The sequence below is a fragment of the Anopheles darlingi genome, chromosome X, assembly GCF_943734745.1.
Source record: "Anopheles darlingi chromosome X, idAnoDarlMG_H_01, whole genome shotgun sequence".
Lineage (NCBI taxonomy): Eukaryota > Metazoa > Arthropoda > Insecta > Diptera > Culicidae > Anopheles > Anopheles darlingi.
Genome location: NC_064873.1, coordinates 4,377,953 through 4,445,092, shown reverse-complemented (window position 1 = coordinate 4,445,092; position 67,140 = coordinate 4,377,953). Strand labels below are relative to the sequence as shown.

At 52.5% G+C, this 67,140-nt stretch overlaps 10 protein-coding genes across 12 annotated transcripts; 8 read left to right on the top strand and 2 right to left on the bottom strand.

The window, feature by feature from the left end:
• Nucleotides 1-806: 806 nt before the first annotated feature.
• On the bottom strand, nt 807-4,464 carry LOC125956308 (uncharacterized). The gene is made up of 8 exons (XM_049688087.1): nt 4,030-4,464; nt 2,962-3,309; nt 2,815-2,875; nt 2,549-2,706; nt 2,382-2,447; nt 2,179-2,253; nt 2,048-2,107; nt 807-1,109 (listed from the first exon to the last, which is right to left on the bottom strand). Exons 1-8 carry the CDS (start codon nt 4,462-4,464, stop codon nt 807-809), a joined length of 1,506 nt encoding a protein of 501 aa, XP_049544044.1.
• A 7,596-nt stretch (nt 4,465-12,060) lies between these two features.
• LOC125952740 (uncharacterized) lies at nt 12,061-22,104 on the top strand. 3 transcript variants are annotated; one of them, XM_049682422.1, is made up of 5 exons: nt 12,061-12,230; nt 13,534-13,804; nt 17,386-17,484; nt 21,460-21,648; nt 21,731-22,104. In XM_049682422.1, exons 2-5 carry the CDS (start codon nt 13,631-13,633, stop codon nt 21,941-21,943), a joined length of 675 nt encoding a protein of 224 aa, XP_049538379.1. In that variant the 5' UTR covers nt 12,061-12,230; nt 13,534-13,630; the 3' UTR covers nt 21,944-22,104. The 3 variants fall into 3 exon arrangements, with proteins under 3 accessions (XP_049538379.1, XP_049538370.1, XP_049538389.1); XM_049682413.1 differs by lacking the exon at nt 12,061-12,230 and adding an exon at nt 12,987-13,196; XM_049682432.1 differs by lacking the exons at nt 12,061-12,230; nt 21,460-21,648; nt 21,731-22,104 and adding exons at nt 12,997-13,196; nt 19,200-20,857.
• A 2,947-nt stretch (nt 22,105-25,051) lies between these two features.
• On the top strand, nt 25,052-25,732 carry LOC125952832 (uncharacterized). The gene is made up of 2 exons (XM_049682566.1): nt 25,052-25,430; nt 25,516-25,732. The coding sequence occupies exons 1-2, from the start codon at nt 25,101-25,103 to the stop codon at nt 25,609-25,611; spliced, it is 426 nt and encodes a 141-aa protein (XP_049538523.1). The 5' UTR covers nt 25,052-25,100; the 3' UTR covers nt 25,612-25,732.
• An 18,970-nt stretch (nt 25,733-44,702) lies between these two features.
• Nucleotides 44,703-47,559, top strand: LOC125952756 (uncharacterized). Its single transcript, XM_049682445.1, has 5 exons — nt 44,703-44,787; nt 45,814-46,018; nt 46,115-46,273; nt 46,361-46,507; nt 46,618-47,559. Exons 2-5 carry the CDS (start codon nt 45,854-45,856, stop codon nt 46,762-46,764), a joined length of 618 nt encoding a protein of 205 aa, XP_049538402.1. The 5' UTR covers nt 44,703-44,787; nt 45,814-45,853; the 3' UTR covers nt 46,765-47,559.
• Nucleotides 47,560-48,116: 557 nt separating this feature from the next.
• LOC125952868 (cecropin-B) lies at nt 48,117-49,062 on the bottom strand. The gene is made up of 2 exons (XM_049682612.1): nt 48,660-49,062; nt 48,117-48,506 (listed from the first exon to the last, which is right to left on the bottom strand). Exons 1-2 carry the CDS (start codon nt 48,762-48,764, stop codon nt 48,429-48,431), a joined length of 183 nt encoding a protein of 60 aa, XP_049538569.1. The 5' UTR covers nt 48,765-49,062; the 3' UTR covers nt 48,117-48,428.
• Nucleotides 49,063-50,298: 1,236 nt separating this feature from the next.
• LOC125952877 (cecropin-C type 1-like) lies at nt 50,299-51,172 on the top strand. The gene is made up of 2 exons (XM_049682626.1): nt 50,299-50,800; nt 50,904-51,172. Exons 1-2 carry the CDS (start codon nt 50,699-50,701, stop codon nt 50,982-50,984), a joined length of 183 nt encoding a protein of 60 aa, XP_049538583.1. The 5' UTR covers nt 50,299-50,698; the 3' UTR covers nt 50,985-51,172.
• Nucleotides 51,173-52,597: 1,425 nt separating this feature from the next.
• LOC125952858 (cecropin-C-like) lies at nt 52,598-53,171 on the top strand. The gene is made up of 2 exons (XM_049682603.1): nt 52,598-52,786; nt 52,898-53,171. Exons 1-2 carry the CDS (start codon nt 52,685-52,687, stop codon nt 52,976-52,978), a joined length of 183 nt encoding a protein of 60 aa, XP_049538560.1. The 5' UTR covers nt 52,598-52,684; the 3' UTR covers nt 52,979-53,171.
• A 722-nt stretch (nt 53,172-53,893) lies between these two features.
• Nucleotides 53,894-55,742, top strand: LOC125952708 (uncharacterized). The gene has a single exon (XM_049682360.1). The coding sequence runs from the start codon at nt 54,346-54,348 to the stop codon at nt 55,183-55,185; it is 840 nt and encodes a 279-aa protein (XP_049538317.1). The 5' UTR covers nt 53,894-54,345; the 3' UTR covers nt 55,186-55,742.
• Nucleotides 55,743-58,400: 2,658 nt separating this feature from the next.
• LOC125952799 (integrator complex subunit 1 homolog) lies at nt 58,401-59,005 on the top strand. Its single transcript, XM_049682517.1, has one exon. It carries the CDS (start codon nt 58,514-58,516, stop codon nt 59,000-59,002), a length of 489 nt encoding a protein of 162 aa, XP_049538474.1. The 5' UTR covers nt 58,401-58,513; the 3' UTR covers nt 59,003-59,005.
• A 293-nt stretch (nt 59,006-59,298) lies between these two features.
• Nucleotides 59,299-59,733, top strand: LOC125952823 (uncharacterized). Its single transcript, XM_049682553.1, has one exon. It carries the CDS (start codon nt 59,299-59,301, stop codon nt 59,731-59,733), a length of 435 nt encoding a protein of 144 aa, XP_049538510.1.
• The last annotated feature ends 7,407 nt before the right edge of the window (nt 59,734-67,140 follow it).

Below are 67,140 nucleotides of genomic sequence, written 5' to 3'. Positions count from 1 at the left end.
CCCCCCCTCCCCTAGTGGCCTCTCTCGGGAGCGGTTGGGGATGGATTCGCCGATTGGATTCGCCGACGACGTCGCCGTCACCGTCGTCACCGCGTTATCCTTTCAGCAGCGAAGGTGTAGATGACGGGGTGTAAGGAGAAGGGGCCCAGCCCCTGGCCGGTGGTTTTTTCTGTTTTCGGGGTTTTACACCCCCCTCCTCCCCCCCTTACCCTTCGGTCGGTTGGTGTCGAGCTGGTTATAAAATCCCATTAATCTTACGCAACACGATTAAACCAACAGCATCGCACCGTCATCACCATCATCATCATCATCATGTTTGGTCGACACACCGCGCAACAGGTGTGCGCTCGCGTGCGTGTGTGTGTGTGTGTCGTTGATGGCGGTAGCGACACGGTAGCAATAACAACGAATCGAGCGATGACATCGTCCAGCGCAAACAGACTATTAACGTGGTCGCACCGAGCTCTCTCTCTCTCTCTCTCTCTCTCTCTCTCTCTCTCTCTCTCTCTTTTACTTTTGCTTTTTCCCTCATATCTGTGTACGTGGCCGGTGGTCTTTCTTCCAAAACCAGATGATCCGCTCCACTGACAAAAGCCACTCATCCTCAACTCACCCCTAGACTCAGTGTGTGTCTGTGTGTGTGCTCGATGACCAAACGCGCCGCACGAGGGCCACCACCGTGCGTTCTTTCGGATAGATCAAACAAAGGGGATGATCTTGCTCTGTTGTTGCTCTGTTTCGAGATCTCGTTCTCTAAAATGCTAAAATCTTTATTAGAGGGAGGAGGGTAAGGGGGATGAGCGACGCTAACGGTGGCCACCGGACGAACCGGACGTCGAGGCACCGGATGCATCGACGGAACCTTGCGACGAGCCGCCCGAAGAACCGAGGGACGCATTCAGCACCAGGCTGGTGATGCCACCGACGACCGACGAGACGACGTGCGTGATGAAGCCAAACAGATCGGAACCGGAACCGGAACCGCCCGGGTGTTGCCCCTGGTCGCCGCCTTCCTGCGGATCATCCTTGCGCTTTGCCTCCTGCAGCCCGCTAAAGAAGTTCTCGACGAACAGCTTCGGCCGCAGCGGCAAACTCTCATCTTCGGGATCCTACGAGGGGGAGAGGGGTCAGTCAGAGGAGGAGCAGATGCATGTGCGTGTGTGTGGTGCATTCCATTGCGCCACACGCATCCACACACACACGCACGGCATTGGAGAGCCTAGTACAATATCTCATTTCACTGCGTACGTGTGTGCGCACGTGTGCGCGCGCAAGTGTGTGTGTTTGTGTGCGCTCTATTGCACCAAGCGTACGCGCAGGCGCACGCGCCCCCTCCCAGCGGTGTGGGTAAAATGGTTTGGCCATTTCCATTACCAACCAACCAATAATCGTGCGCAATCATCATCAGCCTAATCGGATTGGGACAATAACGTTCTTCGGCCATCATCATCATCATCATCAGCAGCTAGCAGCACGTCAACCCCTGTAACCTGAACTGCACTCTGCTCTGCGCAAACACTGGCAGCGATTACCGCTTCTCGAGCAGCAGCAGCAGCAGTTTCACAACTTAATTGTAAATTACATGCATTGCTTACGCCGCTCGCGCTCGCTCGCTCGCTCGCTCGCATGCCCCTCATCAGCAGGCCGTAGGGGAGGGGGAGGGGGGGGGAGGTCGTGTAAGGTGGCAGCATAACGAGCGACGGACAAACGACGTCGACCACCCGGCGCCACCGCAACTGACTTTCATGGCTCGCGTGGCACTCATCACAAGCGAATCAGCCTCATTACAGCCGTGCGCGTGTGTGTACCGGAGTGTCAGAGGTCGACGATGATGCCCGAAGATGATGATGAGCGGTGACGGATGCATTGTTGAAATCCAATCTGCACACTAGATGCAGCTGTAATGCACACTGCTACTGCTACTACTGCTGCTGCACGGGACGAGTTGCGCAAAGTTGTGCACCCTCTCCCTCTCAAGCGGGGGTGCAACAATGTGACGACGACACATGCCCCTCGACATGACATCCCAGACGGACCGAGCACTTACCGAGCTGAGGGCGGCCAGCAGTGCTCCGAGGAAGTTGCCAAAGAATGCACCGTTCATATCCTGAGCAGAGAGAGAGAGAGAGAGAGCGAGGGAGTGAGGGGTGATTCGATGAGGGGGTTGTACACACTTACCGCACCGCCACCGGATAGCCCCTCGATGGCGATACCGACGTAGCTGCCCAGCACCTTGCCGAAGTTGTCATCACCCTGCACGACGGCGACGGAGGGGGTGCAGGAGGGGGGGGGGGGTTGAGAGGTTAGTGAGGTTAGCGATCGGGTTAGCGAGCGCCGAGATCGAGGCCGATCGAGGTGTGATTAGGTTAAGGGTTGCTTACCCCAAGGAGTCCCGCGATGAGCGATGTTCCGGTTCCCAGCAGCCCCGGAATGTCGAGTCCGCCGGGCTAAGAGCAGAGAGAGAGAGTGTGTGTGTGTGAGAGAGCGCACCACGGAATTAGGGGAGTTAGTTTCGGGGTAAAAATTCGCACCCCCTTCCCCTACCTACCCCGAACAGATTGGTAATGAGACCGGAGAGGGTGCCGATGAGGGCACCGACATCGGACCCTTCATCACCCCCACCACTGAGGCTCGCGATGAGCCCGACCAGCCCACCGGGACCACCGTCCTGCTCTTCCGAGGAAGCGGAGGAAGATGACTCTTCGTCTTCCCCGCTCGTCGCCACACCCTCCACCGAAATGGCCAGCTCGTTCTGCTCTTGTTGCTTTCCGTTGGTCTGTTTTTCCTTCTTCTTCTTCTCCGTTTCACCCTCACCTTCTGCTGCTACGCCACCATCCGCATCCTGGCGTCGCCGGAACAGTCGCTCGATGTGTTGCTAAAGGAAGAAAGGAAGGAATGGAAGGGGATTCGATTTCAAGGGAGTTCGGTCTGGGGAGGGGGTGGATGGTAGATGCTACCTACCTGCAGCCCTTCACTCTGGAGCAGATCCTGGAAGCGGCGGCGCCGCCAGTGGCCACCGGTGGTACCAGACGGGGGGGTAATCTGCGCCAGGAGGCGCTGCACCGTCGCAATGTCGAGGCGGGTAACGTCGAGCCCTCCCCCACCGGCACCCTGCTGCTGCTGCTGCTGCTCCAGATGCTGCACGGTGCGCCTGATGCGTGTGGCCAGCCGGTTGCGCATCTGTTCCAGTTGCTCCTCCACCTGTTGCTCGATCGGTGGTTGCTGCGTCTGCTGCGGTGTGGTGGTGATGTTGGTTCCATTGCTGTTGCTATCACTGCGAGCCGTTAAGCGGATCGTCCTCGGTACGCTCTGCGATCGGAACTCGAAATCGGAAGCGATATGACGGGATGGGGGATAGGGGATGAGGGATGGTGGGAGGAGTAGCGAATGAAACGACACATTTGAGATAAGAAACAAAGAGAGAGAGCAGGAACGAGCATCCCGCAATGCCATCCCTCGCCAGGAGCAAGCTAAACAAAAGACTTCAACACAATGCGTTTCGCGTTATGCAGGCGACGAACCTCCTGGATGATGATGATGATGATGGGGACAGTGTTGATGGTGGAAGTGGTCCGATTTCGATCGCCCCCCAAAAAAAAAAACAAAACAAAAAAACCTACACACGCAACAGACTAGACCAGAGAGAGAGAGAGGGAAGGTCGCGCGGCGAAATAAATTAGAATTTCACCATTTGGCGGCCATCGTTGATTGGTTCGATGGCGAGTGATCGAACAGCAGCACCAGCGGCAGCAGCAGCTTAGTTTCGTTGTTTGCCGCGAGAAGTGTCGCAACAACGCCAATCGCGAATTAGCTACACACACACACACACACACACACACGCACGCACGCAATGGTGAAAGCGTGTACGCGTACACGCGGTGCGCGGAACGAATTTGGAAGTTGGGGCGCGCACATTAGTGGGCCGCGCGACCGTGCGCGTCATCAATCATCGCTCGATGATCGGGACGCGAGGGGCCACCCCGCCGTGCCGAATCGGATGTTGCAGTGTTGCAGCGTTCGTTACCTCACCTGCTGCGATCGTTTGCGTAGTTCGCGCCGATAGTCACCGGACGATGACAGTGTCCGGGGTAGTGGTGGTGCGGCGGCGAGCTCCAGCCCGTGATTGAGCAGCTCGAGCGCGATCCGGCCCCGCTCCAGGACGCTCGTCAGCCCGGTCAGAGCAGCCTGTTGCTGGTGGTGCGGTGATCCTTGCGTGGTCCGGAGGTCACGCAGCTGCCGCCCAACAGCACGCTCCACGGCAGCCTCCGTCTCGATCGCACCAAACAGCAAACCGATCGTGGCGAGACGCCGCAGATCCTCCCGCTGCCGCTGCCTCTGCTCGGTGACACTGCGGGCACCATTGACGTTGAGTGGTTGATTGTTGGCCGCGGCAGGAAACAGAACACCGCAGGATAACACTGCCACCATCACCACCTTTCGCACCAACTGTTCCGATACAAACATGGCAGGAGGAGCTCGCAGGAGAAACGATAGCCGGGACTCCGTAGCGGCAAACGCACGCATACACTATGGAGGGTTCTGACCCGGGCAGATGGCCTTTTAAAGCCATTTTTTTCGTTCCTTGGCGGGGGATGGTTGACAATTTTAAGGGATGGTGGCGCAAGGGATGATGGCTTTGCCCTCCCACCCCTTGCGCCAAAATGGCGATCCACCGATCGGCGACCGATCGATCGATGATTGACTGATTGTAGGGGTTGCAATATCATCCCCTTCGGTTTGTGTGTGAAGCAAGCGCCAAGCGGTCAGTCAATCGCGCAATTCGCGATGCAGTTCCGCATCGATTGGTACGGGCGCAATGAGCTCTGTGTGTGTGCGCGTGTGTGTGCGCATCTTTCGATTCATTCACAACCTCTCTCTCCCGCGGCTCGAACGGCTGATGGGCTCGTCCCAAGACACCCAGTCTTGGGTCTCAATAACGACTCCAAGTGCTCACCACCCCCTCCAGCACACCCTCTAAACAAGCGACCACCTACCTACCTACCCCTTGTTGGGGGTTTGAAACCCCGTTACCCCTGACCTGACCTTAGCGAGCGCCCCACAACGAACGCGCTAACCGGGCCACCGGCAACACACGCACGCACGCACACACTCTCTCACACACGCACGCACGCGCACACACCTTTCGCACGAATCACGCACCGGGGTAAAGGGGGTGCCGGAAGTTTCGCCGTTAGACGCCAGTTACCTAGCTCGAAGGGTGAAGGGGTGGAGGGGTGGTGGAGGGGTGGTGGAGGGGTACAGGTCAGTGAGTGGCAGGGTCGCCCGGGACTGCTGCCCCCGTTTTTCGGTTGGCCTACATCTCCGGCCCGCGCGCCCGTCCTAGTGGTGTGGTGGTGCTCACTGCTGTCAGAGGTGACTTCTTGTGGCAGACGACGAACCCGCCAGCCTCGGTGGTCTGCCATTTCTGCAATTTTGTTGCAATCAAATGCCACCCTTCTCTCTGTCCCCCTTCGTTTTTCTTCCTTCCTGCCTCGTCCCTTCATGTGACAGGCCACCGCCCCCTCCCACTCGCTCGCTCACTGCGGCAGGGTGGTTCTATATATGGGGGTAGGGGGGAGTACGGGGTGGTGGTTGCGATTACATCAGCGCCGTTCGCGTAGCGGTCTGAAAGTGAAAACCGGTGTACCGCCCACATTCTTGCGTGAGCACCTGCAACCCCCCCTCTTCCCCTCCTTCCCATCCACGATGTAATGCCCTGCATGCGGGTATCCGGTTTACCGACGGACAGAGGGGCACAGGAGGAGGATAGTTGCCCCCCTCCCCGATCCAGAAATCTAGCAGTGTGTCTCCAGCACGCGCTCGGGCCCTTAGAATGCGATCGAACACCCCCTGCACCCCCTACACCCCCTCCCTCTAATGGCAACCGGTTTTCCGGCCGTCGTCGTCGTCGAACGGCCAATTGCCTTCGAATCCGATCCGAACCGTTGTCATCGACACACACACACATGCACACCCTCTTGGAAGGTGGTGGACTGGTGGGAGCGGAAGCAGGGGCTTCAAAAAAAAAAAGAAAAACAAAACGGAAGGTTCAACGAACTCGATCGCGCGCGCTGCAAGTTCTGGTGACTTTCGCGTTGGGACCGACCTCACGCCACGTGGATGGAAATCTAAAAACCCAAATGCTCCAATGCTCCAATGCAGCAACATCGCGATCATGGCACTTTCACTGGTCACAGCAAGACAGCCAGCCAGCCAAGAATTAGAGTTCCTTCAGAGGCGGGGTTTCGGAGGGAGTCGAGGGTCAGCGGCTTTTTTTTGAATGCCTCCGTCGAGGGATGGGAGCTGGGGGATGGGGGATGGGGGCGCTGAATCGATCTCGTCGTCGTCGTCGTCATCGTCGTTGTCGTCGAGCATCGGAAATCCAAAACGGAGCCTGACTCACGTGCACTTTCTCTTTTGCCGTTGCCATTGCCAGCACCAAGCCCTGGCTGGTGTGCGCGTGTGTGTGTGTGTGTGGCCTTCTAAGGGCCACGCGGCTTCGAGCGGGACGGAGGAGAGGGCTCCCTTCACGGATCCATTCCTTGAAGGTTGATGTCCCGTGATCTCGATGCTCGATGGCTGCCATGGCTCAAAGGGATGGTACACTTCGGGCGGGGAGAGGAGAGGAAAGGGGGAGTGGATTGGGGTGGGCTGAGACCTTGGTTCTCGCCTTGGTTGTTTTTTTTTTTTTTTTGATCGCCCGATCGCCTCCATTCCAAACGGTGCGACCTTGACAGTCCATCGTGCGCGCGCGCGCGTGTGTGTGTGTGGCAAGCGACTGGCAACGCCTCGCCCCCCAAAAAAGAAACATGACTGCAAGCGACGAACCTCCCTTTTACTTTCCCGATTTTTTTCGTCCGCCAACGGGAGCGACGTTGACGCCGAAACGTCGGTTAGTTGTTGTTGTTGTTGGAGAAATGGTGATGGTAGTTGTGATATGCGGTACGGTGTGGTGTCGCGTCGCATCGCGCCGATCACACCTTTCACCTAACCCCCACCCCCACCTCCCTCTCTTCCTCCACCGACACCTTCGCCGCTTCTGCTTCTGCTTTCCATGCCACGCGGTGGCGACGAACGCGGATGGTGGGCGGAAGGGGGGATCGGGGAGGGGTGGATTGTCATTCCGGAAGTGAGCAGGCGCGCGAGCGCTCACGCTGGACCTCGACCTCTCGGTGCGCGGTACCAGGATATCAGTGTCTGACCGGACTGTGACGCGATCGAGTCGAGGACGCCACCGTCGCCACCACCGTCGTCGTCGTCGTCGTCGTTTTTCCGTCGCGTTTGATAATCCCTCTCGGTGCACGTGTGTGTGTGTGCGCACGCTGCATCGTTCCAGTTTCAAGCATCGCAAATTTCCCCAAAAACCGAATCCGCAAAATCTCCGGCTCCGGCTGATCGCTGACGCGTTGCATTCCGGGTGTGTGTGTGTGTGTGTGTGTGTGTGTGTGTGTGTGTTAGTGCGTGTTGAGTAATAGCGACGCGCGCGCGCGCGCTCGTTGCCGTTGGCCCTGTTTTCGGGAGTTGCGCTTTTCACGCTCTTTTTGTTGTTGTTGTTGTTGAATTGGCGGAGGTTGTTGTTGTTGTTGTTGGCAATTAAGCGACTAATCGCTACCGCAACCCCCCCCCCTCTCCCCCACCTCGTCAACCACACCAACCAACCCTTTCTCGGCGGATCATCCAGACCTTCCACGTGTACCGCGTGCTCTCTTTTTCTCTCTCTCTCTCTCTCTCTCTTACGCTTTCCTTTCCTCTTTTTCACGCGCGCGCGCGTGTGTGTGTGTGTGTGTGTACGTGATTTACTTTAATTCCATTACTCCGCATCACCGGATAGGACCGTCCATCAACTGCGCAGCGGAAGCGAAAGCCGTATCGTATCGTATCGCGTCCTTCTCCTCCTCCTGCTGCTGCTTCCTCCTCCTCGCCTCTTCTTCTTCGTGTGCTTCTGTGTGCCGGTAGGTAGGTAGGTAATCGATGTCGACACTATGTTGATGTGTTTTTTTGGGGCGAACAACCAGCCAGCAGCAGACATTGCACATTCCACCATCACCGTCGACATCCCGCCCGGCAAATAAAACAAAGGGGTAGGGGGGGGGGAGGAAAGGGGGGTGTCGGTGGCCAGCGCAGCGCGGCGTGCGTCACAAAACGAACGCATTTTTGGTATACACAAAATTCAGCGTAACCAGCAGTAGCAGTAGCAGTTCGTTTCCTGCGCGTTCGTTGCAGTCTTTCGTATACATTGGGGTTGAGGGGATGGATGGATGGAGGGAATTCAGGGAGAAACGAAGCGGAACCCGGCCCCGGATCGGCGATCGGCGATCGGCGCATACGGTGGCGGTGAAATCTACAATTAAACACATGCACCGGCCCTTCCGCGGCACGCCTTGTCCGGCCCCCTCGGATCCACCCCTCCCCCCACTTGTCTGCTTCTCCACCTCCTCCTCCTTCTTCTTCTTCCCCCGGTAGGGGTGAGGGGGGGTTTCATGCGCGCTCCGAAGGTCAGCAACAATCACTGCACCGCGGATCGGACAGATATTGCACCAGTTTTGCTGCAAGCCCCCCCCTTCCTCGATCCCCCATCCCCCACCCCCCGCCCCATGCGCCTGAAAGGATCGATTGCAATGGCCGAACGCTGACTAGGCTAATGACGTCGATAGCCCCCTCCAGGACCGTCTCTTTCACCTCACCTCGGTCACATACACACACACACACACACACGACGTGGGGCCGTGAGATTTGCTTTCTTGCACTTTTTTGGGGTGTTCTGTGCCATTGGGGTCAAGGAGCAAGGCACCCGTGGCCCATTCTTCATAGATCCGCCCATTATCACACACACACACACACCGACAGATACACACACACACACACACACATACTGCTGCTGCTGCTGCGGTGTGGGAATGTCTGGGATCCCTGGGGTCTGGGAGTCACAAAACAACGGCGACAAAAGAAAGCCTCGCCTCCTCCCTTCCCTGCAGCTGCCTGCGAACCTGAGCTCGAAAAGGGTGCGCTGGCCTCGGTGGGCACCTCGCAAAAGAGAAAGGCTGGCCGGGACCCCGGGACTCCCGGTTCCAGCGCAACCTTCGCTGGTTGCACTTTCGGAAGGAATGGAATGGAAAAAGAAGAAGAAGGAAGCAGAAGGAAGAAGAAGTAGGAAGAAGGAAGAAGAAGAAGAAGAAGACGAAGAAGTAAAAGGAGAAGAAAATACTCTTGCACTACTCCAACGCTTGCGAGACGATGATTTCATCGTCTCTTGGGTTTCTAGGTGTTGCACAAGGGGTTGTACAAGAGAGGGGATGACCTTCTGCAGATTCTAATGGCGGCATCGGCATCGGCATCGGTAGGGTCCCAGAACGCGGAAGCACGACCTTTTAGCTTTAGCGCGGGAGCTCCAAGGATTTTCCAAGTAGATCTCCTTTCCATCTCCTTGGAGGAAAGAAGATCAATAAACATTGTTCTTAACTGGAAGCTGATAGCAATCTGCAATAGTCCCCGGGGCCGAGCGGAGACACTGTAGAGAAAACCCACCAAGGAGAAACGATACAATACTTGGTCGTACCAACAGGGAATCGCTAAAGCAACGATTGCCGACCGGAAAGACCGTGATAAATGATCTCTTGCTGATCAGAAGACAGGTATGCTTACATGCTGCCCATGCTGACGTATTTAAAGTTTGTTTAAAGTGAAACTGTGAACCTTTCAAGAATATTGTAAATTTCTTAGATTAGCTGAATTGAAACAGACAAAAATATCGATGACCAACGTTTTCCATCAAATGAAAGCTAAAGGACAGAGCTTTTCGACATCATTTGAACACTTACTCTGCACTTTATCTATCGTAAACTATTTCGTCAAGTTTCTAGAAATGTGTTGGATTTTTAAAGGATTTTTTCAAAGGTTTTTCACCAATTTTCGAATATTTTCGGTAGGCTGGTGGTTTTTATATAAAAATGAAAATAATCGAATAAAATCAATAAAAATCGATACTCTTTGGTAAGATTAGGAGCGTTCTCAGTTAAATCTCCAATTTTCCAATTTTTGTTAGCATTTTGATGGATGAAAAAGTGATGGTTTTGACATTTTTGCTTTTAAAAAATTGACCTTTACAAGAATATGTTGAAGGAAAACAAAGCATCAACATGTCGATTGATCCAAACACTTTACACAATACTCCTGAGAGGTTCAGCATTCCTTTAAAACACGTAAAAAAATAAATTAATTATCTCCAAATCTGTTCTCTTCTGGTACTACAACTGGGAAAAACAATAGAAAATGAGGCAATGAGGCATTTTTTACCGGATGCCAATGGTTCTCTGTCAGTATCACTGAAGTGTTCATTTTCATTTTTCTTAATGGTTTTATTAGTAAAAAAAAAGGACAAGAGTGAAGTCTTCAACACTAGGTTGACAAAACAAAACAAAAAAGGAAAAACACTAACCAAGCATTGCATATTGCAAGTGATTGTCCGTCAGTCAGTCAGTCAGTCAGTCAGGTAGCTAAAACCGCGATTGTCTATCTTGAGTACGTTGTATATTGTCCACCGAACGTCGGAAAAGGGCGTCACTTTTATGCATTACGCCGTGACGCACGCCACGAAGATCGATGATGATCGATCGAGCGTACCGTAAATCACGTCTCGGGGCAAGAATCATCGCAAGAATTGCGTCCCCAAAGGGCTAGTCGTGGCTCAGCACTAGGGCAGGGGCTTGGGGTCGCGACACGCGGCATAATGTTGTGCGATTGATGACCTGTCCCTTGGGTCGGAATGCCGGAAAGACGGCAGCTTGTGGCAAGGATTGCGTCATCGCAGGTCCCGGTAGGGGGATGACCCGGGATGTGCCCGTCACTCCCGAGAGTGGAGGGACGGGGGGGTCCTCGGTTTGCGGTTTTCTCGGTCCGCGGCGGCGGCGCTGATGTCACTGATGTGGCCGTCTGGTGCCGTCACGCAACGCGCCCCCAAAAGTTCGTCGCCTATTCACCGCAAGCTCTTCCAGCTCTTTCGTCCTCGCCCGGCGGCGCACCTATTGTATCCGTTCCGTGCTGCTGCTGCTGCGGCCTGACGTTTATCATTCGTCTCCAGGCAGTCCGTGATCGATGGGACACTAAAATCGAGAGGAGGGCGAACGTAACCTTCGGAGTGGTAGGGGAAGATGGAACTAGTCCGGGAAACCTGGATACGAGTGCGTTACGGTGCGTTACGGTCCTCCCCGGTTAAAAGTGGCTAGCGGATCGAAGCGGGCGCGGGGAAATTGCATGTCACCCCCATCCCCTCATCTCGTCATCGCGCCCACCGCGGAGGAAGGAGGACAAGGTTTCGATCGGTTTCGTGGTCGGTTGGTTGGTTGGTTGGTGGTTTTTTGGCCCCAAAAATGAACTTGGACCGAACGCGAACGCCAACGCAAGGATGCAAAAAAAAACCCTTTTTTGGCACCCCCTCCCCCTGTCCATACCTGGTGCCTAGTTCCTGATGCTCCTGGCTCGTGAGCATCGGTCGATTGATCGATCGAAACTCCATTAACAAAAAAAATTAAATAAAAAAAAAAATTAACCAATTGGCCCCCTCTCTATCTTTCTCTCGGTTTTTTTTTTGCTGTTTTCGCTCACACGAGGTGTAGAGTGGTGGTGGGATCACCGCCCGGTAATCTTCCTGGCATCCACCCGGGCCGGGTGGATGAGATCGAAGGCGATCTGGCGATCGATGCGCTTCGACGCGTTACACACTCGCCGCTCCATCGCTTTCCTGCCTCTGCCACTTTGCTCGCTCCCCGTCGTACAAAAGAGAGCGAGAGAGAGAGAGAAAGAGAGCAAGAGAGATAGCAAAAGCAAGTGATCGCAGAAGAGCGAAAGCAAAAGAGAGAGAGCGAGAGAGCGAGTGAGATGTTTGGGCTCTCCCTCCCTCCCTTCCTTCCCTTCCTTCCTCCCTCCCTCCCTTCGCCGTGTGCTACATTGGCTGCGCAGCCTCCGTAGCCTGCAGGTGGCGGCGGTCTCTAGACGAGGGTCTAAAAGGGTAGAAATACGGGCGTCCAGTTTAGCGAAGCATTCATTTACCAGCCGCCACCGCCGTTAGCGACAACCAAGACACAATCCAAATCCAACAAACCAATCAACCGGCCTCGCTTCGGATATCGCCAAAGACGGGGGGGAAAGGGGAAGCTGTGTGTGTTCTATTTCCTTTCCAGAATCTCGATCGATCTCGATCGAGGACGATCGAGGAATCTATCGTTGTTCAGCGTGTAAGTGTATGTGTGTGTGTGTGTGTGTATGTGTGCGTGTGTCCTTGCGTGTGAAGAAGGTTCAGTAAAGGGGGAGGGGGTGCGCGGTATTAGGGGGTGCGGGCACTTCCTGGGGCCCTTAAATGGGGTGGCCTAGTGAGGGCCACCCAATTCACCACACATCACCACCCAACGGGGAAAGGAAAAGACGAAGAAGCTGGAAGGGGAGGGGGTGGGGGAGGGGGTGAAATTCACCACGATGGCCAAGCGGTGGCCGAACACCCCGACGCGCCACCCCGATACGCGACCGATCTTGACGACGACGTCGAGGGAGGGAGAGGGGGTAGGGGATGGTAGCGATCGAAGCCCGGGCCTCCGAGGCCTCTCCAGCCTTGGTCCAGCCTTCGGTGGCTGTACGGACGGTACGGAAAATCGGGTGAACCGAGAGTGAAAGGCTTCCGAAACCGAAGCCGAACCGGGTGGCGCTCGTCGTCGGGGCCTCGTCGTGGCCACCCCACCAACCGCGCGCGTGTGTGTGTGTGTGGGCAGTCGTGATGGTAGTAGGCCGCCGGGTACGGCTCTTCGGCTCTTCGGCTCCCCAATGGCCCAAAATGGGGGGAGCGGAGCCCGATGCGGAGATGCCGGAGATCGATCGACGGAGGCTGGGGGGACCCCGGGGGGTGCCGTTTTGCTGCAATAAGGGGAAGGGATTCGATCGGGTGCTGGCGCGTGCGTGCGCTCCGCCAGCCAAGTGGTGGCTAGATGTGGCCAAGCAAGCAAAACACCCGCCATCGGTTGGTGCGGCAATCATTTGAGTGTTTGGAGCTGTTAGAGCCACACACCTTTGTCCACACGCGGTCCGCCGACAGTCAGTCGGACGAGCAGTCAGCAGCCAACGAGCCAGCGAGCCAGCGAGCCAGCCAGCCAGCCAGTAGCTTATCCGGCTCCGACCAGCTCCGAGGGACCGAGTACCCAGTACCTTGTTTGGTAAAGAGAGTGCAGCCGTTGACGTGTTTTTTTCCCGGGGCGTTTTTTTTTTGTTGTTTTGTTTTGCTTTTTCGGGGTGCAGCGTGGGGTGCTACTTCCACCCCCCGATTCCGGGGGGTGGGGGTTGTATGCGTCACGCCGGGGGAGGCAGCCAGCAAAGTCCAGAACCCTTCATTCAATCCATCTTTCTATCTTTTCTCTATTCTCTTCTTTCTCTCTTTTTTTTCTCTCTCTCTCTCTCTCCTGTTATCGCTCTCTTTATTCATCCCCCGCCGTAAAACGCCATCCCCTAAATGACATCACAACGCCGGCGTGGACGCCGGATCGGATCGAGCAGTCATCACTGGAAGTAGTTCATAGCAGCAACAGCAGCAGCAGCGTCAGCATCCTCCAATCAATCGTGCAGCAGCAGCAGTAGCAGTAGTTAAAAAACCATGAAGCCGTTCCGCAGCTGGAACAGCGCCTCGGTCGCGCTGGCCATCGTCCTGTGTGCAGGGCTAGCGATGGCGGCACCGGGCGTGCGCGTCAAGCGAGGCGAAGCAGCAGCAGAGACCGCAGTGGTCGGGGCCGAGTCAGCCGACACCGCCGTCAATCCGCTCATATCCGAGGTTAGTGTTTGATGCGCGCATCGCAGCGCAGCGCTTCTTAATCCACACCCCCTCAATTAGGCATTCGACCGTTTGCTGACCAAAGCTATATACATATGTGTGTGCGTGTGTGTGCGCGCGTGTGTGTTTGATAGTGAGTGGCGGGTAGAAAAAAGCAGGGGGTGCAAAAGAGGCACCCTGAGTTGAGAGGCCCTTCATTGGTGCTCATTGTTTATGCAAGGTGCCTGCCTCAACTCATCAACAACTTGATCATCATCTTCATCAGCAGCGTCGTGCCGTACTTGATATGCGTATTCAGTGCAACCCCCACTTTGCGTGAGGAGGGGAAGTTTGGCCTTTCCACGTGGCCTCTTCGCAACGGGGGAGGGGGTTGCGCGCTAAGTAGGACAGATAAGTCATAAGCGCACCAGCGGCAGCAGCAGCAGCAGCAGCAGCAGTTCACGCCAACCGCCCCTTAAGCCTCTGGCGGGCAGGTTTGCTGTTGAGCCAATCCACTACCACCCCGCGCGCCCGCCCTGGCCGTTGCCCAATTTCGTTGGGCCCCATGCGGCCCCACAAAAACCGGTTTCGGTTTCGATTCGGTTTCTTGTGGGCTTTAGGGGGGGGAGGGGGGAGGGGTCCCACATCTGTTGACACCGAGTGCGGTGTGCACCGTCCCCTTACCCCAGTGGGGAGGGGGTGGAGGGTTGTTCTCGAGCTCGAGCTAGAACCGGCACCACCACCACGCCTGCTGCCTGCCTATCGATTGATTGATTAAGCTGCAGCTCCATCTCTCTCTCTCTCTCTCTTCCACGAGTGCAACCCGGGCGATTGCTCCATTTTGGGTAAGGCCCCTTCCTCTCTCTTTGTGGGGGTGGGGGTGAGATAGGCGCCTTGGCCGATTGCAGCGTTTGCAGCGTTTGCGTCACCAGTACACCCAGCAGGTGGTGTTGCTGCTGCTGCACTCCACAACACCGGGGCCCGGGTGCCTTTTACTTCGAGTGGCCATACTACTACTGTGCTGCAGCTGTGTTGTAGCGGTGGAGTGTGTTTTGCATGTTTTATGCGCAAAAAAAAAACCTCCCACCTTCGACAACAACGACTCGCGCAGGACCGGACGAGGGGGATCCCTTTCATTCTGGTCCACTACGCTGCGCTGATTGCTCAACCTCAGCCTCTCTCTCTCTCTTGCTCAGCTCCCCACCCCCTTTTGGGGTGTATTTGTTTCTCCCTCGGTTTCGGTTGACCTCGGTTGGCCGGCAGGACGAAAGTTGAACCCCAAAGTAGAACGTGCCTTTCGCGTTCCGTGCAAATAATCCTTCACGAGGGCGGGGGGTATTAACCACCCCTGAATCTGCTGAATGTGCAGCGAAGGGCAACATTTTTATGACCCACATTATTTGGTCCCCTTGTCCCCGGTCCTTGCTGGTTGCGGATGTTGCTGTTCCCCCCGCGACGTCAGCTGTCGGCGACGTGTGATTCCGTAACAAAGTCTCTCTCACACACACGCACACACGCATATATGCACGCCGTGCATCGACCGGGCGGTGCGGTACTCTCGCTCGCTCGCGATCACTGCAATAGTAACGCACGTAACGCGAGAAACAGCAACAGCAGCTCCTCCTCGAAGAAAGAGGAGAAGAAAGAGAAAATGGAGCCACACACAGGCACAAACGGCAACACTCCCGGTGATGAGAAGATGAGTGAGGCTCTTACGCGACGCGACGCGACACGACGCGACGCGTCGCGCGTTTTCATGACGGCGGCGTGACGGTTTTCGATCGCGATCGTAAGTTGAAGGTCGCCGCACCGCCGCCGAGGCCGAAATTGAGGCCGCGGCCGCTGAACCCCCTCTCGTAGCCCCCGGGGTTTGCACCCCGTTTGCGTAACGGTTGCGCAGGGTTGGGTAACGCAGGATTGTTGTTTTTTTTTTGGTTTTTGGGCGTTTTTTTGTTGTTGTTTTCATTCTTTCTTCCGTAGGCCCAATAGGGAACAGTGGAAGAGGGAGGGGGGGGGTTAGTTTTGTTAGGGTGCGTTACGCATCTCACTATAAACGGAAACTGCACTCCACTGCAGTGTTGCCACTTGCCCTTTTCGTTCCCGCTCGTTTCATCGCGGTTTTCGGTCCGCCAAGTGGCTGGCAGGCTGGCTGGTCTTCCGCATGCTATGCTCACTCGTGCGCATGTGTGTGTGTGTTGTTGGGTTTGAGTGACGTAAAAGAATCTGCAGTGTTCGCGCACCTCGCCCGCAAGGCTCGTTAAACGGCGTGGCTCAACGGAGTCGAACATAACGACCACGTGACCTAGTACTCCTCCTCCTCTGACTCCTCCTCCGACTCCTCCTCCTCCTACTACCTCCACTGCGTCATCGGCCTTGTGCCGGGGCAACAGCGAAGGCGGTTGTGCGATTTAGAGGTTTTTTTGTTTTATTTCTTTCAAAGGGGATGGGGATGGGGGATGATGAGGGTAGCTATAACGAGGAGGCGGTGAGGGGCAACGGGTGCGTTATGTGGATCCGTCCGTCCGTCCGTCCGTCCGTCCGTGTTTTGTGTTCGCGATTATACAATCGGAACACGGGCAGCCCCCAACCCCCTTCCCCCGGGCCGGCGTCCAACTCCTTGGAGCAGGAAGAGCCCGTGAGCCTCGCAGGAGATAGAGAGAGAGGGAGAGAAAACTGTCAGCAGCAACAGCCCTCAAGGTGACGCGACGTGCGTTAACTGTTAACGCAACGCAACGCAACGCAGCTCTTGAAGATGACACCGAACAAGGGGTGGAGGAAGGAGGGATGAAAAGGGTGCGCACCACCACCATCATCATCTTCACCATCTGCCAGCCTATTAGCATTCGCTCGCATCTCATCTTGGCAACACTCGACGTCGAATCTACGTAACCGAGTGAGAGAGTGAGAGTGAGAGAGTGAGCGAAAGAGAGAGAAAGAGAGAGAGAGAGACAAAGAAAGAGAGAGAGATAAGCCTGTGACCCAGGACGATGCCGTAATCCAATCGAGATCAGTGGGAGCTTCTTCTCGTAGCCCCTTCAAACATAAACGAAGAAAACGAGAAAAAAAAACCTCCATCACCCCTCTTCTCCTTCTCCTTCTTCTTCTACTCCTGTGCTCCTGTACACTAGCTTGCATGCACCATTATCGCGAGATTCGCTTTTTGGCTCTCACTTTCACTGTTGCGAGCTTCGCTTTCACTCCACGCCAAACGCGGTCATGCTGCTCGTGCTGCTGATGATTATGTAGAGAAAGAGAGAGAGAGATGGAGAGAGATGGAGAGAGATAGTGAGAGATCATCAAAACGCACACACACACACGCACACAGAAGAGCTTTGGGTTTATGCAACATTTCTCCATTGGGGGGGAGGGGACCTCGCGCTCTTGACATACATCGCACCCCCTCCCCCATGGATCGCGATCATCCTCTTCCCGTTCGTGCGATTTCCGTTTCCTACAGTTTCCAGCCCTCGAGTCCCCCATTACCCGCGCTGTGTAGGTGTGTACTTATCTTCTGTATTCCTCGCGTCTTTCTTCCCCCCTTTCTTTCTTTCTTGCTTCCCGCCCGGGCCCGCAAACAAAATGGCGCGGCGGCATAAATCCAGGATGCGGCAATCATCGGAGACGACCTTGACCGTGACAAGCGAAAAGTGCCCGATCCGAAGTACGAGACCAAGAACGCGATCCTGGGTTTCGTGTTTGGAGTGAGTACCACCAACCAACCAACCCCCTTTTCAATCCCTAATCCCCTAACCGCCCTCCCCCGCGAAAAGTCGAATAAGGCAATAGCCCAAGGCCCAAACCCCTGGTAGCCTCTAACCTTCCCCCTTCGTCGGTGTTTGGTTGTTGTTTTTTTTTTTTGGGGGGACGACGACATTTTTCTTCCATTTTTTTTCTTCTTCTGTCTAACTAATCTCTGGCTACTAATGCGCCACCATCGCTGCCTAACTAATTTCGAATGGTTGTGGTAGTGGTAGTGGTGGTGGTGGTGGTGGTTTGTGGAGTTGATTAATTGGTGTATGCTTGGTGACGGCCAATGGACAGGTGCCGGCGCCAAACCTCCACTTTTTTCTCCTTCTTCTTCTTCTTCTTCTGATGCTTCTTAACACTGGAACTGGCTGGCGGGTTGTTGTTGTTGCTGCTGCTGCTGGTTTTGTCGTATTACTGTAAATGCTGCTTGCGAGCTGGCGAGAAGGCGAGAGGCCATTAAGATTGAGATCGAGACCCTCAGTCATTTCGCCCCCTGGCTAATGACAGTGCAGAGCGAACCGTTGATTGCTCTCATTTCGCTACGGCTCGTTCCACGCACAGTTACACACACACACACACATGACCTTGGCACCGCACGCACGCACCTGCATTGAACGGGTTTTAGTTTTTTTTTTTTGCTCAATCATTTCTGATGCTTTATCATGTCCCCGTCGCTCACGGACTGAAATAACGCGTCCGTGTGTGCGTGCGTCCGTGCGTGTGTGTATGAGTGTGAGAAAACCCCGCACCTGTTCGGTGCTAATCGGTGCACGCAGGTAGAAAAAGCGGCAAAAAAAAAACACAGGAGAAAAAAAATACAGCAACAGCAACAGAGCGAATTAAAAAATCGAAAGACATCGACAAGCGACGAACCCCCCTCGCCGAGTCGACGGGGGTTTTTAAGAGTCGCCAATTTGATCGCGCGGCCCTCTCCGACGACTTCTCCGCTCCCCCGTTTCTTGCTTTCCTCTTTCTTCCCTCGGCCCACGGTTTCGTGGCCACCGTTCCGGGCCACGAGCTGGAAATTAGATCAGATGCTGCGAGCTGCTGGTTCTAATCTAAACCGGGCTCACGAGAAAAAAACCGGATCACACCGGATCGGTTTCGGTGGCGACCTTCTCCCCCTCCCCCGGTTCAGTCGGTCAGTTGGTCGAATTTAAATTTGTTCGAGTTTTTTTTGTGAGTTGTTTTTTTTTTGTCGCATTCACTCGTGAAGGCCACAGGCCTGTCAGCACCGTTACCGGCGGGAGGGGTATCTTTGGAGCTACCTCCCTCCCCCTCACCGCCACTTCAAACCAGTCAAAAATTCGTGAGTCTCGCTGTACTGCTCTCTCTCTCTCGCTCTTTTTCTTTTTCTCTTTTTTTCCTCTCTAACCTGCACCACCTTGCACCACCACGCGTTCTGCTCCCTGCACTGCACTGCTTCCGCTTGTTTCCGATTTTCTCTATTTTTTTCTGGTTGCCCAGGAATCCGTGCGCGTCCAACTCGAACTAATTCAAATCTCTCACCACTCTTCCTTCCCCCTACCCCGCCCCATACTATTCACACAAACACACACACATCCCATTGGTCCCAATCCTCTTTCCTTCCCCCCCAAAAAAAAAAACCGATCACCATGATGATCGCAATGACGTGTCATCAATAACAAACAACGGCTACGAACCACAGAAAATCAACTCGTTCATCGACGCGAAGACGCGCTTCATCGACAAGCTGGACCACGCCAACATCGAGAAGAACAAGCAGCACCACATCGAACCACCGAAACCGGTGCCGGACTTCCAGTCGCTGATCTCGTCCGTCATCACGCCGAAGGTGCAGTTCATCACCTCGAAGATCGGTTCGCTGAGCGGTAGCTTCCTCGGTGGTTCGTCCGGTGGCGGCCACGGTGACGACAGTGACGGTCACGGCAGCGGTGGTAGCGGTGCGCCCCAGCTCGGCAACATCGTCTCGTCGCTGCTGAAGCTCTCCGGACCGATCCTGTCCGGATCGTCCGGTGGCGGTGGCCACGGTGGCTCCAACACGGTTTCGCTCGGCGATCATGACGATGACGACGAGTAGACGAGTGGGCGGCAACGACACGGTGGCGACACGGCGGCGTAACTCATCTACCACCCCTACCACCACCACCACCACCATCATCTTCCATTATCCATCCCCTGAGCTCGTCGCGTCAATCAACCCCGGAGGACCGGGAGAACGAACAACATACAATCAATACAAGAGCGGAAGATGAGAGAGAGAGAGAGAAAGGGAGAGAGATAGCGATGGCACCACACACACACGTGCTCGTGACGTCACGTTAGACGCGGGGGAGGAGGTGTTTAGGTGCCCCCCCGTTATGCCTCTTATTTATGTTGATTAATCATAGCCACCACCATACCTGCGCCAACCCCCCAAACCACCTCTCTCCAACACCTCTTTTGGGCTCTCCCATATGATCACTACCCCCCCCCCCCCCTCCATTCCTTACTCGTAAATCCAGATAGGGGGGAGCGGTTCATCCCTGGGAATGGGGGGGAAAGGGAAAAGGGATCGATTCTTCAGCTTCTTCAGCCTCGTCTAGAAATTCAAGGCCAAGCAGCTGCCTCTCTTTTTCTCTCTCTTTCTTTCTCTTTTTCTTTTTATTTTCTCTCTCTCTCTCTTGCTTTCTTTTACTCTATCTCTTGTCTCACTCTCTTTCTCTTTTTCTCTGTCTGTTCTGACTTTTAAAAAATCTTTGTTCGTTGTTGCTCCACTGTTTTGTTAACAAACGCTCACACACACACAGTGGCAGCGCTTCGATTTGTGACTCCTCAGCCTGGGATCCGCGCATCCTGGCGCACCCCTTTTCATTCAATACTCATCATTCACCCCCTGCTCCCCCTCCCCCACAGCCCTCCCACGGTGTAGCATTTGTAGATTGGGCGCTTGTTTCGCTCTTCTGCTGAAGTTTTTTTCTGCTTTTTTTGTTGTTTTTTGTTTTGTTTTGTTTCGTTTAGTTGAATCTGTTATGCCTAATAGTGTTTAGCAATTGCATGAAATCGTTGCTGATAGGCGTGTGGTGTGGGAAGGGTGGCAGTAGGCGAGGGGGAGCAAATAGGGACTATAATGTAGAATGAAAGTATGAGAGAGAGAGAGAGAGAGAAAGAGAGAGAAAGAGAAACAGAGAGTGTGTGTGAGAGCAAAAGTAGGGTAGAGCGAGAAACGGAAAAACAAATGTGGTAAAACGAAAACATGTTAGTAATATCCTTACACATACATAAACACTTACACACAAACAACGAAAAATTAAAAAAAAAACTGATGGAAAAAGGGTGAAAGTAGAGCTCACACTAGGGTGCTTGTTTGGGTGTGTGTGTGTATGTATGTTTGTGTGTATATCTAGCTACCTGGAGTGCTGGTGAGTTGCACGCACGCCCATACACATACACAAACATAGACACACATTCGCTGACAGTACCCCCGTAACTCTTATAACGAAATGTAAATAATGGAATTAATAAATGGAGAAAAATTCTTATTCACAAATTACCCGCCCGCTCCTTCATTCGTTGATTCGCTTCACTTTATCACCTCACTTGTACCTCCTCCATCCCATCCCATCCCGCACCACCACCCCTTTCCCCTTTTCGGAATCGGAATCAGTAGCTCAGTAGATGACGTCACACAGAGCGAAGAGTGAACTGATCCCGGTCCGGTCCGAATTGTAAATATTTGGTCCCCGCCCCGGGGGGGAGGGGGTGGATGGTTTGGCCCCGCCGTACCCTGTTCCCTCACTCTGTGGTAGTTGACTAACGCATGATGGCATGGCATGGCCTGGGGACCTTGGAGGAGTCCTAAGTCGTTTGGAGAGTTAGAGTCCTTGGAGTGACATTTGCGCTTTTTCTCTTTCTTTCTCTTTCTCTCTCACTTTATCTGTCTCTCTCGTAACTACGCGCGTGCGTAGGCGAGCAAACAGTCGGCCCAGGCGGTCAAGGACGCGATCCATCCGACGCGGGCTCCCATCCCGGTGACAACCGACGATACGCCGGATTTCGATCGACAGAAGGTGTCCCTCCAGGTACCGGACGCGCTGTTCGGTAGCTCGTTCACGCTCGTCACCAACCTATCCGGCCGGTTCGGGGATCTCATCATGGTACGGGTGGTAACCCCCTCTTCCTCCTTCCTTCTAACCCGTTCCGTTCTTTTTTTTTTTTTTGCTTCGCGTAATCACACAGAACACCGCTCGTCGGACTGGCGAGTTCTTTTGGGTGTTTCAACCACTGTTTGGCAAGCATCTGACCATCGAGATACCGACGACGACGACGACGACCACGACGCAGCGCACTACCACCACCACCCGAGCGGCACAAACAACGACACCAGCGGCCGGGGAAACACCGCTTCTGCTGGACCTTCTGTCAACCGCCACCGATGCTAACGAGATTTAAGGCGTGTGTGTGTGTGTGTGAATATCCTATATTTATTGCACCCTCCTCCCCCTTCATCACCTACATCATCAGCAGAAATCCGCTCAAAACTCAGTTAAAACTCAGGCGAATACATATCGAGCTACGTTATCTTCCTTTTCCTTTTTTTATATCCTTAAGGCGGTTAGGTAGGTAATGGAAAAAAATGGTGTGATTGATAGCGGGGATGAGGGGAAGTGAGTTACTCCATCCATCCATATATAAATATATACGCTGTTTAATCCGCATAACCTGCGCGCACTCCTTAACCGAACCCATGGCCCATGATCTCTCGCGCCGTCCCCAAAAACCCGAAACGCTCCGCTGTCAATACGCGCCCGATGGTATGCAATTATGCGGTTCCGCGCGTCCTCGGAGCGTTTTTTTTTGTTGGTTGTGGTGCCCTGTGGCTGTTATCCTGGTGTTTTATTTTATTTTATTGTTTTTTGTTCGTTGATAAAAAGGCTACGTTCTTTCTTGGTCCGAAATTCCGTTCCGAAAAGCTGCTTGAAGCTCAATCGCCAAGTTGGCGCCAAATTGAGAAGCGTTTCTGGCACCCAAAGCGGGGGGAATTCTACACCAGGGCATTCTACACCATCAAGTTCCATTCACCATTCACTTGCCACGACATCTGTGCTCCGTTGGCCATGGTCATGTCTTTACTTTACTTATTCTGAGGTGAGGGCTAAACATACAAAACACGGTGCTCCCAGCAAAACGCACGGTGCTGTGCAGTGACCGAGTTCCGGACAGTTTCTGATGCGTGTTTGTATATCGCCCCATTTATATTTATCTTGCACCCCCTGTCAGGAAATGGTTGACAGTTTGGTTGATTTTTCCCGGAAACCCCAAGCCTAAAACTCACGAACCAATCATTCGGTTTAGTTTTTATTCTGCTACATTTAGCTGTTTTAATTTTTTCTTTTTTTTCTAAAAGACCTAATACGAAAAAGAGGATATGGATAGAAAGAATCGAGTGTTGCAAACGAATTGACTTTAACCTAAGGGGGGCTTTGGTTATTTCGGTTAAAAAAAATGCTTATTTTTGGCGATTTTTAGTGAAGAAACCATACTATTTAATTTTTGCAAAATATTGTCATATTAAACTACAACTTTTCAAGAATATTTGGTTCTATTTTGAGGAAGATTTGATCAAAACTACGTTCATGGCATCCAATCTAAAAAGGCTAGTTAGCAAAAATGTACTTTTTACGGTGCCCATCGTAGCCACATGCCGGGTCATCAGATATATTCAAATGAATATTCTTTTGTTACAGTATAAGTTTCTCCAGGTAGCTCCGTTGAGTTTCATGTGAAATTTTCAATTTTTCGATTTTTGGCAGATTTTTGAATTTGAAAAAGTGATGCTTTTTTCAATATTGCCTCAAAAAACGACACTTTAATAATTCAAAAAAATATTTAAAAAAAAGTATCAACAATTTTTATAAAATCTCGACGGGGATACCTGGAAAATAGTGTACAGATTATGTGTTCAAAATTTCAAATCGATCGGTCCAGTAGTTTTCATGCTACGATTGGCACCGTCTTTGAAAACGTTGGTTTTTGGGAAAACGCGATTCAAAGTCGCGAAATGCTTTGAGTCTTGTATGAAAGGCGGTTTTTCAAAAATCAATATCTTTGTCAGTTTGGCTTCGATTGATCCCAAAATTTTACACAATACTCTTGAAAGGATAAGCACTCATAAAAAATTGTAAAAAGTAAATGCGAGGATTAAAATAAAATACCGAAGCCCCTCTTAAAGTCGCGAAATGCTTTGAGCCTTATATGAAAGGCGGATTTTCAAAAATTCATATCTTTGTCAGTTTTGCTTCGATTGATCCCAAAATTTTACACAAAACTCTTGAAACAATAACCACTCATAAAAAAATATAAAAAGTAAATGCGAATAATTAAAATAAAATACCGAAGCCCCCCCCTTAAGCCTTCCTATTCCCATTGTTATCCAAATATTATGGTTTTTATGCTTAAACGTTTGTTTCTTTTGCCCAAGCAGTCATATTGTACGTTATTGTTCACCTTCCAAGGAGTGAATTACTTTCATACATTTTAAGAAATGTCGAAAAACCCCGTAATGCAAATTTAAAAATCGAGTTATAACGACATTTTTTATACACAGGCATCGTTTAGATACATAAACATACGACTTTGGAACTTGCTTAAAATTTCTACAAAAATGTTCAAATAAGACCCCGGCAATGAGCCCGGCGAGAAAATCCTCTAAAATAATGTAAAGTTTGAATGTGAATGTGACGTGAATAAGAGAATTTAGAGAAAATTACTCGAGCAACACTTAATCCGCTTAACTAAAGCAAAGCGTTCCCTCTCGTCTTTTCTAAAACTGGCGGATGCTTAAAAATCGGCAGTTAGAGGCCATCTGCTGAAGATGTTGATGGACCTTTTTTTAAAATTAAATTTGCTTCCTTATCACAATTGTGTGCGAATGTGTGTGTGTGTGTGTGTGTGTAGAGTGGCGTATAGTAGCGATAGTGGTAGTCAAAGGGGAAAGGAAAGGAGGCTTCGATGTCTAATGAGCCCAAACAAATCGAGCAAATCGAGCGTCCTTCCGGAGTCCGGGAGTAGTGGTCGTTGCAAAGCGCACGCTGCTGACTGCTTCATCTAGGTCAGCCTGGCCAGGCTGACCTTGGACCCTGCTTGGACCTTGGGGGGGGGGGGGGGGGGGGGGGGGCAGCTTAGAAGTAGCGATCACCAGCAGCAGCAGCAGGTAGCGAATCTTCTCAGCTTCAGCATCATCAGCAACCCCCTACAGTGGACACCACGAGCAGAACAACTTTCACATACAACTGACACAAAGGTAAGACAACTGCTGCGACATGCGAGTGCACACACACACGCACACAGACGCGCATGTTACGGCGGTAGGTCGCGGTGAACTGGAATCTGGCCTAGGCGACCTTGATGCAACCCCTGCAACCCCCTGCAACCCCCTTGCAAACTCCTGGTATACCTGTGAACTGTACTATGGACTAGAGCAGCAGGTCTGCTGGTGCTCCCTCCTCGTGCCACAGCCACAGCTCGAGTGAACTGCAGCACACTCTCAGTTGCAGCTGCAGTTGCGTGCAGTCAGTGGAGTCAGCAACAGCAGTGCGACCGGATCGCGATGTGGAATCCCGTGCAGATCCTGTGCCTTATCCCGGTGTTCGCGGTGGCCTTGCTAGTGGGAATCGCGGGAGTGACCTCCTATCCCATCTCATCATCCACCGCGTCCCCAGCGATCTCGGCGAACGAGCTCGATGCGCCACTCGATCTGGAAGGATCCCCGATTGATCTGACGACCACCACCAAGAAGACGACGACGACGACGACGACAACCGAGAGGATCCCGGTGTTTAACCGGAACCGGGTGTCGCTGGAAGTGGCCTCGGATCTCTTCTCCTCCTCCACCAGCGTGGCGCTCGGGCTGAGCAACATGCTAGGCAATATGGTCCGGGTAAGGTCGAACGCACTCGGTGTCGCGCGTCGAATCGAAAAGGCTGTTGAGTTGATGTTCCATTGTTGTTGCTTCATGTCCGCAGCGTACGTCGGTGCGTATCGCCCAGCTGGTGCGCCTGTTCCAGCCCCTGTTCGGTTACCATCTGATGATCGACGTACCGAAGGAGCTGGACACCTGAAAATCTCTTCTCCTCCTCCTCCTCCCGTTCCTTCCGTGAAGCAACTCCTCTAGTAGAGCTACTACTTTGTTGTGCTACTTTTGAGCTAACCATCATTAATAAGAATAATTTATTCAAGTGTGTGTGTTTGTGTGTGTATGTGTGTATGTGTGCACCTGTGTTTCGTGTATGTAAAGAGAGTACTGTACATTGCCTAACCTAACAGGGGTATACAATAATTTAACATTCGTTCGTACAGCTACTGCCGGGGGTTTTCGCTATCCGAACCCCCCCAGCTCTGGATCTGGATCCTAGTTGCCTGCCTGCCTGCCTGCCATCCAGGACAGGACTGCTCTGCTGCTGTTCAGCTGTTGGCGGCCGCTGGTGGTGGGCTCGGTGTTGGTATTTGAATAAACAAATGGCGACCGGCGATCGGTTGAAACAGCTTCGCGAACCTCGCAGTCCGAATGGCGGTGTTCTGGGAGAGAGAGAGAGAGAGAGAGAGGGAGCGAAAGAAAGAGAACTGTCAGTGGTCCAACGGTCCCGGTGCATTCGCCCGTGTCCTTACCGTGATGAAGTCTCCAAAGAGTTTCGCCGCCGCCAGCACAAAGTTGGTCGCATTGCCAAACAGCTTCCCCGGGAGCTGCAGCATGATCGTACCGTCCGGGTTGAACTCTGGCACCTCGCTCGCATCATCGCTATCCCGCCGCTCGGCAATCCGCTCACGGCGAACCGGAGGTTTTCTCGTGGTTGTCGTTGTCGTTGTCGTTGTTGTCGTTGTGGTTGTCGTCGTACTCGATGCTACCGGACGCGCACGTTTCAGCTGTGCCAGCAGATCCAGTATGGCGTTGGCCGCGGTCCACTCTTCGGGCCGGAACTTGGCCCGCTTCGCCCGGTACACGTCCTCACCGATGGCGTCCTGCAGCAGCAGCAGCAGCAGCAGCAGCAGCATCGAGGAAGAAGAAATAATAGAAGTAGAAAGAAAAAAGGTAGATGATAACGATAATCATGTCCGATAGTGAAGGGGGTATCGAGAAAGAGTTGAAGAGTACGAAGAAGAAGAAAACGCAAAAGAAGAAGAAGAAGACGAAGAAGAGAGAAGAACGACGACAGTGACAAATGCACAAATGCAAAGCGACGAACGAGCGAGCGAGCGAACCGCGAACCTATATCGCGACCGAATCGCTCAGATTGAGGTTACGGTGTCGCCCGGCCTGTCATCCGGTCAAACGCGACAGTAAAGGACGATTGTTTGCGCGCTGTGCGTGGCGGACGTGATTACGACACTCCACAACGCCATCGCTCTCTAAGAAACACACACACACACACACACACATAAACTCGCACGGATGAGTCATTCGGACTGGCGATTGTGTCGTCGTGTGTCGGTATGTGGCCTACCTGACAACAATGGGCCCGATGAGTTGATCGAGAAGGACGCCTGAATGTATGCACTACATCCGGGATTGGAGATTTTTTTCCCCATTTTTTGTTTTTGGTTTTATTTTGCTCCAACACCCTCTCTCAACCAACACACACACGCGTGCACACACACACACTAAAACATGTTCACAGTTACGCGTTGATAGTAATACCGGGGGAGTCCCAGAAGAGGTAGATAACAGGCACACATTCACGTACTCATCACGTTGACAACGGCTTTTAGTGTCACGGATCTGTGGACCCCGGCTCCGGCCTTCAGCAGTGCGCAGAAACATCCATCAGCTGTCGCGCCGCGTTGTTGGGATTGATGGCAATGGTCTCCTCCCCCGACAAAAACGCCATTTCGGATCCGTCGGTGGTCAAAAGGGGGTTGATTTTGACAAGCGATTCGTTTGTTTCGACGGTCGCGCGGTCGCGCGTGATGCTCATCCATCATTCGGCACCATCCGTGGCTCTATGCGTGTTTTTTTTTGTAATAATTTTAATCAACCACCCCTGCACCCTTCATCCAGCTTCCCTTCCCCGGAAAGTAGGGGACGAAAGCGAAAGTCGGACGATGAGAGCCGTGAGAGTTGCTCCGTGAAATCCGCGTGCTAGTAGGATTTTCGGGTGATGAATCCTCGCACCTCGGGCTTCGCACGATGACCATTTAGAGGGGGAGGGGGAGGCGGTAGGATGGAGAAGGTCATCGGCAAGCCAGCCAGCGGGGTCACGATTTGGGCTTTACGAGGGGGTTAGTGATTGAATTCAACTGGAACAAATGGTCGCGGTGCTGCTGCATTCGCAAGCATGCATTCATTAGCGGTGCGCGCGCGCGTAACCAGCGTGTTGTTGTTGTGTTGCAGCTGCATTCGCACCACGCGTGGTGCATGCGTGGTTCCGCGCACCGCTGCGACTCTCTCACGACCCCCCCTAATCAACCCCTTTCTCCTTTGATTATCACACTATCAGAAGCCATCGCCCTTAGCACCGGTGGAGAGGGGAAGTGGGGGTGATTGAGGAGCGCATTTGCTAGCACCAGCAACTAGGAATTCACTTTCACTGCCTGGCCTGCCTGCTTGGTTGGTTGGTTGTCGTTGGCGTTGGCGCAGCAAAAGAAAATTACACAAGAACCGAACCGAACCAACCAGCGTGGCCCCGGTACGTAACCGGCCCGGGTGTGTGCTAGCAGCAGCAGCAGCGCTTGCCCCAAATGGCGCGCCTCGCATGTGTCGAGGCGAAGAAGGTGCTGAAAAACCGGAAAGCCGGCATCATTTTGGGGGCGGCATGTACGTGTGTGTGTGTGTGCACACGTACACAGTCACGCAAACAAACATGCTGTGGCGTGACGGATGAATTGATTGGTGGCGTTGCGCATCATTGCGAGGGAGTGAGTTCGTCGCTTCCGCCCTGGTTGAAGTCTTTCGATCCGCTGAAACCTCGTTTCGTTTTCGGCAGGCGAGCGAGTTTTTGGGGCGCAGTTTTGATAGTAGTAGTGCCGCGTAGGAGCAGTAGAGCAGGTTGAGAGGACACACACACACACCGACACAAACACACACGCACATAATCAGCAAAGGGAACATCCTGCGAGCGGTGCTTTGATCGATTCGGGAAGCGACGAACCCACCTTCGACTGTACCGGATCCAGCGACTGGTCATCGATCTCTGTCGTGCCGCGGTAATCGGTTTGACGTATCGGGATCGCACCGGCCCCCACCGGACACTGCACGAACACTAGCAGCAGCAGCAACAGCAGCAACAGCAACAGGGGAGCAGCGATCCAGCCGCCTTTTCGGCATCCATCCTGGCGCCACTGCGCCATCCGGTGCACCTTGTGGGGGGTGTTTTCCTGACCACCCGCGAAAACTACACTTTTCTATAAGGGCACACACACACGCACGCGCACACACTCGTATCAAGAGTCCCTTTTAGCGATCGCCGGGATGTGGAATATCGATTCTCGCATCCATTTCTCCGAAGCCGTTCCGTTCGCTCCGACTTGTGCGTCAGCAATGATGCGGCCGCACCGCGCCGCACGTCGCGCTAGTGGCCCAGCAACACCCCCCTTCCCCCCTTTGCTTCGCGGCCCCTTCTTTTCCCCGCCTTCGCTCGCTCGCTTACTCGCTACTCACTTAGAGGGTGCCACCGGGGGTGCAAGGGGGTGCGCTGAAGCCGTGCGCCAGGGTGACGGACGACGAAGAAGGAACAAGACCACTACCATCACCCTCTCCCCCCCCTCTGATGTACCTTTTTGGATTTAAGGACGGAAGGAGCTGGCGATCGGCGATCGGTGCTCGGTGGTGGTGGTGGTGGTGGTGATGCGACACGGTTCAGCGCGGCCATCGCGAGGGCCAAAGTGCGTGCCACCATCATCATCATCATCATCGACGCTGTCTACCATCTCGTAATCAGCAGCAGCAACCTTCACCGGAGTGAGGCGAAGGCAATCAGTACAATCTGCAGAACGAAAGCGAGAAGAGAGAAGAGAGAGAGAGAGAGAGAGAGAGAGAGAGAAAGCGAGAGAGCCGGTCTTCGAGATGCAGAGGGAGGGGGTGCACTTTAACCCCTTTAGCCGCTCCGAGATCCTGGATCCTGGCATGCATTTCTGTTGCACTTTACACTCGCGTTTATGCTCACTCATGGACCTGTCGCGCGGTCGATTACGGTTACTTCTGGGGTACCCACGGCCCCGGGTTATGTAGCAGCAGACGTACTAGCCATGCCTGAACACACACACACACACTGGCACAGCAACTAGTATAACCAGTAATGCCTTTCCGGTGACCAGGCGCCCGAGCGCGATAAGGTTAAGCAACGAACGGAGTGATATGACCAAAGAGAGAGAGACAGAGAGAGAGAGAGAGACAGAGAGAGAGAGAGAGAGAAAGGTGGGGGAAAGTAATCACTTTCCATGCGAAGGGGTGGTTCGAACGAGCCCAAGCGAGAGTGATGTTATCGCATCGCATCGCATCGCATCGCGCACCACGAGCGATCGCATTTCCACGCGATTTCGCGCGGAAAGCAACACACACACACACACACACACACACACAATTACATTACATGTTTCCATTTCTTTCTTTTTCTTTCGCTCTCTCTCTCACTTTTGCTCTCTTTCTCTCTCTCTTTGGCAATTCGCATGCATCGAATGCAGGTCCACGGGATGCCACGACCTCATTTCCAGCGGCCCGAAGGATCTACAGGGATGGCGCAAAGAACAAGAAGAAGAAGATGACGACAACCAGGATGATGATGCTGCAGCGTCGGACTCTTTGGGATCCACTTCTCTCGTCCTCGTCCCGTCCTCCCTTCCACTTCGGAAGGCTTGCATTTTGTCATGCATCATGGGCGGTGGGCATTTCACCTGGGGAGAAAGGAGGAGGATTGAAGGGAGGTTAAAAAGGGGAACAGAAAGAAAACAAATGAAGAGTTGTCGGAGATTCATGCAGCCGTTTTTTTTCAGGTGTCTTCGGAGCACCGGAGCAGCATCCGAGTCCAAGTCCGAGTCTCCTCCAGCGTCCCAGGTCATACCACGGAGTAAGGTGTAGGCGTGTGTGTCACACACACACGCACACCTGAAGAGAAGAGTGTCCGGGGCAGGTGCACCGGCGAGGCGTCTCGAGTGTTTGTTCAATTCGTTGGCCGCGCGCGACACAAAATGGTGCTCTTCTCGTGAAGTAGAGAGAGAGAGATTTCGGGGAGGGAGGGAGGGTCCGTGGGGGTGTTTTGCAGGACCGGCAACTTATGCTTTTATGCCATTACGGCCTCATTTCTCTTTTACCTTCTTCTCCCCCATTTTTTCTGTGCTCCGTTTGTGTGTTGGGTGTTTGTTTTGTTTTCGTTGCTTTTGTGTTTTTTTTTGCGTCGCGGCGACGTAAGGGAAGCGGAACAGGTCGAGAAGAGGGAAGAAAGGGTGGCAGGCCCGGGGCCGGGAGGGGGGAGGCACTTTAACGCGCCTGGTGGCACGCGACCACCGCGCGTTCCTCCCTTTTTGAGGGTCGGGGTTCGGGAATGAGGGAAATTGCACGGGACCTCCTCCTCCCCTTCTTCTCATCCCCGTCCCTTCTGCGCGCGCGTGTGTGTGTGTGTGTGTATGACGGTCATCTCTGGCGTGCTGCACGCACAGGACAGAGCATGTAAGATGTAGAAGCAGCATTCAACTCTCAGGTGGATGGTTGGGCAGGGATGGGAATGGGGTAGGGGGGGGGGGGAGGAAAGGGATGCGTGAGGGGTCGAGAGTTCAGAGAAAGTTTGCTGTGCGGCTGGAACACGATCGGAATCGGTATTCCCTTCGCTTCGGTTTCAAGTCCGAACCGAAATCGTTTTGTTGCAAACTTCAGCATCTTCGCTGCAGCAGCTGCTGCTGTTGCGAAATTATTATATTAAATTCACCTCCCCAACACCCCCTCCCCCACTCCCTGTTCTACCCCCCATTTTACTCCATTAAACGGGCTATTGGCTGGCGATGGCGGACTGATCGATTTGCGCGTCTATTCGACGTTCGTTTCTTCTTCTTCTCGCTTGTTGCTGGTGTTCACACGCACAGCTGGTGCGTATCGATCGTGTGACTTCTGTGTTCCGCGAGGCCAGAGGCCGAAGAGCACGCGTTGAGGTGTCCCTCTGACATCTTGGTAGTCAGACCACCCCTCACGCCACCCTTGGTCCCACGGGGTTTGCCGGTGGTTTGATGAAATGTCGATCGATCGTGCGAGAGGCCGACCTTTGACATATGGCGATCAGTAAACGACCTGCAAAACGGTTCTCACGCGAACGCGTCAACAACAACAAAAAATGACGCTGGGCGTGATTATGAACAGGGGGGGATGATGAATGAGGGAAGGGCTGCTACACGGTCACAGGAAAATCAATTTGGAACGCACTCCGCACGCACGCACGCACGCGGTATAATGGAGTGCGTAGTGCAGAGATCGCACCCCGGTTCGACCGGCGTTAATGTCGCTTTAATTGCTAACCCCCCAACCCCCCCAACCCCCATTTTCCACCCCTTCCTATTGACCTCCACAGCCTCCCATCTTCCCTTGTTGCCTCTCGTGAAATTCCGTGTTTTTTTTTGTTGGTGCTCGATTTTCGGGCTTTCCGCGTCGACCGAAGAACGGTCCGTGGTGCTGGTGCGCGGTGATAGTGCCAACCAGCCCGTCAGCCACCGAGCGAGCGAGCCAGCGAGCCAGCGAACCAGTAATGTCCGCCAATGATTACCTGCCAAGGACGGCACACCAGGCGCTGGCGCAGCAGCTGGCGGGGTAATCGCGCCTGGCGCTGGAAACCGATACCGGACCGCGGTCTTGGCTTCGTAACGAAACGGAACGAAATGGTGGTTTCGGGCCGCAAAACTCAGGGTCTCACTTTTGGAGGTTTTGCTTTTTGGAAAACTATTCACCTTCGGTTTTTTTTTAATAAATGCCATTATAAATTCTAAATTTTGATGAAAATTTAGCCATAATTTGGGGAAGATTGGTTAAAAACTATTCGTCTATGGGATGAAATTTGAAAAGGCCCGTGCCTGCAAAACAAAAAATCCTCTTTCTTTGGTGCCCATCGTAGCGTTCTGCTGGATCATCGGAAATATACAAATCACTATTTGTTTTTTTTTTGTTAGATCATAAGCATTTTCCGGTAACCCCGTCGAGTTTTTAGTGGAATTTTAGAAGTTTAGAAAAAAATCAATATCTTTGACAGTTTTGCTTCGATAGATCCCAAATTTTCACACTCTTGGAAGCATAAGCATTTATGAAAAATTGTAAAAAGGTATATGGTAATTAAAACAATTACGGTGCCGGATATAAGTTAAGCAACTGGGTTCAGGTGTAGGAAAAAGGGATCAAAATTTTAGTTTTCAACTTAACGGTACATTTTTCGATTCAGCTATTGACAAGGGTACCTATTTACGATATTTTGGGACGATTTCAGTTGTTAATTTATTTTTTAATTGTACATCAAGAGGGGGCTTCGGTATTTTATTTTAATTCTTCACATCTAATTTTTATAATTTTTTATGAGTGCTTATCCTTTCAAGAGTATTGTGTGAAATTTGGGGATCTATCGAAGCAAAACTGACAAAGATATTGATTTTTGAACTTTGAATCGCGATTCCCAAAAACCTTCGTTTACAGAGTCGGTGCCCATCGTAGCATCAAAACTACTGGACCGATCGATTTGAAATTTTCAACATATAATCTGTACACTATTTTCCAGGTAGCCCCGTCGAGATTTTATAAAAATTGTTTATACTTTTTTTTAAACAATATTTTAATTATGTAAAGTGTCGTTTTTTGAGGCAATATCGAAAAAAAAGCATCACTTTTTCAACTTCAAAAATCTGCCAAAAATCTAAAAGTAAGAAATTTAACAAAAACTCGACGGGGCTACCTGGATAAACTCATAATCTAACAAAAGAATATTCATTTGAATATTTCTGATGACCCAGCACGTCGCTACGAAGGGGCCCGGAAAAAGAACATTTTTGCAGACTTGCCTTTCTAGATTGGATGCCATGAACGTAGTTTTGAATAAATCTTCCCCAAAATAGAACCAAATATTCTAGAAAAGTTGTAGTTGTAGATAAGATTAATTTGAAAAATTAAAGTTGACTGGTTTCTTCACTAAAAATCGTCAAAAATAAGCCCTTTTTTATCCCGATATAACCAAAACCCCCCCTTAAAAAAGCTGCTAAATGAACAGTAGGATATCAACCGTACAGCAAAACGGCATTTCTAAGAAGAGCTTTTGAAGTTGGGATACGGGATCAGTGTTACTCACTGTCCAAACAATGCAACATCCACCATAATTTATACCAAAAAAAATATCGAGCGAAAACCTGTACGTAAACAATAATTGGACGAAGGTCCTGTTCTAACAGACCATCCTTGACCTTGACGTCCGCGGGGATGTGCGTTCGTCTCGGAATTCTAATGTTTCTGGAGGCTGTCTGTTGCTTGTTTTCCCCCTTGCAACCCTCAAATGGCATAAGCTTTTTCCGCAAGGCGAAGCGCTACGCAGCTTCGGTTTGTAAAGCTCGCTGGAAACGCTTTGATCGCGGAAAGCGCCTAAAAGTATATGTACCTCGTGAGCGAGCATCGATCCCTACCCACACCCCTACTCCTTTAACCCCCCTCAGATCCTTCTCTCTCACTCACACACGTACACACACACGCACACACGTGCGGCTTTATCGCGTCGCTCATTCTTAGTCGGTGTAAACGCACGTCTAGCACGCCAACGCCACCGGGGGAAGGGGCACTCTGGTTAAAAGCGGGTGTTGGAGAAAGGTAGGGAGGGGGAAGGGGGGGGGGGGGCTTGCACGTTTGGCGAGTGCGCACGTTATGTGCGCGCGCACCGTTTTGCCGCCAGCGCGATCGGTACGCGATACCAATCGCCCATTTGCAGTCCTGCGATCAATCGGAGTTGTGATCGCTCCGCGTGCGTCTGTCCATCGTTCAACGCAGTCAACCTTTTTTTTTGGGTACAATCAAACCAGAGATCGACACCGACCGAGACCGAGACCGAGACCGAGAGCCTGCAAACGGTTAAACAGTGCATCCGTGTGAGATCCATACTGAGTGATTGAAAGTGTTTGAAGCGCGCTTATCAGCGTGAGCGTTCTCAGAGCGTGTTAGAAGCGAGAGTGTTTGACAAGGCGAGCGCGCCCATTATCTGGCATCAGTTTGGCATCTTTACACGTGTGTGTGTGTGTGTGAGAAAGAAAGTGTAGTGTCTGTGTACCTCAAGGTAAGCATCCCCTTTTTTCTCGTCTCGTCCTCCTCCTCGTCGCCATTTCCACCTTGCCTTGCACCGACAGCGACAGCAATCGCCAGGAGACAGACAGTGCGCGCGAGGTCAGTGCGCGAGGACGCGCGCCAACGCGCTCACCTTGACCCGGGGGGTCCGAAGGGGACGAAGGTTCCCCTGATGCTCGGCCGGAACACGAGGACCACAACCGGCTCAGCCCGTGTTCACCAACTGGCCTCCGCTCTCCTTCTCTTTCTCTCTCCTTTGCGGTCTTTCTGACACACTACTGACCTACTGGTTGGCGTCGCGCGCGCACGCTGTTATCGGAGGTAACCTGGCACAGACACCGGTGGACGCTCTCCGCCCGTTTGCGCAATCAGGTACGACGGGGGTATGGGGAGCACACATCGCTGCAACACCGCTACGCAATAGCGAGCGCGAGCGCGAGCGCGAAACGCGCGCGCGTCGAAAGTGTTCGCGACGACGACGACGTAAACCGCGCGCATTGCGGCATCCTCGGCGTTGCCTCTGCTGCTGCTGCCACTGCTCCAGGCTAGCGGCTTAAGCTCCACCCGCCCAGATATCGAGGCGCATCCTGCAATCCTGCTGGTGTTGCTGGTGGTGGTGGTAGTGCTGATGATGTGGTAATGAAGTGCTCCAGTGTGGTGTGCGCATCGAGCGCAATACTTGTTGCTTTCGACGACGCACAGAACCTGGCAGGAGAGGCAGGCGACCAAGACAAGGGCAGCGGTTTTGCCCTCCCCTGTGTAAGCAACGCCAAACCCTTCTCCCCCCCCTCAAAACAAAAAAAAACAAACATCAATCCAAACAATGCCTGAATGCGCTCAATGTGCATCATAATTTGATTAAAGCTGTCCGAAACACACACGCACACGCACACGCACATATAAGCGCTGGCACACATACACACACACACACACACACACAGAGTGACACCTGCGTCCGGGCGCGTCTGCCCCCCACCCCCCTTAGACCGGTGGCAGTTCGATGCGCTTCAGCATGTAATTGAATCAATCAACGTCAACCAATCATACTCACAGACACACGCACACGCATAGGGGGTTGATTGGGGTGGTGTTTAGTGGTGTCGGTACATCGCCGACGCTTCGCCCAATTAAGTCGAATTTCGGATTCCATTCTCCAAGGACAATGGCGACGGCGGCGAGTGACGAATGCGAAGGGAGGAGGACGCGCGCCGCCATTTGGGAAAGCGAAAGTGAACGCATCACCACATTGTCATGTGTGTGTGTGTGTGTGTGTGTGAGTGAGTGTGACAGAATGAGTGCGAGAGAGCGACAGCAAGAGATAGAGAGCGAGATAGAGATAAATTAAAGGGTCCCTCAAGGGTGCTTCAAAAATCTACTAGAGTGACATGCTTCCCGAAATGCCTTGCTTCACACACACACAAACTCTTTTCAGATTGGGAAGCAATAAGTTCTGCTTCTGCATACTGCATAGAGCCCCAAGTAGATACCGGAAACGGTCGCTGAACACCAACACGCATGCATTCATGCATGCGCCGCTTCCTTATTCCCTTGGAGGTGCCCTTCTCTCAAGTAAGGGTAGTAGCAACCCCGGGGGCTGGTGAGGAAACCAGACAGCAGAGGAGACAGCTAGCTTCAAGCTGACGCCGTGACGCGCATATCAATGGCACATTTTCGGTTGATCTACTTTTGGGCCACTTCTACTTTTGTTGTGGTACTATCTTCATCCCCCTCTACCCCCGGGGGTCCTGCTCTCTAATCGAGGTCTCTAGACCGCCGGGGCCGCTTTCCCCGCTTTTTTTTCTTCTGTTTTTTCGGGGGACCTCAATGTGACCGCCTTCCTAGCATACATAATCAACGATCAACCCCCCACCCCCACCCCCTCGATCCTCTTGCCCGTTGCAACGAGCGCCCTTTCCAGCACCGAGCAGAGCTGAGTGGCTGGTTCACTTTCGATTTCGACGGATGGCAATTCGACGGATGACAGTTTACGGTCATCGCACCAGTGGGTTGCAATGTGGGCCAGCAGCAAGCAAGCAAGGAGGATGGATGGATGGATCTGGATAACCAACCCCCTCCGGCGCGGTGAGCGCGCACTCTCTCTCTCTCTCAGCACCGGGTCGTTCGGTCAGTCGGTCGATTGGGAGTCGTCGGGACCATTCACCGCTTCGACCGCTTTTGGAGGGTGCTCCACCGCAAGCGGGGGGGTTGATCGAGGGGTTGCATTTTGTTGTTGTTGTAGCGCGAAACCCCCAATCCATTTCCCAATTTCAGGGGCCCGGGGTGCGCGCGCGCGCGAAGTTCGCGAATCTTGTTTCGATTCTCCACCCCGAACCACCACCACCATCCCCCAAAAAAGCGAAAAAAAAAACACCAACAACAGCTGCGTGGCCAGCGCAGCGACGGCGGCGATCGTTTGCGCAATTGCGCCAACGCGATGGCGCCGGTTGTGTGTTGTGTTATTGAGGTTTATTGGCGGTGGTTTTTATACAGTACGTGCCTGATACCCTGTGTGTGTGTGTGCGTGTGTGCGTGTGTGTGTATTGCGTATCGAAGCACGGACCTCAACAGCGGCGCCTGGAGCTGGTTACTATCGGGATCAGGCGGGATCAGGCATCCTGGCATCCTCCTCTAGCAGTCGTTGTGAGCATTACTCCCCCTCCCCCTCTCTCAACCCCTTCTCTTTCTCTCTCTCTTCGGGCAAGGCGATCGAGTGGCCAGCCAGCTAGCCGTCAAATTGCCCGCCATCATCATGTTCGCCTAACCTTTACGGTCTCCTGCTCTCTGCCCTCGCCCTTCCCTCGCCCCTGCGAAAGGTCAGTCACCGGGGATGGGGAGGGGGCAGTGCTCATTATGCGCGCCGGTCGCAGCGCTACGACAGCCACGACAGCCGCGTAGATCTCAATAAGTGCTTCGCTCGCTGATGCTAATGATGATGATCGGATGAAGACGGTGTGCTGTGTGTGTATGTGTGTGTGTGTCGCGCACGCAGTTCACCGCCTTTGACCACATACCGTCACCAGATGCGCCATTTTTGCACTTTGGCTTCCATGTATCTCGACTCACCACTCGCCTTGTGTGTGCGTGTGTGTGTGCGCAATGAGAGGCGGAAGGGGTGCGTGGGTGTGCGGGCATTGCATGCAAGTGCAATCCGAGACCAGTGGTGCAGTGCAGGCTGTGCGAGAGGCGAGCAATTTGGCGAAGCGACACATCAAACCATGCACTATACTACGCTCCCCATTCCCAGTCAGGGTCATCACCCTTCCTCCTCGCACCCTTCCTTTTGCTTATCGCACCCTCTCTCCCTGTCTTTCTCTCTCTCTCTCTCTCTCTCTCTCTCTCTCTTTCTTTCTTTCTCAAGTGTTTGTGTTAGTGTGTGTGTTACTTAAGAGGGGGCTTTGGTTATTTCGGATTAAAACAAGGCTCAGTTTTGACGATTTTTAGTGAAGAAACTATCCAACTTTATGTTTTCAAAATAATGTCATATTCAACTACTACTTTTCAAGAATATTTGGTTCTATTTTGGGGAAAATTTGATCAAAACTACGTTCATGGCATTCAATCTAGAAAGGAAAGTTTGCCAAAATGTACTTTTTGCGGTGCCCTTCGTAGCCACGTGCTGGGTCATCAGAAATATTCAAATGAATATTCTTTTGTTAGATTTTGAGTTTATCCAGGCAGCCCCGTCGAATTTTTGTGAAATTTCCTATTTTTCGATTTTTGGCACATTTTTGAAGATGAAAATGTGATGCTTTTTTCGATATTGCCTCAGAAAACGACACTTTACATAATCACTAAAAAAGTATCAAACATTTTTATAAAATCTCGACGAGGCTACCTGGCAAATAGTGCACAGATTATGTTTCCAAAAAGTCCAATCAATCGGTCCCGTATTTTTTATGCTACGATGGGCACCGACTTTGAAAACGTTGGTTTTTGGGAAACGCGATTCAAAGTCGCGAGATGCATTGAGCCTTGTATGAAAGCCGGATTTTCAAAAATCCATATCTTTGTCAGTTTTGCTTCGATTGATTCCAAAATTTTACACAGTACTCTTGAAAGAATAAGCACTCATTAAAAAATATAAAAAGTAAATGCGAAGAAACAAAATAAAATACCGAAGCGCCCGCCTTAATCGAGGAGCGAGGATTGAGCTGCATCCTGCGCTGAGCGAAAGCCTGGCACTGGCACTCGGGGGCACTGGGCCACTGACGTTACTGGAGCAAGGTGATCCTTCTGGTCCGGTCGACCGAACAATCCGGTTTTCGAGGACTCCCTCCTCTTTGCTCCTTCCTCCCATTTCCTCATGAATTGAAGGGAGAGGAACGGGGTCCCAAGAGCGGGCGGGCGGTCGAGCGAATCCGCCAAAATGCGCCGGCACGGTCCGAGCGTCCGGCAGTTGACCGGCAACCGTCGAACCGGTTCGAAGCCAGCGACGACGTTAACGTTGACACCACTAGCAAGGAAAGCAAATCCAGGACAGTCCGAACCCGACTCCAAGCTCGCGATCGAGTCTCATTGCATTGTATTCCGGGAGTCCGAGGCGAACCGTCCTAGAACCCCCCGACAGGGTGTCTGTTTCTGTGTGTGTGTGTGTGCGCGTGTGAAAGTAGGTCCGTAGACCACCGTAGAACAGCATCAGCAATCATCAATCAACACGACAAGCCTCGATCATCACGCAAAGATGGGGAAGATGCAACAGCAGCAGCTATGTCAAAGCTCGGTCAAGATGGTGGCAGTAGTGGTGGTGGTGCTACTAAGCCTGCTGGCCACCGGCTGTACCGGCAGCGATCCGCTGGCGGGGCCCGTGTTCCACTCAAGGCGCGTCAGTAAATCGACCGCTTCGGTTGAACCGCAACAGCTGCTACAATCGCCATCGCCGGTCCCTTCGGCGTCGAGGGAGCACCTGAAGGGACGCACCTTGGGTGGGGCCCAAGGTCCACGCACGACGACGGTGGCGGCGGCAATACGGCAGCGGTTCGAGCAAACCGTCCAGCAGGTGAAGAGCCGCACGAAGGAGCTACGGATGGAGCAGGAGCAGAAGCGCGTCGACCGGAAGCTCCGGCGGGATCAGCAGAAGCAGGAACGGGCCGCAGCCATGGCTACGGCTACCAGCAAACCGCCGGCCAAGTCACAAACGCTGAAGCTAACGTTTGAACCGGTCAACCCGCACAACCTGCAGATGCCGGACTGCGGTACCGAGGGCAAGGTGTACAACGGGCGCCGCTGCGTCCTTATGTCCAAGATGTCCAAGAAACCGAAGCACTAGCGGTTAGTGCTGTAGCCGTTTTTTTTTTGTTGTTGTTAAGGTGTTGCTAGTTTTGTAGACTCTGCTCTGCTGTACAGTTGGAATAAATGGTCGTTGTGTGGATACTTAAGGTGCTGTTGTCTACTTAATTGTGTGTTAGTTTGTTTATTTGTTTGGAACTCGCTGACTGCCTCAAATAGGAATTGGAATTGTGGCAAAACAAATTCCCCCTTATGGAAATGCTACATCTTATCTTTGTTGTCGTTGCATCGTAAGACGTAACACTAAGCAACAGGTGGCCAATACTAAGAGACTAAGAGGAAGGCGCCACCCAACAAATGGAGGCTCCTCCTCTAGCAACATTAAATGTCCTCTACTGCTACTGCTTTGACCCTGGCGTGTCTGGTGTTCTGTAGCACTACTCATTTCTAGTATGAAGGTCACATCATAAATGGTGATGGCAAGAGATTAGCTGTTGTTTTTGTTATTTCAACATTAGCACGATAACAGAAAAAAAAACAATTACCAGGTGTATGCATATGAAACCGCCTTTTTTTGTCAGAAAAAAAAATTTATTCTGCGAAAATGGAAAAACTCTTATTTTTCAAACAAATGGCAATAGTTAGCTATACATTTTTCCTATCTTTTAGGCAATTTACAGATGCTTCGCAAAAAAACAAGTCGGTGTTTTGTATCAAACCAATCATAGGTCCATTTTTTCAAACTTTTGTAAGAATGGAGCGCTGCTCGGTCAGTATCTGTCCCAACGATGCAAATTAGTGTTGATTCGTGTGCAAATGAGTGTTGCACCTGTGTTTCATAAAGAACATGCTAACTGTAAGCTGCGATAAGCATTTGATGCGATTCTATCGCCTATTTTTGAAAATACAATGAACATATCGGTTGTAGTGTGAAATTAGAACTATTGCGCACTGATTTTGATTACCAGATGCCGAACGAACAAAAAGAAACATTGAGAACGGTTCTACGGTTCCATTTGGCATATATATCGCTATAAAAACACGGAGGGTGGTTTCATATGCATACACCTGGTAAACACCAGAATGGGATAAAGCTTATTAGGGGGCAATACCTAGCAGACTAACTAGCGCGTTCGAGAAACGGTATGCAAAAGAAGGTTATTGAAAACTAAATTTTGCATCATTTTGCAGTTTACCTTTAAAAAAACCTACTACAAAAAATTGGTCAAAACACGTCAATAAACATAAAATGGGGCTCAATTTTGCAAAATGTTTGTGAAGAAACAATTCAACTTTATTTGTTTGACCTACATTTCATATTAATCTACAGCATTTTCAAAAATGTTTGGTTGTTCCAATCTAAAACAGGCGATCGTCTGCAAAAATGTACTTTTTTCGGTGCCCATCGTAGCGTTCTTTTGGATTATCGGAAATAGACAAGTCACTGTTCTTTTCTAAGATTATTTTTATGTTTAAGGTAACTCTGTCGAGTGGAATTGTCGATTTCCTTATTTTTGGTAGCTATCTGAAGTTAAAAATATGACGGATTTTAATCGATTTTAATAGATTTAATGGATTTGAAATTATATAAAAACATTTTGTATGAAAACTCGACGGTGCTACCTGGTGCAAATAGTGTTCAGAATAAGGGTGAGAAAAGTATTCCAAGCGAGTGAGCGAGAGAGAAATAAATCAATATCTTCGACAGTTTTGCTTCGATTGATCCTAAATGCTCACACAATACTCTTGGAAGCATATAATGTAGCAAGTTAATGTGAATAAAAAAAATGAAATAACTCAATAGCCCCACTCTGTAGCTCTCTGGCCGCAGGGCTCTAGTTTCTGAACAAAGCACCAACAACAAACAACAACCAGCTTGACCTACACACCAAGCGTCGAGCCGAGCCTGCCGAAATCGTTGCCGCGACTCGAAGCCACGACGATCGAATGCAAGAGCATAGGCTCGCAATTCCCACTCGTGACCGTATCGTATTAAAACGAATTACGTAATGTGTGCGTGTGTGTGTGTGTGTGCATGTGTGTGTTGTGATGGCGGTGCGATTGGTAGTAGTATCTAGTGGTGGTACTGTCGGAAGCACCGAAATGGTAGAACACTTCTTTTTCTTCTTCTCTTTCCGCTTTTCCTTCTTCGAAATAACGGCTCTTAGATTGAAAAAAGGCGGAAGAGAAAAGGGAGGAATAAAATTGTGTGGCGGTGAGGGTGGGGGTGTCCGTTGGTTCCTCGATTCCACGATAGGCGATCGACGCCGTTCTCGGGCGTTCTCGCGATCAACGATGCAACGACTTATTGTCTCTGGAAGGAGAAGGGGGAGGAAAAGAAGTGTGAGAAGAAGAATGGGGGTAGGGGGATGCTGAGACTTCTTCCCACAGCTGATTGCCTAACGCTCTCCGCCATCTACTCTGCGCCATTGAATGCTAATGAGCTTTCGCCAAGCGCGTCGAGCTGGAGCTAGGAAGTAACGAGCTCGCTGGCTGGCTGGCTGGTTGGCACCCCCTCCCCCTCACCCCGGAAGCCCGCACGGTGCGTGCGTACATGTCCGAAGGTCACGTGGAGTGACTTTTGCCACTCGAACTAGAATCTCTCGCGCCCCATCCCTTGAGATGCCATCCCCTTGGAGGCTCAGACTTTGCTCGCTCGCAAAGTCCGGTTTCCGGTTTCCGGTTGTGTCGTTTGGGGACCATAACACCCCCTCCCTTCACTCGCCCTTGCCTCAGCACCACTGCATGTCCCTGGAGGGGGACCTTTACGGTTGGAACCTTCACAGAGTCCAAGGCTTGTGTCTATGTTTCTGTCTCTGGTGTGACCTTCGGCGGTGGGGGGGGGGGCTCGCTCCGGTTGTCTTAAGGTCCGTTCTGGTTCCGCGCAGACATCGGCATGGTCTCTCTCTCTCTCTGTTTCTCTCTTACACCCCGTTAATGTGCTGTAATGTGCCAAAAGCGAATGAAAATGCTACACTTACGCTGCGTCACTTTCACGCTGGTTGACATTGAGGCTGGTGGTGGTGGTGTGAGGAAATGAGTTGCATTAGACGTGCCCTTGTGGTTGCAGGTGTGACAAATTTAAAGAAAAAAAAAACCCACAAGGGGAAACAAGTGTTACTGACGTTGCACCATGAGGGGATGAGCTGTCAGGTCAGAGCCAGAGTTCGGATTCGGAACGGATGCCATTGCGTCCCCTCGCCGTTGGCCGTTGGTCAAGCTTCACTCTCGATACGAGTCGCTGGCGTCCTCGATGGCGCCTATCACTGCTTCTCCAATCCATCCCCGTGTGTGTGTGTGGTGTAAACGCTACTCGCTACTCGCTGACCGACTATCGAGACACGAGCGCGCAGCGCAGCCAGTGCGCCGTACGAGATGACGAAAAAGCAGCGAGGAAAGGCGCAAACAGCACGAAAGAAAAGAGAAAGGAAAGGGTACGCGGTACGCGCCCCTCTCCCCCTCTAAAAGAGAAAGAGAGAGACAAAAAGCGAGTCAAGGTCGCGGCGCAATCTGAGCGAGTGTGCTTCGGCATCCCGCTCCCGACCGCGCTCGATCGGTCCTCGCGCGAGGAAAACGGGTTTTTCTTTTACTTTTTTTTAACACTCCCTCCCCCCATCCCCTGCACCTACTGGGACTTGGCCTCTCTGGGTTCCCGATTGACTCGTCCGCAGCTCGTCGTCGCAACATGAACCACCAGAGGGTTGCTGTTGCTGTTGCTGGGAAAACAAGGGGTTGCTAGTCCCCATCCCCTTTACTGGGGAGGGATTAGGGCATTGTCACCGAAATGTATGTGTGTGTGTGTGTGTACGTGTGGCAAAGAGAGACAGGAGGAGAGGGAGCAGCATCTCTAGCATCTCTCAAGTCGATCCGTGAGTCCATTAGCAGGCGCGTTGTAACGGTGTCAACAAGGGGGTGGTGGTGGTCACCCCCAAAGGGCTTTTGATGCGTCGTCGTCGTCCGTTTGCATAGAGACGCCCTTGCGCCACCTGCAACGCCACCTTGGCGGCTGCCTTTGAGGTTCTCTCGAAGCGTGAAGGAGAAGATTTATTTTCGAAACCCCCTGGGGGGAGGGGGGGGGAGGGGGTGCATCACCCCTGGCCATCACAAACGAAACTGTTGTCCACCACCGCCCCCCTCGCCGAGAGAGACTCTCGTCGTCTATTGACTCACGCGGGCTGCCGCTGCGCATTCCACCCTCGCAACCCCCTCCCTAACCGTTCGGTTGCACCTGCGGTTCGGCCTCCATCACAACCCGGTGTGTGTGTGTGTGGCGATCTGTGTGGAGCAACAGTGTGGTGTTGTGGCTCTCGCTCTCGTGCGTGTCGTGCGTTTCGTGCTCTTTACTCCGCTCCGCACCATCCATCAGCAAAACGGACAACAGCGACAACAACAGCAACAACAGCTAGAGCTACATGCACCACCTTCACCCCCCCCCCTTTCGATCTACTGCTCAGGTCATGCACGGGTATCTGATCTCCCTTCTCCGCAGGATCGGTTGCCCAGAGACCACCACAGCCACGACCACGACCACCAGCAGCACTGGCGCTGGCGTGAGCGATCTCGTGCTCGATGAGGGTGAATATATAGTTGCGGCTGCCAGGCTGTACGAAGGGGGGGGGGGGGGGGGAGTCACTCGAGGGGTGGCGCGTTCGGCGCGTCCGGAGAGAAGCGAGATTCCATCTGGCGCTTAGGCGTTAGTTAGTTAGTTACCGCGCCTCGATCGACGCACACCACGCAGCAGCAGCAGCAGCAGCAGCAGCAGCAACAGTTGATCCTGAGCTGAGCTGACCCGAAGGTGATTTGGTCTAGAAGGGATGAGGGGGAGGGGGTGCCTCGTGCTGTGTACTGTACTGAGTGGTGACCGGAGCGTCGCGCTTCACAGCTCCAAAGCTTCACCTTCCAAAAGCACCACCCAACAAACAACACTAGGGAAGGAAAACGTGGTTGTTGTTGTTGTGGTTGATGTTGTTGGGGAGGGGGATGTTCCCATAGGATAGGCGTACAGTACGGACACAAAGAGTGAAGGGGTACCCGAGAAAAGGGAGGGCAGTATTTTGGTTCCCAAGGTCGTGTATGTGTGTGTGTGTGCGTGCGCGTGTGTGTGTTGTATGCGTGCGTAGTAAGCGCCCCTGCAAGGAGCGAACCGTTGCCTTTCCCTTTTTGTTTTTCGTGTGTTCCCCGCACCACAACAACCAGTCCACCGAGTGCAGTGTGATCGAGTGCAAATGGCGCACGACGATTTTGTGATTGCAAGTGATCGGTTGCTACCCCTGCGAGGGGGTAGCTCGGACCTCGATGTTGCTGACCTCGATGGCGCGCGAGTGTTGAAGGGAATCGAGGAAGCAATGCTTTGAGGACCCCTCCCCGCTCTCGTGCAGGTGCCCACCTCCTTCAAGGACACCTCCTGGGAGTGGAGGCCGAGCCGAGAATGGAGGAAGCGTGCCAGAAGTGTGTGTGTCGCGGGGGAACCGACCGACCGACCGGACTGCCAGCGCAGTCGCAGTCGCAGCGGCTCACTCGAGCCGGGTTGCTCGTCGTGATCGCATCATTTGTTTTGCTTTGCGATATAGCAAGCGCGCGTATACACACACAGACACACAGTCGCAATCAACGCAATCAGCACCTCGATCAACTGTCAACCACCTGTGTGACCTTGAACTCCAGGGTTTTGTTTGTTTTTTTTTTGTGGAATCGCCCCCACCCCGTGAACCTACCGCTGCATGACGTCCGCGAACTGACCAACACCTTCCCTTTCCTCCGTTTTTCCCTCCCTTCCACCTTTCACCCCGGCCCCCTCTTTTTATCCCGCTCATCCTTCCAGTTCCCACAATAACAACAACAGCAACAGTGCGGCCGACAGTATGAGCCGGCCACTAGCGGTAACGCTCCCTGCAGTCTGGAAGCTCGCGATCGTCGGGCTCGTCCTCGCGATGGTAGCCACTAGCAGCAGCAGCAGTAGCAGCAGTAGCAGCAGCAGTAGCACGATCATTGGTCTAAGTCCAGACATCGAAGCGCACCAGCGGCCGGTAAGTGAAAAAAAAAAGAAAAAAACAACCCCCTCCCCGTACATTCTCCCTTATTTTTGTTTTTTTCGCCTTTCGTTGTCGTGTTCGTTGTTGCAGCTGTCGCGGTATCCGCGCGGGCTCGGTTTCTTCCAGAAGGTAGCCCACCTCGGCTCGCTGCTGTACCAGCAGTACAACGACACCACCTACACGCTCAAGAACGTGTACGACCTGCTGAGCAACGAGTTCACCGATACGTACACGACGACCACACCGGACGTAAGTGGATGTGCCGCCTTCCAGCCCCCTCCCAGCAATTGGGGGAAGTCGATTCTCATGCTCTCGTTCTCCTCCTTGCACTTGCAGCCCCGCACCACCAGCACGACGCCGGATCCGACGACCAGCACGACACCGAAGTACCGGATCAGCCGGGCCGAGCTGGGCCGCATCCTGAACCGCAACTACCGCGGCCTTCAGAAGCTGTTCCGGCTCGAGTGGAACGACGCGTGGAATGTAAGTCGCGATCGAGAGGGTAGCTTTCACCCCTCCTCCCCATCCCTTGTTTTACTACACCTTATTCTCTCCCTCTCTTTCTCTCTCTCTCTCTCTCGCTCTCAATGCAGCAAACTAAGTACAACATTGACGGCTACAAGAGTGAGCTGAAGAACTCGGCGTTTCCGCCACCGAACCGCACTGCAGTGGCGTCCGGTGGTCCGCTCAGCGTTAACCTGACGGTGCAGGTCGAGACGAAGCTCAAGGGCAGTCCCTAGAGACGGCTACTACTACTACTATTACTACTACTACTACTGCCAAGTACTGCTACTATTATCGCAGTACTACTGCGCCACTGCTACCCCCTCCCTCCCTCTCCCCATTTTTTGACCTCTATTCCCGCTCGTTCCCGCGTACATTTTCTCCACCTTCTGTGATATGACGTGTTAAGACTCCTGCTGCCCCTTGTCTGGCGCCTGTATAAAGTTCGTCTACTACTTGGGGGTTTTTCCCCACCCCCTTACAATCTGTACAGTACCAGTGTGTGTGTGTGTGTGTGCGAATGAGTGAGTGTATATGTGTGTGTGTCAGTGTGTGTGCGTAAAATAATCTACGGGTGACTATGGTGATGAGGTGATGGGTGGGTGGCCAGGGCTGAAGGGTGGCTGGGGGCGCTAGCTCTGCGTCCTTGTGCGACGTCATAGCGGTGCCACCTCACCTGGGTGGAGTCAAGAAGAGGAAGAAATGGAAAAAGAAGAAGATGAAAAAGAAAAAGAAAAAGAAGACAAAGGATAAGTAGAAGAAGAAGAAGAAGAAGAAGAAGAAGAAGAAGGAGAAAAAGAAGAAAAGAAGAAGAAGAAAAAGAAGAAGAGAAAGAAGAAAAGAAGAAGAAAAAGAAAACGCAATCGCAAGGGAGTGGAGAGGGGGCCAAGGGAAGTGAATCATTGGGATGCCTGGCCTGGCGGCAAGGTGACAATTAGTGGACAAGGCTGACCCATCGATCGATCGATCGAGTAGATTAGAGGCTAGTACGCCCAATGACACCAATAAAGTAGCGCGCGACGACGCGCAGAGTGCAAAACTTGGAAATTTCAACAATGATGTGTTCCCTGTCTTTCTTCTTCTTCTTCTTCTCCTTTTCCTTGACACACGCTAGCGATGAGATAGATCCAATGTCGTAGCGGTTCAGAGCACTTTGCGAGACGATGATGCAACGCTGCCGCTGACGCCGCTCTTTTTTTTCTCTCTCTCTCTCTCCACTATGTTTACCCTCTTCTGCTTCTTCTTCTTCTTCCTCCTTCTCCTCTGCAGGCAGCTCTTCAAGGTCGCGTCGTGCCAGTCGTCAGTCGGTGGTTCATCATCATCATCATCATCAGCATCCAGTTTGCGGTTTTGCATCTTTCGTCCGCGGCCCCCACTGTCGCACCTGTCGCTAGCGAAGCGATAAGTGTGCGAGTGCGAAGCACGTCACCTCACACACTCGTCTCCTCTCGCCCTACCCTCCCACGCAAACTGCGTGTGAACTTGAATGGCGCCCATTTCGCCATCGCTTTTGGTGCGAAATTTTCTCTTTCCCGGCAGTTCAGGGTCAGCCGATCGCGTCATGTTGCAAAAAACAAAAAACCAGTAAGGTTATAGCGATTTGGTGTTTATTGACTCAACCGTAAGCTTAAACAACTACACACACACACACACAGATACATATAAAGGCAGATGAGCACACAACACACAGAGTGTTAGAGTGTGTGAGAATGAGAGAGAGAGAAAGGCGTTGGTATAGATCAGGCGATGATCAGTGGCGATGACCGCGCAGCATCCTCAATGGTGCGTGTGGTTCGCGATCGCGCTTAGGAATAAGTGAGAAGAGCGGGCGGGGCGAGGCGAGGCGAGGCGAGGTGCGAGATCGGTCGGCGATTAAGGGCGATGTGCCCCTCCGGGTGCGTTATCCGAGGGCCTTGTACCCGGCGATGACTGGCAGTGCTTTCTTGGCCGCCTTGAACACATTCCGACCCAGCCTTTCCTGTTCCCAGAGAGAGAGAAAGAGAGAGAGCGAGAAAGAGAGAGTTGACGGTTAGTTCGTTAACGGTTTGAGGGGAGGCCCTTGGTTTGGGGTTAGCATTCCGAGTGCCGAGTGGTTGTTAGGGTGTTAGCCTGTTCTTCTTCGTCTGCGTACAAGTCGTTTGCCAAATTTCCACCTTGGTGCAGCATCGGCCGGCTGGATGCCGGCGATCACCAGCACAGCGATCGCCACCAGAATGAACAGCTTCGTAAAGTTCATCGTTGCTGCGGCTGCTTGCGGTGCGGTGCTTGATTTTTCCTGTGGGAGTTCTGGATGCTAGCGAGCTTGCGAGTGAACTGATGCCAGGCTACCGAACGGTCGAAGCTATTTAAAGCGAGTTCCCCCGGGATCACCTCGCACACGCTCCGGGGAAGCTTTTTTTCTGCTTTTCCGGAGGGATTCCCCTGCCCGTGATCGAAGAGAGATGTCTCATGTCAGATGTCGATGATGGGGTGGGGGGATGTACCGGGCTGCTGAAAGGACGACCCAACGTGCCAATTGCCCCCACCCCCTTCCCCTTCCCTCTACCCCAACTCTATACTTCTCAGTGGGATGCTGTACCAGAGTGTATTCGCTTGTGTGTGTGTGTGGTACGTCTACCACTTGAGCGAATCACGCCGTTCAGTTCTCGCCATACATTTGTTTGCCCTCTTCTAAGGGAACATGCCGGGTCACTCAACTGTTGCTTCAGCTCTCCACCTTCTTCCTTCCTCTTGTCTCACTTCTGCTGTTGCTTCTTTCTCTTCTTCTTCTTCTTCTTCTTCTTCTTCCTGTCGCCAGTTCTAGAATCACCTGGATAGAAGGTAGAAGACCTACCCACCGGGGGGATGGGGGTAGGTTGATTGCACCCTCAGACACTGCACCCTCAGACACTGAAAGGTGAGGTGAAAGTACACACACACGACATCACCATCCATCAGAAGCGTTAATTGCTTGTCAATAGGTGATGCTACGATGGAAATGACGAAGGTAGGGGGTAGGAAAGGTCGTAGCCAGCGAGATAAGGGGGTTGTTGGGTGTTGGGGGGGGTCGTTCTTATCACGGGGAGGAGCTGGTGCCGAGACAACTCGCAGTTGTCAAATGTTTCGCGTCTGTTTACAATCGGTCCGGACGTCGCAAGTCGCGACGTACGAGGTACAGATACATAGTACACAAGCCACCGTTATCAGTGAGGCTGTGACGAGATTTTCCGCCCGGAAAACAAATGTGTCTGAACCAAACACCACCCCCAACCCCACATTATAATGAGAACATCCAAAATTAGAGTAGAAAAAACAAAACACCTTCCATAAAATATGCTTTCACGATTTCTCGCATTTATTTTGTACTCAAAAAAAAACCACAAACAATAGTCGCACTCTCGCCTCATCGCATCAATCAGCGGGTATATCATAGAGTACATACACACACACACAGAGACACGCGAGAGGATGTCGATGGATTTACCGAGCGCCGAAGTTCATTGTTGATTGGGATTGGGTTGCTTGCTGCTTGCTGTTGTTGTTGTTGGTTGATTGTGGACAGGAAGCGCGGACGGGTGCGTTGTCTCTCTCTCTGTTTGCTCTGTTGACTGTTGACAGTACTGCTGGAACTACGCATACTGGGCGTGCGAAAGGCCGGCGACCGCGTCTTTATACGCCAGTTCTGTGTAGTTCACCGTTTCGCGGACGCGATCGCGAAGAAAGCGAAGTTCCGTAAAGTCCCGGTTCTCTCTCTCTCTCTATCGTTCTATCTCTCCTTTGGGACGGGGAACCACCGCAGCCACCACTGCGAGTACGTTGCAAACCAAAACAATGCTCGATGCTTGTGACTGAGTGCGCCTGTAATGCGTCTCTCTCTCTGCGTCCAAACTCGCTGCGCAGCGGGAACTGAAAGGAAGGAAGGAAGGAAGGAGGAACGGCAAGAAAATCCCCCCAACTGAAGGGGGATTCCCACCTCAAGACGCGTCCTGTGTAAACGAAACATGGCAAAACAAAGCAAAGCCTTTTTTTGCGCCACGACAGTGCACCTACCGGGTGGTTCTATCGGGACACGGCGTCGCGTATATAAAACCGTCGGATCGTGGTACCGACCAGCATCAGTCAGTCAACGGCAGCCAGCCCAACGTCAACCTTCAAATCGATAGTCCATTCCAATAGCAATCCAATTCAAAAATGAACTTCAACAAAATCCTGGTCCTCGCCGTGGTCCTAGCCGCCCTTCTGCTGGTCGGTCAAACGGATGCTGGATTTCTCAAGAAGCTCGGCAAAAAGATCGTAAGTACAGTTCCTATGAGTCCTGAGCTCGGGGCGCGGCGCTCGAGGAGGTGGTGGTACTAACGGGAAAAGCCTCTCTTTTGCTTTCTTCGACTTCGAACAGGAAGGAGCTGGCAAGCGCGTGTTTAACGCGGCCGAGAAGGCACTCCCGGTGGCGGTCGGTGTGAAGGCGCTCGGCAAATGATCAACGGACTCGTGTCGCTGGTCGAGCGACGGCGGGATGTCAAGATGGCGCATCACTCCTGCCCCTTATGCTTTACTCCTAATGCACTGTTTCAGTGCACTAGAGCAGTGCGTGTGTGTGTGTGCATAGCTCAATCGAATTGGGATGTCAAAATGTGTGTGTGTTTTGAATAAAACCAAAATCTCAATCTGAACGAATAGTACGATTTTTCCGATTTTTTATTTTTGCAAATGCAAACGTACTGTATGTACTGTAAAAATTATTCGACAAACTAATTGCCAACTAATTGTTTGAAAAGGAGAACAGTGAAACCAATGGATAAAACTGAGCGCGTGAACTGATTCCGTTATTACGATAAAAGTAAAGCAGAGCAGAAAACATATTAAAGAAGAAAAAACTCCGAACCTGCGGAGGCGAGAAGGTTCGGAAGAAAGATACCGAGTTGCGGTTGGAAAGGAACAGAAGAAGAAGGTCTGCTTAAAACTGACATCATTTCGGACGATAAGAAGAAATGGTTTTTTTTAAGAGATTTTTTTGTGACGAAACCGTTTAGTAATATTTTATTTCATAAATGTCGCATACTAATCTGCAACTCGTCAAAAATCTATTAAAATTAGATTATGCGTTTCTCGGGCTATCACGGTATAATCTGTCAAATTTAACTTCTTAAATTATAATTTTTTACATTTTTTGGCAACATTTTGACACATGAAAAAGTTATGTTGATTTTATATTACTTAAAAGAATTAACCTTCAATAGATATTTCAAAACAAATTGGATATGAACAAATTAAAAAAAAAACATGACAAAAGCACGTCGTAATTAAAGTGCAGATTCAAAATAACAGTGTTCAAACATTTGAAAAAAATCGAATTAGTACTGTTGATGCAATGATACGGGCCGGTACCAGTATATCTTTGTATTTCGAACAATTCGAAACATTTTGCATCAAACTCTCAAAAGATTCTCCATTCAGAATTCAAACAAAACATCTTAGTTGCATTTCTTGTAAAAAAAAATACTACCTAGTAATGCAATTATGCTAATGACATCGTTTGGACAACTTTCCTTATTCTCCAACTGTTGTAACTGTGTTAAAACAGTTTTTTTTATAATCTCTTTCGTCACAAGTTAGTGACTCCAACACTGATATAGCCGACAACTATGCACCGGAATTGTCTCCAAAATCACTGAGCAATCAACAACTTTTTACCTAACCCCGTTTTAGCGCCCCTAAACGTGTAGCTCAGTTTCTTTTTTGCAGTCCAGTATGCAATGTGTTGTAGCCCAGTATGGCATACGCCTACAGGTATGTAATAAGATCAGATACACACACACACGTATACACACGCACACGGGACAGCACTTGAAATGCTATGGGAAGATGCGTCGATATGTATCGTGTGAAGGGGCTACTTGACTGGTGCATATGTTTACGGCCACATGCCGCGGCCACCAACAACGATAAAAAACAAACTTAAAAAAACAACGAGAAAACCACCGCCTCCACCTTCTCTCCTCTCTGTTATCACTCTGCAAACGACAGGGGGCCATGGCGTCTGATGACACGATCGGCTAGGCGCTATAAAAGCTGGCGAACGGTGCCCGAGATGGTATAGCATCCTACGAGGTAACGAGAAGCGAGTAACCCCAGATACCCAGAACGAACGAACGAACCACTTCCGTCATCGACGCAATCATGCAGCTGAAAGTGATCCTGCTCGTCGCGCTGGTACTGATGGCCGCCCTGTTCGGTGGCGAAACCGAGGCACGCCGGTTCAGAAAGTTCCTGAAGAAGGTGGTAAGTAGTAGTAAACGCGCGCGCTCCCATAATTGGATTTAACTTGCGTGCGTGCGTCCATCGGCTGATTTCGTTCTTCTTTCCCTCGACACACACACACACACCGAACAGGAAGGTGCCGGGCGTCGCATCACCAATGCCGCCCAGAAGGGTCTACCGGTGGTGGCCGGCGTCAAAGGGATTATCGGCTAATATAGGCGTTGCCCCCCCCCCCGGATCGTATCGTCTGATGCGTGATGCGTGGTAGTGGTCATTGGCCACCGGACCACTGTTTAATGGCTTACCCAATAAAGAAGTGCTTGCGGCGGCGCACTCCGAGGAGTCTCGTCTGAGGAGTCTCGTCTGAGCAGCAGCGCAAACGCAAGCGGCCTCTAATTGCATCAAAGTGTGGTCTTCCGGATCTCTGTGTGCGTTTGCGTCCGTCGAGCGGTTTGTCAATCGAAAGTGTCAACCCCTCTCTCTCTTTCGCTCTCTGTGGCCTCTTCTGGCCCCCGGGCTGGCGCTGGCTCCGAACCAATTTTGTCACTTTCTCATCACCACACCCCCTCCCGGGGGTAGCAATGGGAGGGATTGTAGTGGAGTGGCGCAACGGAGACAGGAGATGCTAATGCATGAGAATTGGTTCCGTTTCGCAGGCGCTGGCGCAGGGCTCAGTCAAATGAAATCCTGTTTCTCCAGCGGCTATTGCTGCTGCTGCTGCTGCTGCTGCTGCGGCTATAAACTCGTAACAGGTCTACCTGCATAGCGGTACCTGGGCAACCGCCATTGTCTGCTGCCCATTAGCCAAAATACGGTCCACTTGGTACGGGAACCGGTTCCTCCAACAACAACAGCAACAACAACAACATCTCGCCCCTAATTGGAAGCGACTTTCGTGGCCGACAAGCCCGCTCTCTGTTGCTCCTTCTCTCTCTCTCTTTCTCACTCTTGCTGTTTACGATCACCGTCAGGTAGACAGTCCCAATCCGCGCAGCGTCTAAGCCCGATCCGATTTGCATCCCGCACACACACACACACACACACACACACACACACACACACACACACACGCGGCAGGTGAATGCCATTCGTCATCAGCAGCAGCAGCAGCAGCAAGCAGCAAGCAGCAAGCAGCAGTAACCTCATCAGCCTCATCAAGATCGTGATCAGTATCGTGACGTGATGATCGCTTGAAACGTCGCACACGCCGCGCGTACCCTGCTGCCGGGTCTGCGCCTCCCTAGGGATGGGCGCGTCGCCGGTTCGGACGGACCACCGGCCCCCGGGGGGTTCATCGAGGCAGCGGCCAAGTCCGGAGTCTCATTCGCGCTCGGTAGCTTCGAGGTAACGGTTGCTGGTGCATTGCCCCCTCTTATTTCGGACAACAGTGTTGTGGACAACAGTGTTTGCGTGTACTTGTGCGTTTGTGTGTGTGTGTGGGCGTGTGACCATACCGCAGAGGACGCAGAGGAGCAGACAGCGTGTGTGTGTGTGTGTGTGTCTATTTGCCAGAAGTGACAGCCAGAAGTCCGAGTCCGTACGAACGAACGAACGAAACAGCTTTGCAAAAAAAAAAAAGGATGCGATCCCCGGTGCTGGTATGCCTGATGGCATTGGCTGCCTTCTCGGTCTGCCTGATGTCTGTGGTGCAGGCGAACCCGATCGAGAGCTCGTCGGCGGTCCCGGTGCCAACCGGAGTGGAGTCAATACCACCGGAAGAGGTGACCACGGACGGTAGTAGCAGCAAGATGTCGAAATTTTTGGACGACTTTACGTCCGCCTTCAAGCAGGGTACGGCCAAGATGAAGGAAAGCCTGGAGAGTGCGGCCAGCTCGGTGAAGGACGGTGTGCTGCAGGGTTACGATTACGTGCGCAGCAAGCTCCTCACCGGCGATAGGCCGGAGTCACCACCGCCAGCACCGGTCGTCGAGCCGGACCAGGAGCAGGAGCAGGAGCAGGAAGACGCCGACGCAACGCCCATCACCTCGACACAGGCCGCCGGTCTCACCTCACCAGCGCTCAAGCCACCCTCAACCCCTGCTGTTGTAGCAGCAGCACCAGCACGTCCATCAATCACCAGCAGCAGCAGCAATGGCGAACCGGAACAGGTGTCCTTCGGGGGTGGTGGTGCTGGTGGTGCAGGGGTAGTAGGTGCGATCGGTATCGCGCACGAACCGGCCCAGATCGTACCGAACGATGACGGTGCGGATGAGGATCGGATTTTCTTCAACGACAAGGACCTGGAGGGAGCGGCCGCCGAGGGTGGGACGGAGCGGGAGGGTACGGAGCAACCGGTCCCGATCACCACCACCACGACGACGGCGACGCCCGCCGTCGACAATCGGTTCATCCTGGCCGGACCGCTGGCCTGCAAGACCGGCCAGGAGGCGGTCAATGGCAAGTGCCGGAATGTCTTCTGAAGGGGGGGACCGTTCCGCGTCACCACCAACCCCACCATCCCCTCATCATCCCCTCTCGAATCCCACCAATGAGCACTACACTACAGAAGCGAGGAGCGAGCAGTGAGCAGTATTGTGGAGGATTGTGGAGTCCCGTTCCGAGTCAGTACCAGGCATATGCAGTCCAGCACCCCCACCCCCACACACCCCCATCCCCCGTCTTACAAAGTACAGCGCCTCATCATCAAACAGCGCCTTTAGCCGTTAAGGAAGTGTGATTTTTTAATTTAGTTCTATTACTGTTAAACCTGCTCCTCTCTCTCTTTGTCTGTCTGTCTGTCTGTCTGCCCCTCTCTTTCTTCACGTTGATCCACCCATTGATTGATAGTAGCGACCGAGCGGCACCAAGCCAAGTATCAAGCACCACTCCTCAGCAAGCAAGCAAGCAACTGCGCGCGCACGCCGTGTGTATTAGTGCCGCGTGCGTGGCATTGGTCTGCTGCTGCTGCTGCTGTGTGTATGTGTGCGCGCGCACGCAAGTGTGCGAGGCGAAAATTCCGGAAATAAATTGATTTGATTAGCGAACGTTTCGTTGTAAGGCCGTGGCCATCTCATTTGTATGAAGCCGAAGGGAGGAGTGGAAGGGGTGGGAGTGGGGGGTGGGGGATGGTTTCGGCACTTCCGGTAGCTCGGTTCAGTGCAGTGTCTTATGTGCGTGCCTTGTTGCGTGCCCAGGTAGTCGTCCAGTGTGACCTCAGCTCAAGCCTCAACTGGCGATGACAATAGGCCCCTTTTGTTTGTGCGATTTTCAGCTGCTATTCTGTCAACGGCTCCATCGACGGACGGTTCTGTGGCGTGTGCTTTAGGGGAGGGGGGTTTACTTAACCGGTTTTTCGACTGCGCCTATTTCGCGCACTCACCCCACCGGGAACAACTATTGCGCAGCACAATTGCAAAAAAGAAGGTGCAGGAAGTCTCCCCAAGTCCAAGTGCTCCAACAGTGCTCCAGGCAACACCTGTTGTTGCGACAACCGCGAGGTGCGACATCTCGCGTCCTCCTGCCATCACGCCATGAGTCATCATCATCGACATCATATCTGTGAGTAAGTCGGTGCCTGCAGGTTGATCTGTCAGTCCACTACCTAGGATGGATAGGTACCTAGGCCACGACTGACGGCAATGGATCCCTTTTAGCGATGGTGCTGCTGGACGTTCGCTCTTCACTCCCCCTTTCTTGCGTCATTGACCTAGATCGACCTAGTTAAGTTAGCGGCAGTTCAGCTCCTACCTCGTCTACTGTGTCTACTGCCGGTTGCTTTGTCGCGATCGCGATTGCGCCACTTCCTGTCCTTGGGTACATTCCATCCCCCTCCATCCATCCCCATCCCCTGCCCCATTAAGATGGCTTCGTCAGCCGCTGAACCGGCCGCTTGATTAGATCAAGCAGACTGTTCTAGTTTCGAGCTAGTTTCAGCAGCAGGTACTACTGCTACTGCTCATCTGCTGCGTTGAGTCATCGCTCATTTCCGCTTACATTACCGTCCAACGAGCCTCTCATCCCACTCATCATCAGCACCACCACCACCACCGTTTCCCCATCTTCTCGGGACACACACACTACACTCTAGGTTATCGTCGTGCTACTGCGATTACTGCGATTACTGTTGCGACTCATACCTTAATGACTCGCGCAAGCAACGTAAAACATAGCGGCCACATACCCGCACACACACACACACACACACCCACACACCTCTTCCGGTACATTCAGCCCTGCGTTTCGCACCGGGAACCGGATCGAAAGCGGGAGGTTAATACAATGGTGTGAATGGGGTGGTGAAGGTTACACCTCGCCCAAGGCCCCAAAAAACGGTTGGTGTCGGTCGGTCGGTCGGTCGGTGTATACCGGTGTACCGGTGTCCTCGCCCTTGCGCCAGCATCCGCAGCAGTAGCAGCAGCAGCAGTTGTAGTCCAAACCGGTTTCCTTGTGGGGCTAGTTCGCTATGCAGTGCATGAGAGACGGAGAGAGAGAGCAGCAACAGCAAGAGCGCCTTATGGGCATGTACGACTGCCAGTTAATGAGTTGAAGTGTCTGTCCGGCAATTGGATTCGGCACGCGGACTACAACAACGCAAACGACGACGACGACGAAGGCGGCGGAGCGAAGGTCCAAAGACCGGACGTCATCTGCGTCGCGTCGCGCCACAATCGACTTTAACTATCGTCAATCGAGGCGCAAGTGGCGGCCCAACACTAGTCGCCCTCTCTCTATAGCGATGCGAATGTGATGCGATGATGCTAGTAGCTCTAGGGATCAGCAACCCGTCCGTCCGTGCGTCCGGTACAGTCGGTGGACGAGCGTTTCGATTTGCAGTCGCATCTATAGCAGTAGCACCAGCAGCAGTAGCCTCTGACGCCTTCACTTCCTTGCTTGCTTGTTGTTTTTTCATTGTTTCATTTCCCCTTTCAAACCGAAACTCGTACGGCCGGTGTTCCCGATGGGCTCGAAGGTAGCACTGACGGTGGCTGTCCTGGCGTCGATGGCGGTCCTGCTGGCGGTGACCACGACCGGTGCGCACGGTGCCACGGTACCGGAGCAGCGCTCGCATACCGATCTGGCTGAGCTCGACTCGAGCGAGGAGGAGCGCCCGGGGACGATCGACCGCGTCAAGGACTTCTTCGGCGATCTCTCGACCAAGGTGAAGGAGGGCGTCCAGGACGGGGTGGTGAAGGTGAAGGCGGGCGTCAAGCAGGGCGCCTCGAAGGCGAAGGAGTACGCCTCGAACGTGCGCGACTACTTCCGCGATACCTTCTCCAGCAAGGAGACGGAGACGGTGGCGACGACGGCGGTGACGGGCCCGACGACGACCACGACGACGACGGCGGCGACCATCAAGGTGCCACTGGCAGATCACTGATGCGAATTCGAGCGCCCGGATTCCCGGAACACTATCTACCCGAAAACAAAACACACACTTCCCTGTACCTCGACCCATCTGCTCTCTGCTCCCTGCTGCGCCTCTGTGTATCTGTGACAGGAGGGTGCTCAGATGTGTACGCGCGTGCGCTTGTGTGTGCGTTTGTGCGAGCGATTCTCAATAAATTAGCATGGTTGCATTAGCGATTGTGTTGTTTTGATTTTCGGTACCAGGAACGCGATAAGTCAGCTTCCTCGAGTTGGTTGTGTCTTGACCACTTGAAGGGAACAGTGGAAGCTGGGGGTTGGTTGGTTGGTTGTTTGCCGAATGTTTTGTTGAGGCTGCGACCGAAAATCCGGCCGTCAGTTGATTGTGTGCGCTTGCTTGTGCGGATCATAACGCGTGTTTGTGGTGTTTGCTGAAGCAGCGCGATGAAGCAGGTCTTGATCCAGATCCTGCTGCTCCATCTGGCCATCGGGTTCGTCTCTGTGGTGGTGACTCAACAGCAGCAACAGCAGCAGCAACAGCAACAGCAGCTGCAACCGGATTACCGGCGGTACCTGCGCACCCGTCGGCCATCGCTGGTCGGCGAGCGGCACGTCGAGGAGGTGCTCGAGGTGTTCCGCACCGAGGCGCAACCACCGCCGTACCGCCTGAACCACACCGACGTCAACCACTTTCTCGCGCTCGAACGACTCCACGAGCTGCAGCGACGCAGGACCACCACCACCACTGCAAGAACGATAACGGCCGGCACTACCACCACCACCACTACTACTGCGACACCTGATGCGAGCACGTACCGGGCGCCGACGTACGAGAACCGTAACCCGGAGTACCGGTACCTGTACCGGTGGCCGCTCATCACAGCAACCGAGATCGGCGCTACCAATATTACCATCAAGGAGGCCGATGCGTAAAACTGGCACGTACCAGCCATTTCAACCTTTAAAAAAAACTACTCACCTTCTCATATCATATCGTCCCCGATGTCATCGCTGAGCTGTCACCGATAAGGGATGGCCTAGAAGCTCCGGCTCCCTCCACGTTTCCAGCAACACATCCACTATCTTATCAGCGGCCTGAGGGCTTGAGCGCGCTTTGCGCTCTACCATAGCCACCCCTATACAACCCTCCCCCATCCCCCATCCCCATCCCCCTCCGTTCTTTTCGCTCGACGATGCTAAAAAGCGGTAGATTGCACGGATCGCGGTAGATGACGCCGCAGCCGCCGTCGCTCTCTGGTCCGGGTCCAGATTGGCACGTCGCGCGCAGTGCACCGTACTGGCTCCATCGGCTCGGAGCGGAGACTCCGGAACAGGCTCCAGAACAGATCAAAGAACCCTCGGAACCCCCTGCTTCAGCACCGGTCACTATGGTGCGGCCGTTACTAGTGATAAATGGAACGGTGATGGTGGTGATGGTGCTACTGCTACTACTGCTAAGTGCTTCACCGGCCGCAACGACGACAACTGCGACGACCACTGCGACGACAGCGAAACGGCGGGTTATCTTCTACAACCCGGCGGCACCGGGCTTCAGCAACGAAACGACCGTCAACACGTCCAACGTATTCGACGCACCGAAACTGTGCAAACCGGGCTATAACCTCGATCGCCACAATCGGTGCCGGAGGGTGATGAAACCATAAAATCCCCTTGCCAGCCAGCCAGTCAGCCAGCCAGCCAGAGTTCAGCCAGAGGTAACGCATCGACTGTACTCCACTCTACAGGGAGTTGACAACCCTATCTGTCATCCTGCGGTACCGTGGTCAGCAGATAAGGGTTAGGCAGGCAGGCTGCTCCGTACTCCACCACTAAAAGCACTCCACTCTCAGGGGGGAGGTGACCCGCTAGGGCGTGTGTGTCGTTAAACCAACAGAAGTACGGGTAGAGGCAGAGCAAACAAAAAGTGGAGTAACGACGCGCGCGCGTCGCTGCGATGCGCGTCGCTGTCGCTGTGTAGTTCGGCACTGTCAGCGCACCGGTTCAGTCCTTGGTCGTGGCCCGGCGTCGCCGCCGCCGGTTTTTTGCAAAACTTCCAAACGTTTTTTTTTAACCACTCCCGTCAGTAGTCTAGTAGACTCGCAACCAAAAAACAACCCCCATAAAACAACCCCCAACAACAAACCGGAAGAAAGAGTCGCGCTATGTACCGAAGATCCTGCGTTCGGTGGCGGTTGATGGTGGTGGTGCTGCTACTGGTGCTGGTGACCGTCACCCTCATCACGCCGGGTGAGACCGTGCGCGTCATCTACCGGCGGCAGGAGGGCGCCGTCCCGAACTTCGCCTTCGATGCCAGCTCGGCCAACATCCTGCGCTCCCCGAACCTGGTCGGTAGTAGCTGCGGTGCCGGGCAGGTGTCCGATACGCGCGGTATCTGCCGGAACACTATATCGTTCTAGAATCTAGGGTTCCAGCAGGCCGGGGGGGTGATGCTGCTGCTGCTGCTGTTGTTGTCGCGGCGTCGATATCAAAATACCGCGTATGGATTACCGAGCGAACCAGTGGTGGTGGTCCACGAAAACTGTGATTACGAGTGGACGGCGCCAGCGTCTTCTGTTGCGGGCGCCCACCCCGATTCCCGGATAAGGCAGATAAGTTAAGGCACCCACATTCGAGGGAGGGGGTGCGTAGTTTCTAATACGAGGTCTTCGAGTGACCATTTGCCCAAAAACTGGCGCGTTGGCCACCAGTGTTGCCCGGTGCGTTGCCCACGAACGAACGTGCGTGTGTGTGTGTGCGTCGAAGAGTCATTCAACAACAACAATCACCATCATCATCAACCTCTGGCCCCACCCTCGGAGGAATCAACAATGCGGCGGCGACGGTGCTCCTCGACCCTGACGGTGACGGTGACGGTGGTCGCGCTGGTGCTGGTGGTACTCCTTCTTCAGCCACCGGCGGTCACGCTCAGTTCGGTGATCCAGATGGGGGTGGCGAAAAGCCCGACGACCGGCGGGCACCGGCGGGGCCGCGTCATCTATACCCGGCCATCGAAGGAGTTCATCGGGGCGCACATGCTCCGCTCGCCCAACGATCCCAACGATAAGTGTCAACATGGGCGCAAGGTGGACCGGTGGGGCTATTGCCGTCCCGCCGTCGTCTTCGTCTAGTGGTCCACACACACACACACACATTCGCACCCTTGCTCCGTGCTGCTTCTACTCTCTCAACTAGCCCCTGAAGCACCCCATGATGTGTCACGTGGTGAATTGGTGATGCTGCTACTACTATCTGCTGCTGCTACTACTGCTACTACTACTGCTGCTGCTCCTACTACTACTGCTCGTTGGTTAACGGTCGCTAACGTGGAGGGAAATGCGTTACAGCATGAAGAATGCCACCCAAAAAGCCGCTCGACTACCACCATCACCACTAGTCGATCCAACAACCCCTAAGCTACGCCAGTCACGCCAGCCACGCCAGCCAGGCCGAGCCACCTAAAAGCACACCACAGCAATTCCGATTTTCAATAAATAAGTCACACACACACAAATACATGTCTAGAGATATATATCAACCTCACGCTGTCTCTCTCTCTCTCTCTCTCTCTCTCTCTCTCTCTCTCTCTCTCTCTCTCTATCTCTCTTTCTCTCTCTCTCTGCCCCGGGGGCCAATTATTATCTTTCGAAGAGGGTGCCGAACACCTGAAATGCATCTTTTGGCGACCATTTGGTAGTGTTGCACACCTGTGTGTGTGTGTGCCACGGGGGTGAAGGTGTGAACTACGCCGGACTACGCCGGAATAACAGTGTCAGGTGGTGTGGGGCGCGCAGGGTTGCACATTCCAATAAATTGTCCAATTGTCCACACCCCCCACCCTGGAGGGGTATCGAACTCAGTCGACGAACGCGCGCGCGCCACCGTGTCCCTATCTGTGTGAGCACAGTCCTACCCAGGGGGTAGTAGGTGGTGGTGCGCCAGGTAGGTGAAATATTGCATTTTATTAAATTTCCTTTCGGTATCCTGCTCCTGCTTCTGCTCCTCCTTCGCCTTCTCCGGTGCAAGCAGGCAGAACCAGAGACAACCTCAGTAGTGACTGGTTACTGGAGCATCATCGGCTGCTGCTGCTGCTGCTGCTGTGTGCAAATGTTTGATGTTGACCAGCGCAAGGTGACATAAATCAAAGCTTGCTACGTGGCTTGATGCTGCGGCCTTTTGCTAGGCGGACGACTACTCCGGACTACCACTCCCACCACTACTAGTCGACGTACTACTCACCGGGATGCACACACTATATATATATATATGCGCGCGATCTGCTAGCTAGTATAGGAGGAGAACCCGGGGGAGTAGGGAGTGTAAATGTCAAACAAACGAAGACGGCAACACGGTTCCCCTTGCCGGCTGCTACTGCTGCTGCTCGAAGAACAACGATAGAGCTGCCAATTCGCCTACCGGTACGCAATCTCCGGTGCGGTGCTCGAACATCTCGAACCAGCTTACGGGTGGCTCGCGCTGCCCTTCGTAAACCATAATTAATAGTAAATCCATTTCGGGGCCTCTCTCTCTCTCTCTCTCTCTCTCTCTCTCTCTCTCTCTCTCTCTCTCTTCGTCTCTCGTTGTCTGCGGCACAATCGGTGGCACTGTTGCCTAAAATAAATAAAATCTAGAAAAGAACGAACTCCTTCTTCCCAACGAGTAGCGTGTGTGTGTGTGTGCCGCTCGATGTCAACTATCCGGCCGGCCGCAAAGTCGCGGTTATCCTTTTTGCGGATTGTGCCGGAATAGCGAGCGAGAGGCCTCTCTGGCAGCTAAGAACTGTGTTCGAAATGAATTTATGCTCGGTAGCACTCTCTGCACTCTCTGCTCAACGACAACAACAAACAGTGGCCACCGTCACCGTCACCGGCACAACGGGCTCTAGCAACAGCAGTGGCTTGCGGGGCAGAAGATAAATAAATAAATTTATAAAACAGCACCCACACACACACACACTGTGAGCTCGTGGCAGCTTTGGAGCTGCTTGGACACCGAAGCGTCTTCGTCGAGCGCGAGAACAATTCTTCCAACCTCATCCCCCTTTTCGCCACCCCTCACACACCGGCGGCCATCACAAATGCAGCACTCCGTCAGCAACCAACCCCCTCTACCTCCCTTTCCTTCTACCAACCATTTAATGGCTATAAATTAAATTAAGGTGACAGGCTTCAGGCCGCCATCGCAGCCGCCATCGCAGCCGCCACCGCCGCCAAATATATGTTTGTATGAGGCCGGCCAAAGCCCTCCTTTCGGGCAAAGGGCAGCGTTACTGTTTGGGGGGAGGGGGAGCGGTCCGGTAAGGTCAGGAAAGGATCTGGGTGACACTTTATGGCTCACCGGCGGCTCACCGGTTTGTCCTCACCTCACGGCACCCTTACCATCACACACACACACACACACACACACTGCTACTGTCGAAAACGGACGCGCGTGTGTGTGTACGATTTCAGATGAAATGAAAATGAATGTCTACATCTTAAGACCATCAAACCGCATCCGACGGCCGACCTTAGCTCCGTAGCTTAGTCAGGACAGAGCGTCAGGAGGGATCAGAGGAGAGGCAGTAGTAGAAAGCCGGGAGTGGGATGCCAAAGGGGAGGGGGTTCTTCTCGATCGCAAACCATTAATTAGCTTGGAGCATTAGGCAAATGTGCTCACCGGAGGCTTAACACCGGAGACTTCATTCAGCCCCCGGATCCGGTCTGAACGGACGTTTCGGAAAAACGCAACTGAACGCACACACACACACACACAGCAGGTTCCTCGTTAAAGCGTTCTGTCCAGTAGTTGGTCTCGCAAGACGCAAGACGTGGCCCACGGTAGCATCCCCCGATATCATAAATAATATTGGGATTTATCGAGCCCACCCAGGGCCAGGTGATGATGTGGCCACCCTCCCCCAAGCCAAGGGAGGGGGTTGTTCATCGATTTCGCCTCAGTCATCTCTTTTAAAAGCAAAGATCCTGATGCCTACTGTTGCCAGCAGCAGCAGCAGCAGCAGCAGGTGATTTGGTGTTTGTCTTCTCTCTCTCTCTTTCTTCTCTTGCCATCTCTCTTCGGCCATCCAGCTCATAAAATACGTTGATGGAGAGGCAAAACCAAGGGGAGAGGGAGGAGGGGGTTATGAGGAGTTTTGGATGCCCAGGCAGCCCGGGGCAGCCAATAAAACAAATCCACAATCCAACCGCTCGGAAACCGAAAGGCAATCAAAGGTTGCGTGATGGCGTCCGCCAGGTCAACACACACACACACGCACACACACACAGACACTGACAACTCGCGGTCCAAAAGGCCCCAGGGCCTGGAAAGGCAATTCTTGGCACACGCATCACGTACTCATTTTATTTATTATGAAACACTGTATACATTTAAACAGGTACATTTTAGGGCGAAAAGCTCTGACCATCCGCCACCCCCCTCCCCTCCTTTTTGGCACCGGGTTTTCCGATCCTGACCGGGCCGGATCGCCAGACAGAGGCAGAGGTGCGAATGGGAGACATAAAACAAAAAAGAAACAAACGGAGCATAAGGACGGGGCTAATCATAATTCATCTCATCGATTCGCTCTTCACCCCTCTCTGAAGCCTGAAGCACATTTCAGGACACCACTAGGGAACGGGGTGCCCGGGGGTTTGGGTGCACAGATGCACAGGGGGAATTGGTCCGTAAATGGTCCGTCTCGGGCTGGAAAGTTATTCAAATGATGATGATCACCACACGGGACAGGACCAGAAGGTCGCACTTTCGGATTCGAATGGAGGACAACCGCAGCGGAGGAGGAGGAGGAGAAGCAAGAAGATGAAGAAGAAGAGGAAGAAGAAGATTTGGCTTTTCAACGGTTTTTGGCGCAGAGTTTTGCAGAGCACCTTCTCTCCCTACACCCTCTTTCTCTCTCTGTTTTATTTGATTTTTCTGTCGGTTTGTTTGTTTTCTCGCTCGCTGCTCTTCTCTTGTCTGCTTGTTTTCCTTTCACCTTGCTTGTTAGATTAGTGTGTATGTGTGTGTGTGTGTGTGTGTGTGTGTGTGTGTGTGTGTGTGTGTGTGTGTGTGTGTAGCGGTGTGTATAACAAGTTGCTCCACTCGATTTTCGTGTCATTCGGTTCGGTTTCGGTGTTTTCGCACGCTTTGCATCGGAAGTTTGGAAAGGGGTTAGTAGTAGTAACTGCTTTAGTAGTTAGCAGTTTTCCGCTCCTTACGCCTTTATTATTTTCGCCTTTTCTTTCTCTGCTGTTTGCCGGCAGCAACATAACCTTCCTGGCCTGGTGGCAGGAGGCTGTGGATCAGGTATTGGCTGTTTGCTCTTCGATTGTTAGTTTATTGTTTTTTGTTTTTTTATTGTATTGTTGTTGCAAAATAGCACAGGGGAATGGCCTGGCCGGGGGGGCTGACATAAGCATGGTAACTGCAAAAGCAAGCACAATTCGCCCCTCCCCCCACCTCTTCTCTCTCTCTCTCTCTCTCTTTCTCTCTCTCTCTCTCTCTCTTTAGCTGGCGTTAGTGTTAATTTTATTAGTTCGACGCCGATGACGTTGCCTGCGTTGACACAATCTACTTTCAATTATTGCGATTGTTTAGTTTATTATTTTTTTGCTTGCATGCAGAGTGCAAGACAGAGAGAGAGAGAGAGAGAGAGAGAGAGAGAAAGAGAGAGAGAAAGAGAGAAAGAGCGCGAGAGTAAAAGCGAGAGGAAGTTTGGTAGAGCATTAAACATATGTAGTCGATAGTAAAGCTTGTCAGCTGGCGAGTTCTTTTTATTGTTTACTGTTTTACGCAAACACCTTGCCCCCACCTCCTCCTCCTTCTCCTCCTCCTCCTTCTTCTCCTCTTCTTCGGACCTGCCTCTCCCAACCCCCCCATATACAGCAACAGCTAATTAATTTATCTACTTCATCCCATATTCACCTCTTTCCCATTTTTCTCTCTCTCTCTCTCTCTCTCTCCGCCGCTCTTTCGCATGCGCTTTCAGGAACGAAAAAACAAAGAGGCGGGTGAAGGGCGCGGTAAGCTTTCGGCATTGTTTTTTTTTTTTTAACTGCTGCCAGTCTCCCATTATTATTAATGCATTTATGTTGCTTGTTGTTTTGTTTTGTTCTGTTTTGTTCTGTTTTGTTCTGTTTTGTTTTGTTTTGTATTGGGTTTATTACGGTTACTTTAATACTCTATTTATTTGCATTCGCACGTTTAGACGCTCGCTAGAACGTCTCCGCTACCGCCTGTCTCTTCTATTTTTATTATTATTATTAATATTATTATTATTATTTTTCACTAACTCCTCACCGCCCACCCCGCCCCTCTTCCTGCACTCTGCTTCGCACATATGTGTGTTTTGTTGTTTGTTTATTTTGGTTTTTTTTTTTTGGCTAGGTAATCGATTAACAGTAGAGTTTGGTTTGCGTTGATCGACAAGTTTGCGTTGATCTCCGCGGGTTTACAGAAAGCACCACCACCCCCCCCCCACCGGTGCGGGAGAGCAGGGGCAGGGGGGGGAGGGGCACTAGCAAGAGAAACATCGCAAGAAAAGATCGCACAAACAATACGTTTGCTCTCTTACACGAATAACGAATGTTCGCTCTCTCGCTCTCCCTCTCTCTCCATCCCTCTGCGGACTGTATTGTGTAACACACTACCATGGATATGTTTTGTTTGGTTTTTTTTTGTTTTTGTTTTGCAAATACCCACACCCCCTCGTGCGGTAGGGGAGAGGGAAAGGGGAGAGGGGGCTCCCAGGCACAGGATTTATGAATCGGGCTCATAATCGGCTTATGCTGGCAGGTAATCAGTGTCGCAGGCGATGTCGCACTCGATGGATTTAACCCTTCCCCCTCCCCCCCACCTGTCCTTCCTGTTCCTTCCCCTACTCGCTGCTACTAACTACGGGGTGTGCGGGGTCTCGCGGCCGCTCTTTTGTGATTTGATATGAATGCCCTCCCACTCCCCTCTTCCCCTCTCCTCCCTCTCCCCCTCTTCCCCTCTCCTCCCTCTCCCCTGTATCCAGCCGGTATCGGGAGCAGGCAGATATGATGATTCTCTCTATTTACAGTAAAAATGTATGTGTATATATGTGTGTATGTCCG

Excerpts from the sequence above, each read along its gene's own strand:
- LOC125956308 (XM_049688087.1), bottom strand. The coding sequence starts at position 4,464 with ATGTTTGTATCGGAACAGTTGGTGCGAAAGGTGGTGATGGTGGCAGTG. Across the intron at positions 2,876-2,961 it reads TCCAGAGTGAAGGGCTGCAG|CAACACATCGAGCGACTGTT; the intron begins GTAGGTAGCATC and ends TTCTTCCTTTAG. Across the intron at positions 2,448-2,548 it reads TCATTACCAATCTGTTCGGG|CCCGGCGGACTCGACATTCC; the intron begins GTAGGTAGGGGA and ends CTCTGCTCTTAG.
- LOC125952740 (XM_049682422.1), top strand. The coding sequence starts at position 13,631 with ATGAAGCCGTTCCGCAGCTGGAACAGCGCCTCGGTCGCGCTGGCCATC. Across the intron at positions 13,805-17,385 it reads TCAATCCGCTCATATCCGAG|GATGCGGCAATCATCGGAGA; the intron begins GTTAGTGTTTGA and ends GCATAAATCCAG. Across the intron at positions 17,485-21,459 it reads TCCTGGGTTTCGTGTTTGGA|GCGAGCAAACAGTCGGCCCA; the intron begins GTGAGTACCACC and ends GCGCGTGCGTAG.
- LOC125952832 (XM_049682566.1), top strand. The coding sequence starts at position 25,101 with ATGTGGAATCCCGTGCAGATCCTGTGCCTTATCCCGGTGTTCGCGGTG. Across the intron at positions 25,431-25,515 it reads TGCTAGGCAATATGGTCCGG|CGTACGTCGGTGCGTATCGC; the intron begins GTAAGGTCGAAC and ends TCATGTCCGCAG.
- LOC125952756 (XM_049682445.1), top strand. The coding sequence starts at position 45,854 with ATGAGCCGGCCACTAGCGGTAACGCTCCCTGCAGTCTGGAAGCTCGCG. Across the intron at positions 46,274-46,360 it reads ACACGACGACCACACCGGAC|CCCCGCACCACCAGCACGAC; the intron begins GTAAGTGGATGT and ends TTGCACTTGCAG. Across the intron at positions 46,508-46,617 it reads AGTGGAACGACGCGTGGAAT|CAAACTAAGTACAACATTGA; the intron begins GTAAGTCGCGAT and ends CTCTCAATGCAG.
- LOC125952868 (XM_049682612.1), bottom strand. The coding sequence starts at position 48,764 with ATGAACTTTACGAAGCTGTTCATTCTGGTGGCGATCGCTGTGCTGGTG. Across the intron at positions 48,507-48,659 it reads GGAAATTTGGCAAACGACTT|GAAAGGCTGGGTCGGAATGT; the intron begins GTACGCAGACGA and ends CTCTGGGAACAG.
- LOC125952877 (XM_049682626.1), top strand. The coding sequence starts at position 50,699 with ATGAACTTCAACAAAATCCTGGTCCTCGCCGTGGTCCTAGCCGCCCTT. Across the intron at positions 50,801-50,903 it reads AGAAGCTCGGCAAAAAGATC|GAAGGAGCTGGCAAGCGCGT; the intron begins GTAAGTACAGTT and ends GACTTCGAACAG.
- LOC125952858 (XM_049682603.1), top strand. The coding sequence starts at position 52,685 with ATGCAGCTGAAAGTGATCCTGCTCGTCGCGCTGGTACTGATGGCCGCC. Across the intron at positions 52,787-52,897 it reads GAAAGTTCCTGAAGAAGGTG|GAAGGTGCCGGGCGTCGCAT; the intron begins GTAAGTAGTAGT and ends CACACCGAACAG.
- LOC125952708 (XM_049682360.1), top strand. The coding sequence starts at position 54,346 with ATGCGATCCCCGGTGCTGGTATGCCTGATGGCATTGGCTGCCTTCTCG.
- LOC125952799 (XM_049682517.1), top strand. The coding sequence starts at position 58,514 with ATGAAGCAGGTCTTGATCCAGATCCTGCTGCTCCATCTGGCCATCGGG.
- LOC125952823 (XM_049682553.1), top strand. The coding sequence starts at position 59,299 with ATGACGCCGCAGCCGCCGTCGCTCTCTGGTCCGGGTCCAGATTGGCAC.